Raw genomic sequence first — 72089 nt, forward strand, 5'->3', positions numbered from 1 at the left:
GTTCTATCCGTTATTGAAAGATAGGTGTTGAAGTCTCCTATTAGTATTGTTGAGTTGTCTATTTCTCTTTACATTTCTGTCATTTTCGCTTCATGTATTTTGTTACTTTCTTATTAGGTGCATGATTTTTTTTTAATATTCCTGATGAATTGACCCATTTATTGTTATAAAATGTCCCCTTTTATCTCTGGTAATAAACTTTAAAGGCTATTTTGTTTGATATTAAAATAGCCAGATTTCTTATGGTTGTCATTTCCATGATATATATTTTTCCATCCTTTTACTTTCATTTTTTTTCCTGTGGCTGTTTCCTTTATTAATGAGAGTAATAATACCTGAATTTCCTCAAGTCACAAGCTTGAATAAAGTTGACAGTTATGAATTATGTAAGTGTCAAGCAGGAAAATTACAACATAAGGCAAAAGTGGATTGATGTGAGCTATGCATTCCAACATTTTCAATTTGTTATGTAATAATTCAATGTTATGATACTGAGGAAGTGAAGAGTTTTCAGAAAGAACAATGTGTAAGTACAAAAATTTGGAAAAAAACATAACATGCTTTCTCTCCGTAACTGTTTCATTGACCTGAATTCCATTAACAATTATGAATCAGAAATATAAAGTTCATATAGAAATAAACTATGTGTGCTTGCACTACAAATCTGTGTTTGAGAAATATCTGTAATGGAAAATATAGTCACCACAATTAAAAATTATATTAAATAGCACAATCCAATTCAAGTATTTTGTTCAGTAAAAATGAAAATAGTTTTATTAATAAACAAATATATGTCTTTTGCAAAAGAAAAATAACAAGCAGAGGTCATCTTTTTTTCTTTACTTTTTTCTTTCTTTTTTTCTTTTTTAGAGAGAGTGCACACACAAGTGGGGATGGGGGGCAGAGGAAGAGTGAGATGGAGAGAATCTTAAACAGTGACATGGGGCTCGATCTCATGACACTGAGATGACCTCATCTGAAATCAAGAGTCAGATGCTTAACTGACTGAGCCACCCAGGAGCCCCCAGAAGTCATCTTTCTTTACATTCAATTTTTGTGTATTTGAAAGTCCAATTAACATAGTATTTTTTATCAGGATCTGAACTAATTAGAATAAACACAGGTAACATGAATAGCACTGATTCTTACTCTGTTCTCTACAGAACATCCAAATTTTTTCTAGACTCTCTGTAAAGAACAGGATGATTGGGTGAATACTCTCCAGAGACAAGTTGCATAAAATAATGTACTAACATAGTTTTTTCACCCAGCTCAGAGTATGCCCTAAAGTGGTGAAACTGAACATTAATTTTTTTAAATAGCTTTTTAAACAATGGGGCAATCTGGGTAAAGTGTAACCATGCATTTGTCAGAGAAAGCTGATTGATAGAAACATATGTCTACAGAGCTAAAGAAGCTGAGTGTCACTAATTTCATGATTCCAATCACTGTAGAATCTGAAAATATATTTGTATAACTGTAGTCTCCATGGATATTTATATTTGTCCTAGATTAAAACTGAACAGTGGCTGATTCTTGCAGATATGAATAACAATTAACAAATATATTAATTATTCTTATTAGTAATAATGATTATTGTTTTGAGAATGATATTTGCCTGCATTTCTTTTTAACAACATAAATTTTGCTTGTTTTTCATTTATAAAAATTTTATTTATTTATTAAGTAAGCTTTATGCCCAACATAGGACTTGACCTCGCAACCCTGAAGTCAAGTGGCATATTTTACTTACTAAACCAGCCAGGTGCCTCAAATTTTGCTTGTTTTTCAAAGGGCTTCTGTTACAACATAGACTTAGGTTCATCCCACATTTTCAGGTAGTGTTTTCTATTACGGCAAAGGAATGTTACATAAGTAAAATGGTCTATATTCTTCATAATAGCATATGGACAGGTATTTTATTTGCTATATATTCTTACCTACTGTAGATAATTCACAGCTTTATATATATATGCATTATACATATGATGTATATAATGCATGCATATTATATATACACATGTGTTATATGCATATGTATATTATATATATAATATATACTAACAAATATATAATGTAATATATGCATACATTATATATATGCTTATATATGTGTGTGTATGCTTATATATAGATGTGCTTGCATATATATGTATACATTGTATATGTGTATTATATATATATATCACCCTCCCTCCTCTATATATGTATAATATGATATATATATGTGTGTGTGTGTGTGTGTGTGTGTGTGTGTGTAACCCTCCCTCTGTCATTTCATATACCCACATGACTTCAATTATTACCTCTACATACAAAATTTTTTATATGTCTAGTGACTATATTCCCTGAGGTCCGGATCTTTATTATCAGTGTTACAGCAAACATTTCTATGTTTATACTCTACCAATACTTACCTAAATCTGAATTCATCATCTTATATGCCCAAAGCAACTCTTCCAGGAGTTTTTCATCATAAAATTTACCCTTGCTGTCTAAGCTTAATCAGTGTCAAATTTAGTTAGGTCTTTCCTATTTCTCTCATATTCCTTTCTTTTTCTTCCTCCCAATGTTACATGACTTCAAGTCTTTGTCATTTCAAGATTTTTCTATTTCAAGGACTTCTAAACTACCTTCTTGGTTCTAATGTCTGATATTTCCCACCTTCATAATATGCAGTAACTACTACTTATGTAATTCCCTTAAACTATTATTATCTCTTTATATACTGGTAAAATTCTGCCCTTAGTTAATGACTTAACATTGGAACCCTTCAAAATCTGACTATGTCACCCATGCTATCATGTCTGAAGGACACTTTATATGAATTCAAGGTTGATTATATTTTCTAAAACAAAAAATATTGTGATGGGCTGGATAATGGTCCCACAAATATCTATTTCCTAATCCCTAGAATCTCTGAATAAGTTACCTTACATGTAAAATGGATTGAGAGAGAGAGAGACTTAAAAAAAATCTCATTCCATTATTGAGTATGAGAAGTCCTAATACCTGCATTTGGCAAGCTGGAGACCCAAGAGAACCAATGGTACAGTTAGAGTCTGATTCCAAAGGCAGGAGAAGGCTGACATCCCAGCTCAAAGACAAAGGCAGAGAGCAAACTTTCCATTGTTCAACTTTTTGTTATATTCAGGCTTTCAAGGGATTGGTTGTGGCCCACCCACATAGGAAAGAACAATCTGCTTTCCTCAGTCTACTGATTCAAATGCTAATTTCATCCAGAAACACCCTCACAGGCATACCCATAATAATGTTTAGACAAATATCTGGGCACCCCATGGCCTATCACTTTGACACATAAAATTAAGCCTCACAAATCCACCCTTTGTCAACTTGGCATCCATATCCATTGCCTTAAACCATATTTAATCTCCAAATAAATATAATAATAAGATAACATTTCCCTCTAACATGATACAACAATTCTGTGTACAAATAAAAATAGAATCACCCATTTCCCAGGAAAGAAGATAAATATCTTGAGTGATGTCTTCTCTTTTTCTTCATATCCTGTAACTTAAATACAATCATATAAAGTTAATACTTAAATACTATAGTATGAAGTCAATACATCTTAAGTTGCAGAATGAGGGAATAAGAGAGGAGAGAAATTTGCAAAATACACACACAGAAACACATGCATACAAATATATTCATAACAAAATAAGGAAAAGATACACATGACAATTACCTTCTTCATTTCTGTAACTGATCAGGTGGCTTTAGCTGGTATTTATAACTACTTCCTTCCACTACACATTTTGTATTCCTTTATCCTTTAGCCTGTATCCTAGCAAGCACCTCAGATGGCCATGGTTCTTAATCTGTCGAGATAAACCAAACCTTCGTTGACAGTAGTTTTCCATCCACCTTTATTACAGGGCATGGTAACAGTTAACAGGCACCCTAAGGGATCCCCTCTATTCCAGACATAGTCTTCCTTACTGCCATTGTAGAGTACAGTCCAATCCCCCCTTGGTAGTCAAGATCAGTCATTCCATACAACAGTTATTCCCTTCTTTGCCTGTTGATCCAGAAACATGGGGATCCCAAAGTGACCAGGTAGACATTTTAACCTCCAGGTCAATGGAATCATTGTTGTGTCTACTGGTGGAAGCATTCCTCCCTGTGGAGTTAAGACATCTAGGCCAGCATGGCATATGATCATGGGATCAAAAAGCAAAAATTTTGCCAGTGGGTCACTAGGAGTAATAGTGAGTGGTACCACTACCATTTCTATCCCTTGATTCCCGGATCCATGAATCCTGGCTATGAAAAACACAGCACCACATATTGGATGAAGATTCAGAAGATAGAGACCATTCTGGAGAACCTTGCCTCAGCCCTGCAATGTATTGCCACCTTGCTGGAGCTGTTACTGAGTCTTCAAATGGCTGTTCTACCATTCTATTGACAGCTGCTTCAAGATGGTAATGGACATGGTAAGACCAGTGAATTCCATGAGCATGTATCATTGCCATACTCCTTTTGCTGTGGAGTTCCTTGATCACAAGTAATGTTATTTAGAACATTATAATGGTGGATAAGGTATTATGTAAGTCCATGGATGGTAGTTTCAGCAAAAGGATTGCATGCAGGGAAGGCAAATCTACATCCAGAGTAAGTGTATATTTCAGTAAAGACAAAACACTATTCCTTCATGATGAAAGCAAATCAATGTGATCAATCTGCCAGGAGGTAGCTGGCTATTACCCTGGGGCATGATGCCATATATTTGGGACTCAGTGTTAGTTTCTGTTGCTGGCAGTTTGGACACCCAGCAATGGTCATAGGCAGGTTGGCCTTGGTGTATAAAAGTCCATGTTGCTAAGCCCGTGAATATCCTCTTAAGCTTGCCATCATATCCACTTTACTATTGGGTCCATTGGGCAATGACAGGGGTGACTAGAGAAAGAGGCTCCTTGGTACTCATAGAATGAATGACACTATCCACTGGATTATTAAAATTCTCCTTTGCTGAGGTCACGTTTTGGTGAACATTCACATTCAACACACATATCTTCATTCTTTTGCTCATTAAAAGAGGTATTTCCACATACTTTTCCACCAAAATCCCTTGTCACCAATTTTTCAGTCACGTTCCTTTCACATAACTCACCATTAAGCCAAACCATTGTCCACAGCCAATGAGTCAGCATATAAACACACATCTGGCCATTTCTCCTTCTATGCAAAGTGAACAATCAGGTGCAGTGCTCAAAGTTCTGCCCTATTGGCAAATGTCCTTTTGCCACTGTCCTTCAGGGATGTCCCAGAGAAGGGATATAATGGCAAAACCATCCACTTTAAGGGGGTACTTGTATATCATGCAGAACCATTTGTAAAACAGTCTCTATTTTTATATCTTCTAGCAACTGATTGTAGGGAACTCTCCATTAAGCCATAGATGTGGGCTAGGAGAGAAAATACTGTAGCAGGGATGGAATCATGATCGTTTGGGTCACTTCATGTTACTTATGTGTGCCTTCAGGGCCTGCTCAGGCCAATCATTTATATGATTTCCATTTAATAATGGCATGCTGCTGTGCTTGGTGGGTCAGATAACACTGATAATCACCTCCCAATGACCTCACCTCCAAATACTATCACACTGAAGATTAAGTTTCAACATTTGAGGGCGCCTGGGTGGCTCAGTTGGTTAAGCAACTGCCTTCGGCTCGGGTCATGATCCTGGAGTCCCGGGATCGAGTCCCACATCGGGCTCCCTGCTCAGCAGGGAGTCTGCTTCTCCCTCTGACTCTCCTCCCTCTCATGCTCTCTGTCTCTCATTCTCTCTCTCTCAAATAAATAAATAAAATCTTTAAAAAAAAGTTTCAACATTTGAATAGGGAGGGGGGTCAAAACATTGTCTATAGCATTCACCTTAAAAAGAATATCTCAACATGACCCATACTCCACCGCCATAGATATTTACTTAGGTAGAATGACTGAAATCTTGTCACATTTATTTCCCACCCTCTGACAAGCAAATGTCTTACCATTAATTCAGTAGTAAATGCTAATTCTTTATAACTATGTCCAACAAGCAAAATGTCATCAATGTAATGGGTGAGTGTGACATCCTGTTGGAGGAGAAGGAGATCAAGATCTCCATGAACTAAATTATGATATAAGGCTAGAGAGTTGCTATAGTCCTCCAAATAGGACATAAAGGTATATGACTGGTCTTGTCAGCTGAAAGCAAACTGCTTCTGGTAGACTATCTGAACAGGGATGTATAAAAATCTATTTGACAAATCAGTAGCTGAAAACCAGGGACCAGGGGATGTATTAATTTCCTCAAGCAATAAAACCACATCTGGTATCACAGCTGCAACTGGAGTCACCACCTGGTAAAGTTTATAATAACCCACTGTTACTCTCCAAGTTCCATCTGACTTTTGCACATGACAAATAAGATAACTGAATGGGGATGTGGTGGGAACTTCCACCCCTGCATCTTTCAGGTCTCCAAGTCTTTCAAATTTTGGCACTTATCTCTGCAACTTTTTCCGGGAATGTGGTATTGTTTAGGGTTTACAGTTTTGCTAGGTAGAGGCAGTTCTAATGGCTTCCGTTTGGCTTAATCCACCATAACAGCCCTCGTTCCACAGATCAGGTAACCAATGTAAAGATTTGACCAGCTGTTGAGTATATCTATTCCAATTATGTATCCTGTGGGACTAAAACCACAGCATGGGGTTGGGGACCCTTTGAGCCCACTGTGAGATTTGAACTAAAATTTCACAAATCATCTGACCTTAATGAATCCCTACTCTGAATGGTTAACTCTAGTGATGTTTTGGGTGTTCTCAAATTAGTGTCCTTTGACAGCCAGGGTCTGGTAGTCCCTAAAATGTCGGTTATTTCTTTTCCCACTATACAGTTACTCTGGTACAGGACAGTTGGTGCCATTGGAGAAGGCAGGGAAAAAGAGTAATTGTAAAATTTTGGCAGTATACTGGAGTTCTTCCTCAAGAGGGCCTGGCTTCTCCTTCATTCAAAGAGTTCTGGGTTTGTGAACTGGCTCAAGACTAGGAAGTGATTAAGGATCCGTTACTCTTTTTATGATCCAATTTAGACTTTTTTCACTTCACCTAGATCTTTTCTACTTATGCAGATGAAATAAGAATCTAAGAGACTCTTAACTACAGGGAACAAACTGAGGGTTTCTGGAAATGAGATGGGTGGGAGGACAGGGTAATTGGGTGATGGGCATTATGGAGGACACTTGATGTAATGAGCACTGGGTGTTATATGCAACTAATGAAACTAAATTCTACCCCTGAAACTAATAATACACTATATGTTAACTAAATTGAATTTAAATAAAAAATTAAAAATAAATACATGATTTAATTTAAAAAATTTAAAAAAAAGAATTTAAAAGGCTTCTTATCTATTTCACTTCCACAATCACCATGATCAATTATCCAATAGCATAGGTCTACATGAGTCAGACTATTCTGACTGCTGCTCTGATTCTACTGTTCATTATAACTACCACACTCACCTTATCTTTGGTGGCTGAGTGCTGCTGCTTGGGTCCTGCCACCTGACATCCAGTTACTTAGTATATTTAGATTTGCCAACTTAGTGACTGTGGTCCCATGAAAAAGTCTTGCTTACATAGACGAGCAATTATAGAACTCTTTAAGGATGCTGGGGCTCGCCTCAGAAATTTATTTCTTAAAGTTGTGGTGAAAGGTAAAAGGTATATCTTCTGAACCTTCCCTGTGTTGGGAAATAGGTCTTAAATGCCATACCCACTCTAACATCCCAATCTCCCTGAGCCTTAGAATCCTTTCCTCTACATTAAAATAAGGCAGGTATGGCTTTTCTAATTCACTCATTGTGGGCCACTTTTTATCTATGTTTTAGCCAATCAAACAAACTGTTAAATCACTTCCTAACTCCCTGAGCTACAATATTAAATGCAGAATTTCTGCTTGGTGAGCCCATCTCAATATTTTTTTTCTGAGCCGACATTAAGTTTGTTCCATCATTATTCCACACCTTTCAATTTTCCTGTCCATTCTCATACATGTCCCTGAGATCTGTCTGTATAAATCAGAAAACTCAAATAGTTCTTTTTCACATCTTAAATGTTATCACCACAAAAGATATATATATATTATATATATTTATATATATATAATATAAATACTTATACATACATAATTATACATACATAACCCACAATTTCATGGATCACAATTTGTACCTCAACTTTAGGGACCTGTTGGGACTTGAGTCTAGTTAAAGGTCTAGAAGTAGAGATAAGCAGTAGGGGTGGGTCCTGAGAAAAATGAGCAATGTCTTGCAGGGCAACTGCCTCAGGGATGCTATTACAATTTCTTCAAGCAATGCAAGGCTAATCCCCTCAGATTATGGTGGAGACACCACTCTCAGTGTGGTTGAGGAGTCCTCTTCCATTAGCAAAGAAGAGTATTCAAAATTTAGGGGCTCAGTGTCTAGCTAATTAATAGTAATTTTGAAGAACTCATTATTCTTTTTTTTAAAGATTTTATTTGTCCATTTGACAGAGAGAGACACAGCGAGAGAGGGAACACAAGCAGGGGGAGTGGAGAGGGAGAAGCAGGCTTCCCACCGAGTAGAGAGCCCCATGCAGGGCTCGATCCCAGGATGCTGGGATCATGACCTGAGTCGAAGGCAGACACTTAACAACTGAGCCACCCAGGCGCCCCAAGAATTCATTATTCTTATTCACATCAAAGAAGTGGGAAGAAAATCTGAATCTGGTTACAAGTTACTTTGAATAATAATATTAATAATTTTGTAAGCAATATTTTTCTTCCCATGTGCCATTTATTTTGCCCTAAAGTAAAAGATACATGTTATTTTAATAGTTACAAATAATTTCTTAGGGGTTCCTGGTGGCTCTGTCATTAAGCGTCTGCCTTTGGCTCAGGTCATGATCCCAGGGTCCTGAGATAGAGCCCCACATCAGGCTCCCTGCTCCACGGGAAGCCTGCTTCTCCCTCTCCCACTCCCCCTACTTGTGTTCCCTCTCTCGCTGTGTCTCTCTCTGTCAATAAATAAATAAAAAGTCTTTAAAAAAACAAAAAATAAATATTTTTTAAAAAGAAATGCTATTTTCAGATACAAATTTGAGAAGAGGGTGATGAATGAATATTCATTCATTAGTAAATTTGCAAACCTGAGACTTTTTTTGGAATTGATATTGTTCACATAGGCCTTCTTTTTGAGAATGATTTTATAAATGTACACAAGCAAATGAAAAATATTCAGGTGCCCACATGAATAGAATTGCAAGTTTAACTAATTTTGTGAAAGCTAAAACTAAACCTATGTGCTGTAGTGTAGAAAATTGACATCTTTTCCAGCTTTATTGAGATAAAATTGACATATAACATTGTATAAGTTTAAGGTGTACAATGTGGTAATCTGATACACTTATACATTACAAAATGAGTATCACAAAAGGTTAATTAACACATTCATCACCTGACATAATTATGTATATTTATGTATAATTATGTATGTATAATTATTTATATTATACATATAAATATATATCATATATATATCTTTTGTGGTGATAACATTTAAGATCTACTCTTTTCACAACTTTTATGAATATAATACAGTATTGTTAACTATAGTCACTCTGCTGTATATTAAATCCCCAGAATTTATTCATCTCATAACTGGAAGTTTGTATCCTTTGGCCAACATCATCCCATTTACCCTACCCCCAGCCCATGGATATCACCATTCTACTTTGTTTCTGAGTTTGGCTTTTTTTTTTTTTTTTTTGGTTCCACATATAAGGGAAATCATATAGTATTTATCTTTCTCTGTATGGTTTATCACACATAGCATAACATCCTCAAAGTCCATCCATATTATCACAAATAACAAAATTTTCTTTTGACAATAATATCCAATTATATATATATTTATATTTACATATATTTATATTTATCACTTTTTCTTTATTCATCCGATAGACACTTCGGTTCTTTCTAGGTCTTGCTTATTGTGAATAATGCTGCAATGAGCATGGGGCTACAGATATCTCTTTGAGATCCTGGTTTCATTTTCTACAGATATATACTCAGAATTGGAATTGCTTGATCATATGGTAGCTTTATTTTTTTTTGAAAAAAAAAAAAAAAAAACAAAAGCCTCCATACTGTTTTCCATAGTGGTTGTACCAGAAATTTGACTTTTTAATAAAAAGAATGTTCAGAAGTGTGGCAGTAGACATTTTTCTCATGCTAAAATGTCTTTGACATTGTCTTCTTATAGGTCTATTTCCAAAAGATAAAATCAAGTTAAAATTAAATTCAAGACATCTGTCTGATATTTTATACTACACAGATACTTATATTTAAAATATTTTTAAAAGATCAGTTTTATGGATTGGGACAACAATTTAACCACTCACATGTTCATAGATTGCTTATAGTTACCTACTTTTGAGAAGAGGGTGATAATATAGAAATATCATTTACATATATCAGTGAATGAATTAAGTGCTGTAGTGCTCTAGTGACTGACTGGGGTCAAACAGAAATCTAGGTTTCCCTCCAGTAATTTCAAAGACTCCATTATATTTTCCATGTTATAAATCCTTTTAGGATTTATTTTAAAAATCCAAATTTAGATTAGATTTAGAGAAATTAATTTGGTCACTATACATGTGTTTGTTTAATCAGAAGAAAACAAATAAATAATAATTTAGTTTTGTCATAAAGGAGGAAGAACCTTTAAAAGAAGCAGAGGTCTTGTCCAAATATAAATTATGCTAGTGATTTAGTTTCTCCTGATCATCTGATTATACTGGACATCTCAGTCACAGTTCAATATCATCCTATGGCCACTTTTATCTCTCTGGCACTTCCCTGTAGTTAGGTTTACTATAAATAGATGAATGAACTTGGACTTAAAGATTTAAGTGTGATTGAAATGATAGCATTACAGATGATTGTGTATTTTTCAGCCACCTGAATGAGAAGTTAGATACTAATACAGTCAACATATTGTCTCCCTGTTCTTTCAATAATCAACATCTATAATTTCTCACATGTATCACATATTTCTCAGTAAAAATAACCAGCATTTGAGAACTTACTATGTGTCAAGTGTGTTCTGGGTGCTTTTATGGATTACCTCCTTTAATCATCACAACAGCCCAATGAGTAAGTACTATTCCTACCTATTTTTTACAGATTATTAAATTGAGACCTAGAGAGTTAAATAACTTAGCCAAAGTTATGCAGATAGTAAGTTGTGAAACAGTTATGTATGTGAATGATCTTGTTTCAGAATCTTTACTCTTAATTGCTAACCTATATCATTACCAAATCCTATTGTTCTTTTTTTTTCTTTTTCCACACAAAAGTGCTTTGTTGAATTCAATTGTAGACTGACATATACATAAAATGCTGTGAAAGGAGTGACAGGTTCAGGCCATGGGGAGCTACTAGTAGCCTCCATAACCTTGTATGATCTTTGAAATTGCTTGGAAACTCATCAGTGAGCCAGTGGTGAAAATAATGATGAACATAATAATCAGAAAGAGGCCTAAGACCAGGGCCCAGATGTTTAGACACTTGGTGGTGGAGGCATAGGTGATTAGAGGTCCTTCATGTTGCCTGGGCCCCAGTCATGTCATCCACCATCTTCCAGTCCCTAGACTTCATGCAGTAGGCCAATGCCACAAAGCCCGGGTGGCCCAAGTTCATGAAGATTGTGTTGAACAGGGACCAGATGATGTAGTTGGGCACAGACATCTCACTGTGGATGTTGATCATGGTGGTTGTCAAAGGAGCCCAGCTCTGGTGTGCCCCAAGTACAGCCACCTCATGCTGCTCCTTGAGCATCTCATAGGTTGGGGGGATTTGGGTGCAGGCACCAGGGAAGAAGAGCTGGGAATTGGGGTCCATGGTGTGAGATGGAGCAACTGTTATTTTTTTTTCTTTAAATAGTTTTTTAAGCAGACCAAATTTCATTAATTGATGAATAGTCCAATGTTTTAATCCTTTAGGATTATGTTAAATCTTTACTTTATTCCCAACAATCATTCATTTTCATAGAAAAAGGACTAGCAAAACATAAGTAAAGTAAAAGTGAAAGTTTCCCCATAATCTCACCAATGCTACTGAGTTAAATTCTCTGGATTTCATTTTCTCCATCTAAATCCTGAAGTAATGCTTGATTACTTCTATCACCACTTTATTATTAATCAAATCAACTTAATATTAGTGAATATTAATTTGGAATAATATTTCAAGTATGTTTGGAATTTTAATAAATACTATCTTTTAATTCCTTCACACAACACACACACACACACACACACACACACACAAACTGACACAAAATTGTCAATTATATATTATTAAATAGTTTTCAGATGAGGAAATTGAGGCACAAAGGTTATAAATTACACCAAGTAACGTAACTAGAAAAAGGCAAAGTGGGGGTTAAACTGATGTCTTCTGACTCCCAAAAATATATACTTTCTAACACATTTTACCAAATACAAATTGAAGCTAGCAATTGAGAAACACTATAGACCTGAAAATCATACTTATTATGTGATGGATGATTATGAAAGTGTAGTGTCCTATATAACTCCATTTTGGTTATAGAATAAAAACTATTGAGGAATGCATTAATTAGAGTAGGCTAGACTGCAGTAACAGATTAAAATATTAAATGGATCAATAAATATATAGTTTATTTCTTGCTCACCTAAGAGTCCAGGGATCATATAGGTTTGTTAGTTCTGCTTTTCTAAAACTTGATTTTCATGTTACCTGGCAGATTGTCATTCAGGTGGCCAGAAAGGGAAAAGAATATGGAAAAAGTACACTAGCTTAAGAGCTTTGGCCTGGAAGTGACAGAGGTCACTTCCACTAATATGCCACTCACAACTTGTTGGCTGGGTACCCTGGTACAATTGATATTGAAAAACAAGAAATTAGATTGAGATGGACAGATATTCATCTTTACCACAGGAGGTTATCGATATTGAGTTCAATAATAGCCTAAATTGATTGCATATAAGAGGGTATTTTTTATTGTTAAATAGGGACCAATGGGTCAGTATATATCTAAGTGAGTACTCTTGGCATTTGTACACACATATATATCCTTGGGTGTCCTTTTTTTTTTTTAAGTGAGAAGATATGCCTAAGGCAATTACCAATGAAAATAAACAAAATTATATAAGTTCCTTTTTTCCACCTGCTAAAGGCTCTTTAATAACCACTCATGTCTAATCATTCTTAAATGAAAAGTAAAGAGAATTGTAATGTTAGAAGAATTTACTGTTCATCAGAAATGAGAAATTAATATAATACTGTTCACACATTTATAATCAAAATGCAATGAGAACAGTTTTTGTTTTTATTGATGTCTTAAGCGTCTAAGATATTGGAAGACAAACGTTAGCAAGTAAGGACAAAAGCAGCATTTGTTATCTTTGTAAACTGTCAGTTTCTTTGTTAAAAAGGACTTCACAAAAGAAGGTAGCTTAGAAGTCAACTTTAAATCTGTTTTATTCCAAAGACTGAGAAAATACAGAGATGAGACATAAATGTCAGATGTTGTTTGGCAGGCTAAATAAAATAATGGTAATTTGTATGTTGCTATTTAAAAAAACACTTTTAAGGGGATGTACAGTGATCATTTTAACTATAAAATAATTTTGGCTATTGGATCATTTATATAGACCTAAATCACATCTAAAATGATATGGAATAAAGGATAAAATTTTACCCTATGCTGCACTATTTATGTTACCCAAATATCATTGTATTACTTTTACATCCTCTACAAGGTCAATAAATTGACAAACATATTGCCTTTCTAAGGGCTATATGAATAAATGCTGTCTTTTTATCAGTGTATCACTTGTAATGGTTTGCTAAATTCACCATATACTTTTAGTTCCCACAATGGAAGCCTAAATGTGAAAAACACACACCAACGAGAGAGTTTAGCTTGCTCTTCCTTTGTCTGTATATTTCTCAGTCACTTAAGTACTTCTAGATCACAGAAAGTCGAAATCACTAAATTATCATGCTGCTTGAATTTTCTTTGCAAAATATATGAAGGTCCCATGATTTGCTTGAATGCTTAGAGTACATATAGAGAACAGATTTGATGATTATTGAAGCTTTAACCTTGAAATGACTAAAAGATATTTTAACGGACTTTGACATAGGAAGAAGTTGATTTGGACAATGCCTTCTTTCAGATATTCAAAACATATGTTGATTATTACTGGATCACAAAAGTTTCACAATTTTTGTAATGCTAGAATATCTTCAGCTAATAAAAATGAACTATAACTGAACCACATATGTGGTTCCAAAAGGTAAAAGGCTGTTATACAACTGGACGATGGTATTAGATTCCCTCACTTGAGCTGTCTGAATAGACGTGTAACATTCACCATTACTTGTCTTTTTAGCTACATAGAATCCACAGTGCATGAAAGTTAGATTTGAAAAGATATAATTTTGATATTCTTTCATTGTAATATAGATATACAATAAGCAGGTCACTTCAAACAATTAATTTTTGAATGTCTTTATTGGCAGTTGAGTATTTGAGAAACAAAAATGAGTAATATCAAGATGAGAGAGATGAATGCACCTCCCTGTTGTTTGCAATTGAACAATGCAAAAATTTTCCACATGAAAATGACTATATGTAAGATTGAATTCATAGTTTAGGCTGGAAAAAAGAACTTTTCATTGAATGCATTGTAGTAAATAAAATCTTTTTGGGTTTTTATGTTGATGCTTTACTAGATATCAAAATGATTTGTATATATCACCTACTTTTTAAGCAATGTTTATTTTAGTTCCTATAGGTACATTTTTAAAATAAAACTTCCTGCAAACTGAATGAACAAAGTAACACATAAAAAATTAAAATATAAAGAGAATATTGTTCTTTAGGGCTCACTACTTTCAACTTAATTCAAAGAAGAGGTGTATACTGCTGTATTTGTATTAGAAAATAATTTAATAGTGAAATATTACTTTCAAAAATATGTATCTAATTAACTTTCACAGTTCTCTGTGCTTCTACAGACTATTTACAAAATATTATGTAATCATACCTACAGCCCTCGTGAAGTTGTTTGTGTGGCAATGAATTGCATAATATAAAAAGAGACATAAATAGAGCAATACTGATAAATATAAGCTATGAGGAGAAGCATCTAGGATTAACAAAGTTCAGAAGAAAATAAGATTGAGAAAGATGAATCTTTCAGTCGCTCTGAGTTTTAGACCTCACCCAAAGGCAGATGAATTAACTATGTTTGCTATTAATAGATTTTTAAATTCACTTTATCCACTCATTAACATAGGTAATTATAAATTATAAGCATGTGTAGTAAGAAGAGCATGAGGATTGCAATAGGACAACATTAAGTTGAAATTCTGAATATTAAAGATCTGAGTAATCTTGAGAACATTACTTAAATTCCCTGGGCCTAGTTTTCTCTTCTACAGAGTGATATATTTTGTCTTCTAAGTCCGTGTACTTTTGAAAGTGAAAATGGGATACTAAAACAAATTAAGATTATAACATTTTTGAAATATTTATTTGGTGACTAATGACATACATATATTTATTGTAGAACCTAGAATATATTTTATATATTTATAGTTTATAGTTTATTTATAGAATATAGTTTAATCAAAATATTTTTTCTTTAACTTAGATATTTTCTAAACTTTTTAAATTCACAAACACTAAAATTTATTGTTTTTTATTATTTATTTATTTATTTATTTATTTATTATATTATTATATTAATCACCATACATTATATCATTAGTTTTTGATGTAGTATTCCATGATTCATTGTTTGTGTATAACACACAGTGCTCCATACAGTATGTGCCTTTTTTAATACCCATCACCAGGCTAACCCATCCCCCCACCCGCCTCCCCTCTAGAACCCTCAGTTTGTTTCTCAGAGTCAATAGTCTCTCATGATTCGTCTCCCCCTCTGATTCCCCCCCTCATTTTTCCCTTTCTGCTATCTTCTTCTTTTTTATTTTTCTTAACATATAATGTATTATTCATTTCAGTGGTACAGGTGTATAATTCAACAGACTTACACAATTCACAGTGCTCACCATAGCACATACCCTCCCCAATGTCTATCACCCAGCCACCCCATCCCTCCCACCCCCCACCACTCCAGCAACCCTGTTTGTTTCCTGAGATTAAGAACTCTTCATATCAGTGAGGTCATATGATACATGTCTCTCCCCGATTGACTTATTTCGCTCAGCATAATACCCTCTAGTTCCATCCACGTCATTGTGAATGGCAAGATTTCATTCCTTTTGATGGCTGCATAATATTCCATTGCATATATATACCATTTCTTTATCCATTCATCTGTTGATGAACATCTTAGCTCTTTCCAAAGTTTGGATATTGTGGACATTGCTGCTATAAACATCGGGGTGCACGTACCCCTTTGGATCCCTACATTTGTATCTTTAGGATAAATACCCAGTAGTGCAATTGCTGGGTCATACAGTACCTCTATTTTCAACTTTTTGAGGAACCTCCATACTGTTTTCCAGAGTGGCTGTGCCAGCTTGCATTCCCACCAACAGTGTAGGAGGGTTCCCCTTTCTCCACATCCCTGCCAACATCTGTCATTTCCTGACTTGTTAATTTTAGCCATTCTGACTTCTGTGAGGTGGTATCTCATTGAGGTTTTGATTTGGATTTCCCTGATGCTGAGCGATGTTGACCACATTCTCATGTGTCTGTTGGCCATTTGGATGTCTTCTTTGGAAAAATGTCTGTTCATGTCTTCTGCCCATTTCTTGATTGGATCATTTGTTCTTTGGGTGTTGAGTTTAATAAGTTATTTATAGATTTTGGATACTAGCCCTTTATCTGATATGTCATTTACAAATACCTTCTCCCATTCTGTCAGCTGTCTTTCGGCTTTGTTGACTGTTTCCTTTGCTATGCAAAAGTTTTTTATATTGATGAAGTCCCAATAGTTCATTTTTGCCCTTGCTTCCCTTGCCTTTGGTGATGTGTCTAGGAATAATTTGCTGTGGCTGAGGTCGAAGAGGTTGCTGCCTGTGTTTTCCTTTAGGATTTTGATGGACTCCTGTCTCACATTTTTAGGTCTTTCAAACATTTTGAGTCTATTTTTGTGTGTGGTGTAAGGAAATGGTCCAGTTTCATTCTTCTGCATTTGGCTGTCCAATTTTCCCAACACCATTTGTTGAAAAGAGACTGTCTTTTTTCCACTGGACATTCTTTCCTGCTTTGTTGAAGATAAGTTGACCATAGAGTTGAGGGTCCATTTCTGGGCTCTCTATTCTGTTCCATTGATCTATGTGTCTGTTTTTGTGCCAGTACCATACTGTCTTGATGATGACAGCGTTATAATAGAGGTTGAAGTCCAGAATTGTGATGCTGCCAGCTTTGCTTTTCTTTTTCAACATTCCTCTGGCTATTCGGGGTCTTTTCTGGTTCCATACAAATTTTAGGATTATTTGTTCCATTTCTTTGAAAAAAGTGGACGGTATTTTGATAAGGATAGCCTTAAATGTGTAGACTGCTCTAGGTGGCATTGAGATCTTCACACTATTTTTTTTTTCCTATCCATGAGCATGGAAAGCTTTTCCAATTCTTTGTGTCCTCCTCAATTTCTTTCGTGAGTATTTTATAATTTTCTGAGTACAGGTTCTTTGCCTCTTTGGTTAGATTTATTCCTAGGTATATATGGTTTTGGGCACAATTGTAAATGGGATCGACTCCTTAATTCCTCTTTCTTCTGTCTTGTTATTGGTGTATAGGAATGTCACTGATTTCTGCACATTGATTTTATATCCTGCCACTTTACTGAATTCCTGTATGAGTTCTAGCAGTTTTGGGGTGGAGTCTTTTGGATTTTCCACATAAAGTATCATATCATGTGCAAAAAGTGAGTTTGAATTCTTCTTTGCCGATTCAGATCCCTTTCTATTTCTTTTTGTTGTCTGATTGCTGTGGCCAGGACTTCTAATACTATGTTGAAAAACAATGGTGATAGTGGACAACCCTGCCGTGTTCCTGAACTTAGGGGGAAAGCTCTCAGTTTTTCTCCATTGAGAATGATATTCACTGTGGGTTTTTCATAGATGGCTTTTATGATATTGAGGTATGTACCCTCCATCCCTATAGTCTGAAAAGTTTCGATCAAAAAGGATGCTGTATTTTTTCAAATGCTTTTTCTGTATCTATTGAGAAGATCATATGGTTCTTGTTCTTTCTTTTATTAATGTATTGTATCACATCGATTGATTTGCAGATGTTGAACTAACCTTGCAACCCAGAAAGAAATACCGCTTGGTCGTGGTGAATAATCCTTTTAATATACTGTTGGATCCTATTGGCTACTATTTTGGTGAGAATTTTTGCATCCATGTTCATCAAGGATATTGGTCTGTCATTCTCCTTTTTGCTGGGGTCTTTGTCAGGTTTTGGGATCAAGGAAATGGTGGCCTCATAAAACATGTTTGGAAGTTTTCCTTCCATTTCTATTTTTTGGAACAGTTTCAGAAGAATAGGTATTAATCCTTTTTTAAATGTTTGGTAGAATTCACCTGGGAAGCCATCTGGCCCTGGGCTTTTGTTGTTGGGAGATTTTTGATGACTGCTTCAATTTCCTTAATGGTTATAGGTCTGTTCAGGTTTTCTATTTCTTCCTGGTTCAGTTTTGGTAGTTGAAACATCTCTAGGAATGCATCCATTTGTCCAGATTACCTAATTTGCTGCATATAGTTCCTCATAATATGTTCTTATGATTGTTTGTATTTCTTTGGTTTTGGTTGTGATCGCTCCTTTTTCATTCATGATTTTATTTATTTGAGTCATTTCTCCTTCCCATTTGATAAGTCTGGCCATGGGTTTATCAATCTTGTTAATTCTTTCAAAGAATCAATTCTGCTCCTAGTTTCATTGATCTGTTCTACTGTTCTTTTGGTTTCTATTTCATTGATTTCTGCTCTGATGTTTATTATTTCTCTTCTCCTGTTGGGTTTAGGCTTTATTTGCTATTCTTTCTCCAGCTCCTTTAGGTGTAGGGTTAGGTTGTGTATTTGGGACCTTTCTTGTTTCTTGAGAAAGGCTTGTATTGCTATATTCTTTCCTCTTAGGTCTGCCTTTGTTGCATCCCAAAGATTTTGAACAGCTGTATTTTCATTTTCATTTGTTTCCATGAAATTTTTAATTCTTCTTTAATTTCCTGGTTGACCCATTCATTCTTTAGTAGGATGCTCTTTAGCCTCCATGTACTTGATTTCTTTCCAACTTTCCTCTTGTGTTCAAGTTCTAGTTTCAAAGCATTATAGTCCAAAAATATGCAGGGAATGATCCTAATCTTTTGGTACCAGTTGAGACCTGATTTGTGTCCTAGGATGTGATCTGTTCTAGAGAATGATCCAAGGGCACTAGAGAAGAATGTGTATTCTGTTGCTTTGGGATGGAATGTTCTGAATATATCTGTGAAGTCCACTTGGTCCAGTGTGTCATTTAAAGTCTTTATTTCCTTGTTGATCTTTTGCTTAGATGATCTGTCCATTTCAGTGAGGGGGGTGTTAAAGTCCCCCACTATTACTGTATAGTTCTGGATGTGTTTCTTTGCTTTTCTTATTAATTGGCTTATATAATTGGGTACCCTCATTTTAGAGGCATTAATATTTACAATTGTTAGATCTTCTTGTTGGATAGGCCCTTTAAGTATGATATAGTGTCCTTTCTCATCTCTTATTACAGTCTTTGGTTTAAAATCTAATTTCTCTGGTATAAGGATTGCCACCCCAGCCCTCTTGTGGTGTCCATTAGCCTGGTACATGGTTTTCGACCCCCTGACTTTCAATCTGGGGGTGACTTTCAGTCTAAAATGAGTCTCTTGCAGACAGCATATCGATGGGTTTTTCTTATCCAATCTGATAGCCTCTGTCTTTTGATTGGGGCATTTAGCCCATTTACATTCAGGGTAACCATTGAAAGATATGAATGTAGGGTGCCTGGGTGGCTCAGTTGGTTAAGCAACTGCCTTCGGCTCAGGTCATGATCCTGGAGTCCCAGGATCGAGTCCCACATCAGGCTCCCTGCTCAGCAGGGAGTCTGCTTCTCCCTCCGACCCTCTTTCCTCTAGTGCTCTCTATCTCTTTCTCTCTCTCTCAAATAAATAAAAAAATCTTTGAAAAAAAAAGAAAGATATGAATTTAGTGCCATTGTATTGCCTGTAAGGTGACTGTTACTGTATACTGTCTGTGTTCTTTTCTGGTCTATGTTACTTTTAGGCTCTCTCTTTGCTTAGAGGACCCGTTTCAATATTTCTTGTAGGGCTGGTGTCCTGTTTGCAAATTCCAGTAGTTTTTGTCCTGGAAGCTTTTTATCGCTCCTTCAATTTTCAATGACAGCCTAGCTGGATATAGTATGTTTGGCTGCATATTTTTCTCATTTAATGCTCTGAATATATCATGCCAGTCCTCTCTGGCCTGCCAGGTCTCTGGATGGGTCTGTTGCCAATCTAATGTTTCTACCATTGTAGATTACAGATCTCTTATCCCGAGCTCCTTTCAGGATTTTATCTTTGTCTCTGAGACTCGTAAGTTTTACTATTAGATGTCAGGGTGTTGACCTATTTTTATTTATTTTGAGGGGGGTTCTCTATGCCTCTTGGATTTTGATGGCTGTTTCTTTCTCCAAATTAGGGAAGTTCTCTGCTATAATCTGCTACAATATACCTTCTGCCCCTCTCTCTCTTTCTTCTTCTTTTGGGATCCCAATTATTCTAATAGTGTTTCATCTAATGGTATCACTTATCTCTCGAATTCTGCCCTCATGATACAGTAGTTGTTTATCTCTCTTTTTCTCAGCTTCTTTATTTTCCATCATTTGGTCTTCTATATCACTAATTCTCTCTTCTGCCTCATTTATCTTAGCAGTGAGAGCCTCCATTTTTTATTGCACCTCATTAATAGCCTTTTTGATTCCAACTTGGTTAGATTTTAGTTCTTTTATTTCTCCAGAAAGGGTTTCTCTAATATCTTCCATGATTTTTTCAAGCCTGGCTAGTATCTTTAAAATCGTCATTCTAAACTCTAGTTCTGACATTGTACTAATGTCCGTATTGATTAGGTCCCTGGCAGTCGGTACTGCTTCTTGTTCTGATTTTTGAGGTGATTTTTTCCATCTTGTCATTTTGTCCAAAGGAGAATAGATGAATGAGAGAACAAAATGCTAACAGGGTAAAAATCTCCCCGGAAAATATACACTAAAAAAATCAGAAGAGACCTGAAACTGGGGGAAAAGCAAGGGAAAGAAAGAAAAAAGAAAAAGATAAAAACAAACAAACAAAATCAAAAGCAAAACAAAAAAATAGAATATGATCAAATATGATCAGGCTGGTGCATAGATCAGTGCCACACACTAGATTTTGGGCGATTTTGGTCTGTTAGAAGAAAGTGCCTCCCAAAATTTTAAAGAAAGAAAAGCTTATATTTGTATAAAAATAAGGGTAAATACAATGAAGGGATGAAATATGACTGTAAAGGTGAAAATTATAAAAAAATTTATAAAATGAATTGATAAGAAGGTTGAAAAAAGAAAGAAGAGGATTTAAAAAAAAAGGGAGAGAATGTGATCAGGCAGGAGACTAGAACAAAGCCATACACTAGAGATTTAGGGTATATTTTAGTCTGTTAGAAGAAACTGTATCCCAAAATTTTAAAAAGAACTATATATATATATATATATATATATATATATATATATATATATATATATATACCAAAAATAAGGGTAACTACTATGAAGGGATAGAATATGACTCTAAAAATGAAAAATAAAAAAAAATTATAAAAGGGATTGATAAGCTATTGAAAAAGGGAAAAAGAAAAGTTCAAACTAAAAAAAGAAAGAAAAAGCTAAAAAAGAAAATTTAAAAAAGTAACTTTGAAAGACTAAAGAATCATTACATAAAAGCCATGAAATCTATGTGTTGTATTCCCCTATTGCTGGAGTTAAGCAGTTCTCATTGGTCGGTAAACTTGGTCTTGGCTGGCTCTTCTTGCTGATCTTCTGGGGGAGGGGCCTGTTGCTGTGGTTCTCGAATGTCTTTGTTGGAGGTGGAATTGCCCCGCTAAGTTATGTGCTTGGGTTTGCTCTTGGGAGCTTTTGTTCCCTGCAAGCTTTCCGTACAGCTTTGGAGGATGAATGAAAATGGCCACCCCTCAATCTCCACCCCAGAGGAGCTGAGAACTCGGGGCTCCACTCCTCAGTGAGCCCCAAGAGAAAAGCAGTCAATCACTCCCATCTTTCTGGTCTCTGGCCGCACTCTGTGCTCACCCGGCCTGTGTCCAAGCGTTTCTATCTCTGGCACACGACCCCGTGTGTTGTCTCCAAACCCAGGAGATTCCTGTGGTGCGCTCCCACATCACTTCTCTGGGGGCAGGAAGGGGAGTTTCCCCAGATCTGCTGCTTGTTGGGTCCCTGCTAGAAGAGCAGTGGCCCAACTGTGCTGTGGATCATGATTTATGGCAACCCCGAGCTGAGAGCCCACTCCTTGGCTCTGTCTCTGCAGCTAGCTTCCCCTCTCTGATACCTGGGAGCTCTGCCACACTCAGGCATCCCCAGTTGTTCTGTGATCCCGAGGGTCCTGAGACCACACTGTCCCAGCGAGGGTTCCATCCCCCACATAGCCACTGGAACGACGTCCCTCAGCAGAGCCGAATTCTAAAATTTCCGATTTTGTGCTCTTGCTCTATCACTTGCCAGTAGCGGCTGACAGAGGCCCCTTCCCCTGCTGTCTATCTTCCGGAATATCGTCTCAGATTCACTTCTCCGCAGGTCCTACCTTCCAGAAAGTGGTCGCTGTTCTGTTCAGAGGCTTGCTGTTATTCTTTTCTTCCACCTCCTGTTGAGTTTGTCGGTGTTCAGAATGGTTTGATCCCTATCTAGCTGAATTCCTGGGACCAGATGAAATTTAGGTCTCCTACTCCTCTGCCACCTTGCTCCGAGATCTTATTATTCTTATTACCCACTATCAGTTTTGTTCTTGTCTTCTTGCAAGTAGTCTTATCAATATTCCAGTTGCTTGATTCAACATAAAGCATAATAGGAAAAACCTAATAAAGAAATATCTGTATTTATTTTTTTAAAAATTTGTTTTCTTCTTTTTTTAAAAGACTATTTATATATTTGACAGAGAGAGAGAGAGCGAGTACAAGCAGGGGAGCGGTAAGCAGAGGCAGAGGGAGAAGCAGGATCCCAGGTTGAGCAGGGAGCCTGATGCAGGGCTGGATCCTAGGACCCTGGGTTCATGACCTGAGCTGAAGGCAGAGACTTATCCAACTGAGGCCCCCAGGTACCCCGAAATATCTGTGCTTTAGCACACAGAGAGGAAACTGAGATAGCTGTAAAGTAACTGATTTTAATAAACTGGATCTATTTAACTTTGTCAACCAAAGGAAAATAATTCTCATTCCTGCCTGTCTGAAAAGTCAGAAGAGCCCATCTGTGTAGGATTCAGAAAGTCTGCCTTCTTTCTGAGGAGTCTCAGAAATAATATTCAATAAAAAGCCCACCAGTCTCATTTACTCGGCATGAAAGTGTACTAAATGCCACCAGACCTGAGTGAATGACTTTTTGCTCCTCATTTAATCACAGCAAGAATCGTTTTCACACAGCAAGGGATAGGAGACTTTCAAACTAATAAAATAATACTTTCTAAAGAAATTTGCAAGAACAATTGTAATGACCAGTGGAAATTATCCAGTAAAATTGTAGTAGAACTATAAGAACTATAGGACTAAGAACACTGTTTGTTGACAGGGTATGTGGGATTCTTCACTCGAGACATAAGAACAAGTTCTAATATTAAAGATCAAATCTGAATTGGAAATAGCCAATAATAAGTGAAAAATATTTCAAGGAACTTAAAATGCATTACTAATGTAAACCACTAAATTATTCTTCATGTTGACCAATTTAAAACACTACATGTGCATCACAAAATTTTGCTGTTAGCTATTTTTATCTTTTATTTTTTGCTTTTCTTCCTATGTATTTTTATATTAAAAGTTTTGTGTGGCAAAAAAATGTTTTGTGTGAAGTGAATGAATAAACACATACCAAGAGTTCATTATTCATATATTTTTAGTTCCCCACTTATGATACAAAGTTGATCCACTGGATGTATTTTGTTGCTTTGCAATAGTCTAAATATTGGACCACCTAAATCGAAAAAGTATACTTTCTTAATCATTCACAAAACAGACAGAATCTAATTTCCTCAATTCTTTTTGTCCTATATATCCTCTAATTTGATTCCCTTATTAGTTTATTTATTTGAACATTTATTTTTGTATTTATTTTAAAAATTTTATGTTATGTTAGTCGCCATATAGTACATCGTTAGTTTTTGATGTAGTGTTCCATGATTCATTGATCACGTATAACACCCAGTGCTCATTGCAAAACATGCCCTCCTTAATACCCATCACCAAGCTAACCCATTCTCCCACTCCCCACTCCCTTCTGAAACCTTCATTTTGTTTTCCTATAGTCTATAGTTTCTCATGGTTCATCTCCCTCTCTGATTCCCCCCCCCCATTCATTTTTCCCTTTCTTCTCCTATATCCTCCATGCTATTCCTTATGTTCCATGTATAAGTGAAACCATATGATAATTGTCTTTCTCTATTGGACTTATTTCACTTAGCAAAATCCCGTCCAGTTCCATCCATATCGATGCAAATGGTGGATATTCATCCTTTCTGATGGCTGAGTAATATTCCACTGTATATACGGACCACATCTTCTTTATCCATTCATCTGTTGAAGGGCATCTCAGCTCCTTCCACAGTTTAGCTATTGTGGACATGGCTGCTATGAACATTGGGGTACATGTGCCCCTTCTTTTAATCACGTCTGTATCTTTGGAGTAAATACCCAGTAGTACAATTGCTGGGTCATAGTGTAGCTCTATTTTTAACTTTGTGAGGAACTTCCAGACTGTTTCCAAATTGGCTGTACCAACTTACATACCCAAAAACAGTGTAAGAAGGTTCTCCTTTATCCACATCCTCGACAGCATTTGTTGTTTACTGCCTTGTCAATTTTTCCCATTCTAACTGGTTTAAGGTAGTATCTCAGTATGGTTTTGATATGAATTTCCCTGATGGCTAATGATGTTGAACATCTTTTCATGTGTCTGTTAGCCATTTGATTGTCTTCTTTGGAGAAGTGACTGTTCATGTCTTCTGCCCATTTTTTTGACTTGATTATTTGTGTTTTGGGTGTTGAGTTTGAGAAGTTCTTTATAGATCTTGAATATTAGCCCTTTATCTGTAGTGTCATTTGCAAATATTTTCTCCCATTCCATGGGTTGCCTCTTTGTTTTGTTGACTGTTTCCTTTGTTGTGCAGGAGCTTTTTATCTTGATGAAGTCCCCAAAGTTCATTTTTGCTTTTGTTTCCCTTGCCTTTGGAGACATATCTTGAAAGAAGTTGGTATGGCCAATGTTGAAGAGGTTACTGCTTATGTTCTCCTCTAGGTTTTTGATGAATTCCTGTCTCACATTGAGGTCTTTCATCCATTTTGAGTTTATCTTTGTGTATGGTGTAAGAGAAAGGTCGAGTTTCATTCTTCTGTATATAGCTGTCCAATTTTCCCAGCACCATTTATTAAAGAGAATGTCTTTGTTCCACTGGATATTTTTTCCTGCTTTGTTGAAGACTGTTTGGCCATAGACCTGAGGGTCTATACCTGGGCTCTCTATTCTGTTCCATTGTGCTCTATTCAGTTTTTGTGCCACTATCATGCTGTCTTGGTGATCACAGCTTTGTAATATAGCTTGAAATCAGGCAACGTGATGTTCCCAGATTTGTTTTTCTTTTTCAACATTTCCTTGGAGATTTGGGTCTTTTCTGGTTCCATACAAATATTAAGATTGTTTGTTTCAATACTTTGAAAAATGCCATTGGTATTTTGTTTGGGATGACATTGAAAGTATAGATTGCTCTGGCAGCCTAGACATTTTAACAATGTTTATTCTTCCAATCCATAAGCATGGAAGGTTTTTCCATCTTTCTGTGTCTTCTTCAATTTCTTTCATAAGTGTTTTGTAGTTTCTAAAGTATAGATCCTTTACTTCTTTGGTTAGGTTTATTCCAAGGTATCTTATGGTTTTTCACACTACTATAAATGGAATTGATTTCCTAATTTCTCTTTCTACAGTTGCATTGTTAGTGTATAAGTAAGCAACTGATTTATGTGCATTTATTTTGTATCCTGCCACATTACTGAATTGCTGTATGAGTTCTAGAAATTTGGGGTGGAGTTTTTGGGTTTTCCACATAAAGTATCATGTCATCTGTGAAGAGAGTTTGACTTCTTTGTCAGTTTGAACACATTTTATTTCTTTTTGTTGCCTGATTGCTGATGCTAGGACTTCTAGTAATATGTTGAACAATAGTGGTGAGAATGGGCATCCTTGTCGTGTCCCTGATCTTAAGGGAAAGGCTTTCATCCTTTCCCCATTGAGAATGATATTCACTGTGGGCTTTTCATAGATGGATTTTATGAACTTGAGGAATATTCCCTCTATCCCTATACTCTGAAGAGTTTAATCAGTAAAGGAGGCTGTATTTTGTCCAATGTTTTTTCTGCATCAATTGAGAAGACCATATAGTTCTTCCCTCTCTTGTTAATGTCTTTTATCACATTGACTGATTTGCGAATGTTGAACCACCTTTTAATCCCGGGGATAAATCGCACTTGGTCATCAATTTCTTCCTGTTTCAGTCTTGGTAGTTTATAGGTTTCCAGGAAGGCATCCATGTTTTTCCAGGTTGCTTAATTTATTGGCATATAGTTGTTGATAATAATTTCTAATAATTATTTCTATTTCCTTGGTGTTAGTGATGATCTCTCCCTTTTCATTCATAATTTTATTAATTTGGGTCCCTTCTCTTTTCTTTTGGATAAGTCTGGCCAGTGGTTTATCGATCTTATTAATTCTTTCAAAGAACCAGCTTCTAGTTTCATTGATCTGCTCTACTGTATTTCTGGTTTCTAGTTCATTGATCTCTGTTCTTATCTTTATTTCTCTTATCCTGATTGGCTTAGGCTTTATTTGTTATTCTTTCTCCAGTTCTTTATAGTGTAAAATTAGTTTTTGTATTCGGGATTTATCTATTTTTGAGTGAGGCTTGGATGGCTATATATTTCCCCCAGGACTGCTTTTGCAATATCCTATAGGTTGTGGACCTATGTGTTTTCGTTCTTATTGGTTTCCATGAATTGTCTAAGTTCTTCCTTGATTTCCTGGTTGACCCAAACATTCTTAAGCAGGATGGTCTTTAGCATCCACGTGTTTGAATTTCTTCCAATTTTTTTTCTTGTGATTGAGTTTCAGTTTCAAAGCATTGTCGTCTGAGAATATGCAGGGAATAATCTCAGTCTTTTGGTATCAGTTGATACCTGATTTGTGACCCCGTATGTGATCTATTCTGGAGAAAGTTCCTTGTGTGCTTGAGAAGAATGAGTAGTCTGTTGTTTTAGGGTGGAATATTCTGTATATATCTATGAAGTCCATCTGGTCCAGTGTGTCATTCAAAGCTCTTGTTTCTTTGTTGATTTGCTGCTTACATAATCTGTTTATTTCTGAGAGTGGAGTGTTGAGATCTCCTACAATTAACATATTATTATCAGTATGTCTCTTTATTTTTGCTAACATTTGGCTTATGTAGTTTGCTTCTCCCATGTTGGGGGCATAGATATTTACAATTGTTAGATCTTCTTGTTGGATAGACCCTTTAAGAATAATATAGTGTCTTTCTGTTTCTCTTACTATAGTCTTTAACCTAAAATCTAATTTGTCCGATTTGAAAATTGCTACCCCAGATTTCTTTTGAGGTCCATTGGCATGAAAAATTCTTCTCCATCCCCTCACTTTCAGTCTGAATGTATATTTAGGTTCAAAATGAGTCTCTTGTACACAGCATATGGATAGGCCCTGTTTTTTTATCCAGTCTGCAACCCTGTGCTATTTCATGGGAGCATTTAGGGCTTTCACATTGAGAGTGATTATTGAAAGATATGAAGATATGATTTTATTGTCATCATGTTGTCTCTGAATTCCTTGTTATATAGATTGTCTCTGTAAATTTCTGTTCTATATCACTCTTGGAGTCTTTCTCCTTTTATAGAACCCCCATTAATATTTCTTGCAGGGCCGGCTTGGTGGTCACATATTCTTTCAGTTTCTGCCAGTCTTGGAAGCTCCTTTTCTCTCCATCCATTCTGAATGACAGCCTTGCTGGATATAGTATCCTTGGCTGCATGTTCTTCTCATTTAATATCCTGAATATGTCTTGCCAGTCCTTTCTGGCTTGCCAGGTCTCTGTGGACAGGCCTGATGTTATTCTGATGTTCCTCCCTCTGTACATAAGGAATCTCTTCCCCCTAGCTTTTTTCAATATTTTTCCTTGGATCTAATATTTGCTAATTGTACTCTTATGTGTCATGGTGTCAGTCTGTTCTCATTGATCTTGGGAGGGGGTCCTCTCTGCCTCTTGGACATGAATGCTCGTTTCCTTTCCTAGATTAAGAAAGTGCTCCACTACAATTTGCTCAAATATATCTTTTAGACCTCTTTCTCTCCACCCCATCAGGCATCCCAATAATTCTGATATTGGGTCGTTTCATTGAGTCATTAATCTCTCTTAGTTTGATCCCTTTGACTTTAATCTGTTTTTCCCAGGCCTCCTCGGTTTCCTTTTCTTGTATCATATCTTCTAGTTCACTAATTTGTTCTTCTGCCTCATTTATCCTGGCAGTCAAGAGTATCCAGTTTAGACTGCATTTCATTCATAGCATTTTTAAGTTCTGTCTGATTAGATCTCATTTCTGCCGTTTGAGATTCCAATTGTCACTAATATTTTTCTGAAGCCTAGATATCGACTTCATAATTGTTACTCTGAAGTTTATTTCTGACATCTTGCTTATATCCATATCCATTAGGTCTGTGGCATAGACCACAGTCTCTGATTCTTTTCTTTTTTGGGGATTCCTCCTCTAGTCATTCTGTTGGGGGGTGGTTGAGGGGATGTATGGAGTCCAAAGTATTAACCACAACCCAAACAAGATGCACCTGTTTTATAGGGACCTTAAGGTTGTTGTCCTCTTGTTCTTCCAGCCTGTCTTCTGGGGGAGGGGCTTGCCCCACTGTTACTCAGGCAACCCTGTTTGGGCAGAGTTGACCTGTCCCATGTGGGTGGGGGATGGGCTCAGTGACAACTGGTGTTTTGGGGCTTTTGCTCTCTGGCAGCTTTCCCTGGTGTCTTTTTGCTTCTTTTCTGTGAGTCATAGCAGAAATGACCACATCCAAACCTCTGTCTCAGAGTGGAGAGATTGCAACCTGCTCTTCACTGAACTCTCCAGGCCACACTGTCTCTGTTTCTGTCTGTACTGCTAGAAACTGCAGTCTCCTGGGTTGTGTGCCCCACAGCAGCACTCCCAGATGTTGCTCCCAGGGCCGGGCACTCCTCTGCCTTTTGTGCATCTAAAACTACAAGCTGCCCCCAGTTCACATGCATGCACCCGTAGCTTCAGGTTTCTGCCTGGCGGCTTCCCTAATGTCCCTTTGCTGCTACCAGTCTTGGAATCTATGCTAGGTCCCTAACGTGGGAAGCTTTTGTGTGCTCTGGTGTTATCTCACCTTCCTGGTGCAAGTTTATGCAGGCTCTCTCCCCATTCTGTTTATCTTCCGATATATGCCCGCAGAATCATGGCTCCCCGTGCTTCATACCTCAAGACTGACCACCAGAGATATTCTGTTTGTAGAGATCCAGATATATCTTTTTACATCTCAGGCTGATTTTGTGGGTCTTCAGAATGGTTTGGTAGATATACAGCTTAATTCAGGGGAATGGTTGAAATAGGGTCCCCTACTCCTCCGCCATCTTTTTTCTCCCCCTATTTAGTTAAACTTCGTATAATTTTTAGATAATATATATTCACACAGTTGTAAGAAATAAAACATAGAAACACCACATACACTATACACAGTTCCCCTCAATGATAACATCTTGAAAACTATAGTACAATACCACAACCAATATATTGACATAAATACAATTTACTTATCTTATTCAGATTTTCTCTTCTTATGTAAATACATTTGTGTATATTAGTGTTTAGATTCATGCAGATTTGTTCTTATATATGCCACCACAATCAATACTAAACTGTTCATGATTGCAAGGATCCCTGATGTTGTCCTTTAATAATCAAACACATGCATCCTTCCCTGTATCCTACTTTAACCTTTGGCCATAAATTCTCCATTTCCACAACATTGTATTTTTATGAATGTTATAAGGAGATGTCAGAGAAAATAGAAGACTAAGGAAGTCTGAAATACTGTTCATCCTTAAAAGTAATGACAAACAAAGCAAATAGTTAGAATTAACTTTTTTTGGAAGTTAAGCCAAACTTTGCAGCAATTCAAAAGATTGCAGCAACCCATTTCTAAGAAAAATGGGTGAATATCAATAAGGAGAAAGAGTTTTGGAGAACTTTAGCTTGCTCTTGTCTGGTGTTACACTCCCTAACTCAGAAGTAGCTTTGAAATAATACACATTCTCAGTCCTGGAGAGAGCAACATGGACCGCTTTCTCAAAGGATTGTTATTATTTGATCAGTCTGGTAACTCACTGGGAGACCACCTGAAAATATTTTTATTGTTTTTCCCAGATCAGAACTCATGGAGTGCTCAAACCACTACATGGGGGTATTTGTTGAATAATTTGCAAGCACATATTTTACTCACTGATGACAGAAATGATGAATAATAGTTGAGAGAAATAAGAGACTATCCAAAATTTTAGAAGGAAATGTTGGGGAATAAAATGTACATAAAAGTTTTAAAACTTTGAACATATTTCTGAGAATTTAGAGGATAATATGCATGCCCAGTGCTGTGCACATGCTCAGAAAAGATCAGAGAAGACTCTCAGCCCCCACTTCTGGTTGACCTTGAGGTTCTGCACAAGCAGAAAGTGAACACTAAGGCAGAGCTGTAAACTTCCCAGCTGAGTGTTGAAGGATTGACTGAACTTGCACAAAGAGCCCCTTCACAAAATATGAGAAAGATTTTGATTCCAGGAGTATAAGGAAACCTCTGTCTAATCATTAGCTGACTATAAAGCTGATAAATCAAAGATATCAATGGTCAATAAAAATACTTTATAGAATTTATAGAATTAGTTCAGAAAAGTTACTAAATAAGCAAAACAAATCACAACCTCAACAGCAACAAAGACAAACCCTGGAGAAAAGAAAAAAAAAATCTGAATTCCAGAGTTGTTGCATTATAATATTAAAAATGCTTAGTTTTCAACAAAAAAAATAAAGGACTGCAAAGAAACAGAATTATAGGTCATACACAAGAAATAAACAATCAAGAGAAACTATCCCTGAAGAAGCCTAGATGTTGGCTGTATTAGATAAATAATTTAAATAATCTATTGTAAATATATTTGGAGACAGAGGAAATCATAATAAAGGACTAAAGAAGAATATGAGTCCAATGTGTCATAAAACTGAAAAGATCATTAAAGAGATACAATTTCTGGAGTTAAGAAATACAAATGGACTTAAAAGTTCACTAGATTGGACAAACAACAAATTTGAGCAGGCAGAAGAAAGTATCAATACGTTTGAATATGGTCAGTGCAGGTTATCCACTCTGAAAAAGGGAAAGAAAAAAAAAGTATGAAGAAAAACAAACAGAGCCTAATAGTACTGTTGGACATCATCAAATGCATCAACATATGCATAATGGAAGTCTCAGAAGGAATGGACAGGGACAAAAGAATAGAAATAATATTTGAACAAATAATGGTTAAGAAAACCCAAATTTGATAAAAACCTTTACTTACACACTGAGAAATTCAACAAACTCCAAGATAAGCTTTAAAAGATTTACACTTAGTTGCTGTACCACCACGGCCCAAACGATGGTCCTTGCTCCATTCCCGCTGTTTAGCAGCAGCCACCGCTGCTGCCCCATGATCTCTGGCTTCACCTCATCCTTCTTTTCCTGCTGAGCCACTTTCCTCTTAGAGCTATGACCATCGTCTCCGTCTTGCAGAGGTGGTCACTTGTCTTGGGTGGCTGCCTTATACTCCTGGGCTTTTCCACTCACAATTAATTCTGGGCCCTACGGATAGTAACTACCGTCCCACCACCTTTACCACAGATCCCAGACCCCCGGGTACTGCCCCTGACCCTTTTCCTCCCTCACTTCCTGGAGGAGATGGTCTCTGCCTGACCCCTCAGCCTTGCACCCCATCACCTCTGTCCACCTGTTGTCTAGCTAGGGCAGGAGGCAAGCAGGAGGCAACTTTCTGAAGTTGCTTCGGAAAGCAAGCAACAAAGAAGGAGTGAAAGAAGGTGTGGGCCAGTCCAGAAAGGCAACTGCCCAGTCGCTTACATCAGTACCAGCAGCACCGGCAGAGCTTCAAGGACTGGCAAAGCTCCGAGACTGTCGCAAGCAGAGCACAGGAAGTCCTGAACCAGACCATCAATTTGCTCCCCACACCCCGGGTCCTGCAACCACAACCAAAACTGAAGAAGTAAGTCCTTTTCTTGCCATCTGTGGAGCCTGGCCAAACCTTGTTCTGAAGAGAAGTTTTTAAAATCAAAGTTGGGAAAATTCTAGAAAATTGCCATTCCCCACAGCCAGCTTGTTCATGGTACACATTTGTGTGAACAACCAAAGATAGAAGAGTAAATATAATTTACCACTAACCAAGATTATCTCTGCAAGAAGAAATGAAAATAACTTCTGGCAGGATTCTGTTTCATCCAATATAATTCAGAAGCAGGAAAAAAAAAAGCCTTTTTAAAAATACTGAGAACATTGCAAATATACATTTGAAGAAATCAGCATTTCTAACTGAAGTGAACCAAAAGGAAAATTACGTTGGGGGCAAAGTTTACTGATCCACCTTCTCTCTGTTCTTCCAAAGCCTCCTAGTCACAGTATGGGAAACACTATTGAAAATTCCAACCACAACAGGGAGTTAATGGCAGTACACTTAAAGGCTCACCTGGGGCACCTGGGGTCAGTTAGTTAAGCATCTGACACTTGGTTTCCACTCAGGTCCTGATATCAGGTTGGTGAGATCAGCCCTGGGTCCAGCTAAGCTCCAGACTCCCGCTCTATAAAATAAATACACCTTAAAAAAAAAAAAAGATCTCCTCCAACTTCAAACTTAGATTTCAGATTGCAGTATATCTGTAAAACATAGCTTTTTAAAAAACTCCCTGGACTCTTAAAAAGAAAATTGACACAGAAATGGAAATTTGTCTTGTAACATACAAGTGCAAAAGATGAGTTTAAAAATTGCAAACAACTTGTATTATATTTTATATTTTGTAAATACTCTATGCCATGTTATTTTGTGTATATTGTTCATACCTGACAGGTACATTGTAGTTTTGTTATAAAGTATATATTTTGCCCTACCAAATTCTAAATGTTTTGTATATATACAATGAAGAAATTTTAAGTGTACTAAGGCACCTGGAAGACCAATTTATTTATAAAAGATACAGAGATTGTTTATAAAGAAGCAGCTATTTGATATCAAGGTGAAGATCTAAATGTGAACAGTTTACTAATGCACTATAAAGTTTAAATCTGTGCCACAATCATTGTAAACATGAGGTTTGTATGTGTTACTCTAAATTGATTTCTGCCTTCTAATCTGTAATTACTGGAGAACTTGCATTCCCACTTTTACCAAAAATAATTTCTTGTCCTTGATTTATCCTTTCAAATTTAAAATACCTTTAATTTTAATGCCAACAAAATTGAATGTAATCAAATCTGTAAATGATAATATAATAGTTTGACCCCCTCTTAAAAAAAAGATCTACACTTAGACAAATTATGATCTGTCAAACATCAAAAACAAAGAAAGAATCTTGAAAGCAGCAAGAGAGAAACAACTTATCTTCTACAAGGGATCATCAATAAAATAGCTGATTTCTCATCAGAAACCACTGAGGACAGAATATGGTAGGTGGTCTACATAAAGTGCTGAAAGAAAAAAAATGACAACTAAGAATTATATATACAACAAAACGATCCTTCAAAAACAAAAGAGTAATTAAAACTCTGGATAAACAAAATTTGAAAGTTTGTTGCTATCTGATTTGACCTATGAGAAATCATATAGGGATTCCTTCAGGCTGAAATGAGAAGATGGTAATTTAGATTTTTAAACCAAAACAAAACAAACACACAAACAAAATACCAGTTAAGGTAAATACAAAAGTGAAGGTAAATATAAAAAAAAGCATAAATACAGCTTTTGTTTGTGGTTTATTTTATTTATTTATTTGACAGATTGAGGGAGAGAGAGAGAGAGAGAGCACAAGTGGCTGAGCAGCAGACAGAGGGAGAGGGAGAAGCAGGCTCCCCACTGAGCAAGGAGTCCAATATGGTACTCCATCCCAGGACCCTGAGATCATAACCTGAGCCGAAGGCAGGCACTTAACTGACTGAGCCACCCAGACTCCCCTGTTTGTATTTTTTGCCTGTCTAATTTAAAAGACAATTATATAAAACAATATTTATAAATGTATATAGATGGATATGCAATGCATAAGAAGGTAATTGTGGTAGTAAAAGGACAAAGAGAGGTTGAGAAATCCATATACAATAAAAGGTTTTGCATAGTATTGAGATTAAGTTGCCATAAATTCAAACAAGGTTGATGTGAACTTAAATAATAATTATAACCCCCTGGGCAACTACTAAGAAAATAAATTAAAAATATATAATTAAAGGAACGTCAAGGGAATAAAAGTGGTACACCAAAAATTATTTAACACCAAATAAGGCAATAATGGAGAAAGTGAGAAATTGATATAAGACACAGTGAAAACAAATTGTAAAAAACAGAGTTAAGGCCTAGCTTGCTAATATTTACATTAAATGTAATGTATTAAACTCTCAAAGTAGAGAAAATCAACACAACCAAAAATTGTTCCTTTGGAAAGAAAAAAGATACATTTTTAGCAAAACTGACCAAGCAAAAAAGATAAAAGATTCAAATTGCTAAAATCAGACCTTACAGAAATAGTAAGGATTATAAAGAAATATTACAAACAACTGTATACCAATTTGCTAGGTAATTTAGTTGAAATGTATAAATTCCTAGAGAGTCAAAAACTACCAAAAATTATTCAAAAAGAAAAAAAGTCTGGAAAGATCTATCACAAACAGAGGCATTAAATTAGTCGGAAAAAATAAGCTTCCAACAAAGAAAATTGCAGTTCTATAGGGTGTCACTGGTTAATTCGATCAAACACGTAGAGAAAAAAATAATATCAATCCTTCAGAAACTCTTTTAAAAGAAGAGAAGATGTGAGAATATTTTTCAACTTTTGTGAGGTCAGTATTACCCTGATATCAAAATGAGACAAAAATATCACCAAAAAATAAGCTTACAGACCAATATTCCTTACATTTATAGATGCAAAAATCCTCAATAAAATAGTAGCAAATTGAACCCAGCAACATATTAAGAAGATTATATACCATTTATAGGTGGTATGCAAGCTATGCAAGGTTGGTTTAATATATGAAAATCAAATAATATACTACAACATATCTATGTAAAAAATAATGAAAACCACATAACCATCACAATAAATGCAGGACACAGATTTTTTTCAAAATTCAATATTCCTTCATGATAAAAACAATGAATAGTAACAGAAGGGAATTTCCTGAACCTGATAAGTAACATGTATGAAAAATTACCAACATTATACTCAATGGTAAAAGACTGAAAACTTTCCTCTTAAAATCAGGAATATAATAAGGATGTCATCTGATCCCACATCAATTCAATGTTGTACTGGAGGTTCTAGCCAGGACAATTTGGTAATAAGAAAGCAAAGGCACTTAGATTGGAATGTAAAAAGTAAAACTATTTCTATTCAGTGATTATATGATGTTCTCAATAGAAAACACCTAGGACTTCCAAATAGCCAAAGTAACGTTGAAAAAGAAAACCAGAGCTGGAGGCATCACAATTCCAGACTTCAAGCTATATTACAAAGCTGTAATCATCAAGACAGCATGGTACTGGCACAAACACAGATAAATTGATCAATGGAACAGAATAGAGAACCCAGAAATGGACTCTCAACTCCATAGTCAACTAATCTTTGACAAAGCAGGAGAGAATATCTAATGGAAAAAAGTCTCTTAAACAAATGATGCTAGGAAAATTGGACAGCCACAGGCAGTAAAATGAAACTGAACCACTTTCTTACACCATACACACACACACGCACACACACACACACACACACACACAAAATTTCAAATGGATGAAAGACCAAAATGTGAGACACGGATCCATCAAAATCCTAGAGAATACAGGCAACACCCTCTTTGTCATTGGCCACAGCAACTTCTTGCTAGACACATCTTCAAAGACAAGGGAAACAAAAGCAAAAATGAACTATTGGGACTTCATCAGGATAAAAAGCTTTTGCACAGCAAAGGAAACAATTAACAAAACTAAAAGGCAACCTATGGAATGGGAGAAGATACCCACAATTGACATATCAGATAAATGGCTAGTATCCAAAATCTATAAAGAATTTATCAAACTCAACACCCAAAAACAAATAATCCAGTTGGGAAATGGATAGAAGACATGAACAGACATTTCTCCAAAGAAGACAAATGGCTAACAGACACATGAAAAAATGCTCATCGCTCATCATCAGGGAAATACAAATCAAAACTACAAGATACCATCCCACACTGGTCAGAATGACTAAAATTAACAAGTCAGGAAACAATAGATGTTGGTGAGGATGTGGAGAAAGACATCCTCCTACATTTTTGATGGGAATGAAAACTGGTGCAGCCAATCTGGAAAACAGTATGGAATTTCCTCAAAAAATTAAAAATAGAACTACTCTACAACACAGCAATTGCATTAGTAGGTATTTACCCCAAAGATACAAATGTAGTGATTCGAAGGGGCACATGCACCACAATGTTTATAACAGCAATGTCCACAATAGCCAAACTATGGAAAGAGCCCAGATGTGCATCGACAGATGAATGGATAAAGAACAGGTGGTATATATATATACAATAGAATACTACTTGGCCATCAAAAATAATGAAATCTTGACATTTGCAAGGACATGGCTGAAACTAGAGGGTATCATGCTAAGTGAAATAAGTCAATCAGAGAAAGACAAACACCACACAATTTCACTCATATGTGGAAATTAAGAAACAAAACAGATGAACATAGAGGAAGGGAAGGAAAAAATAAAATAAGGTAACAGAGAGGGAGGCAAACCATAAGAGACTCTTAACTATAGGGAACAAACTGAGGGTAGCTGAAGGGTAGGAGGGTGGGGAATGTGGTAACTGGGTGATGGGCACTTGATGTAATGAGCACTGGGTGTTATACTCAAGTGATGAATCACTAAATTCTACCCCTGAAACAAATAATACACTATGTGTTAACTGAATTAGTTTAAGTAAAATTAAAAAGATTTAAAAAAACTAAGAAAAACAAAATAATACATGCTAAGAGTTACACATGGCTGTTAGAAGGTGTAAAGATAATAAGTGGCATATTGTGTCAGCAGCCATTTACTATGTACTCAGCACTGTACTAGGCATATGATGTCACACAATAAAAACTACAAACCAAAATGACCTTATTGGTTACTTCCAGCAGACATTTAAAATTGCCATAATACCAATATTACATAAACTCTTTCAGAAAATAGTGGGGAAGTGAATATTTCCTAACACTTTTTGAAAGGACAAAATTATCTTGACATAAAATCAGACAAAGAAGAGAATGAAAAACTCAGACAAATATCCCTCATGATGATAGGTGCAAAATGCCTTCTTAATTGTTACCTAATTGAATGAAAAGAAGTATTTTTAAAAGATAATATATTTGGATTATAAAGTTGGTTTAATATTAAAAGAAACATGATTTATCATATTAATAACATAATGGAGAGAAATAATATGTTTTACTCAAATAATGCTCAAAAAGTAATTGTATCAATTTGTATTACAGTGCATGGCACTTAGAGTAAAATAATCTTGGCCTGGAGTTTACTTTGTGAGAAGGTTATAGATAACAAATATATTTCAAATATATTTATTTAATAGATATAAAAGTACTTGGATTTTCTGCTTCATTTTTAGTCAAACAACACCTGTAGTCCACACCTTTCTTGTACCCTCCATGCTGTCTCTCAGATATGTCCACTAAAATTGAATTCCTAACCTCACAAGACTGGCATGCTCCACCTGTAGCCTACCTGTCTCAACTTCTTTCTTAGCTCAAGAGCCTGGAGGCATTGGACAATGAATGAAAATGCTATTCCTTTACATCCTACACAAAAGTGTATTGTCAGGCTTATTTATTTTAGACACTCCAGAGTGAATTTGTTATGTAAATTTTCACTTGCTAATATCTAATAATGTTGAAAATTTTTCCCATGGCTTTCTTTTTTTTAAGATTTTATTTATTTATTTGAGAGAGAGAGAGAGACACAGCGAGAGAGGGAACACAAGCAGGGGGAGTGGGAAAGGGAGAAGCAGACTTCCCGCTGATCAGGGAGCCCAATGCGGGGCTCCATCCCAGGACCCTGGGATCAATCACCTGAGCTAAAGGCAGACGCTTAACGACTGAGCCACCCAGGCATCCCATGGGTTTCTTTTTTTAAGATTTATTTATTTTAGAGAAAGTGAGAGTGTGTGTGAGTGGGGGGAGGGGAAGAGGGAGAGAATCTTCAAGCAGAATCCCCACTGAGTGCAGAGCCCGACAGAGGGCTTGATCCCACAACCCTTGAGATCATGACCAAGCCAAGAGCCAGAGGATTAACCAACTGAGCCACCCAGGTGCCCCTCACATGGCTTTTTAATCACTTAATGATGACTTTTGAAGAGCAAGAATTTTAAATTTTGATGAAGTCTAATTTTTTTTAAACTTTATGCTCATTGTTTCCCATCTAAGAAATATTGTTGCACCTAGGATGTAAATATTTATATCCCTTTCTCTCTAATAAACAGTACAGTTTTGCATTTTATTTTTAGTTCTATGATTCATCATGAATCAGTATTTGTATATACATGAGGAAAGGATAAAAGTTGGCTTTTTTTCCTCTCTTATAGATATTTAGTTGCTCCTTGACAGCTTGTTGAAAATATTATAATTTATTCATTGAAATACCTTGGTATTGTTATTAAAAACCAATTAACTCTGAATGTATAAATCTATTTCTGTACTCTCCTTTCTGTCCCATTTATACATATGCCTATTCTTACTTCAATTTCACACTTTTTGATTGCTGTATTTCAGAGCGAATCTTATAATCACATGGTTCATGTATTAACCTTTATTTTCAAGAACTTATTTTCTATTCTAGTTTTTAAAAATATTTTTATATAACTTTTAGAGTCCGCTTATACATTTCTACAGAAATTGTCTGCAGGTGTTTTAATCAAGATTGCATTAAATCAATTGATCAATTTGGGAAAAAAATTATATCTTATCAACATTGAGTCTTCCTGGGCGCCTGGGTGGCTCAGTTGGTTAAGCGACTGCCTTCAGCTCAGGTCATGATCCTGGAGTCCCGGGATCGAGTCCCACATCAGGCTCCCTGCTCAGCAGGGAGTCTGCTTCTCCCTCTGACCCTCCCCCCTCTCATGTGCTCTCTCTCTCTCTCATTCTCGCTCTCTCAAAATAAATAAATAAAATCTTTAAAAAAAAAACATTGAGTCTTCCTTTTTTTTCAATATCAAGTCTTCCAATTGATGATAATCCTTCAAGTTTTCATTTTTTTAAGTTTTTAAAAATTTCTCTCATCAATGTTTGTGGCTTTGTCATACAAGTCAACATATTTTAAAACATATTCTGGTATTTTCTTATAACTTTAATTCAATTGTATATGACCATTCTGGGTTGTTTAAATTTTGTTCCTAGTATATATAAATAAAATTGATATTAGCCTTGTATCTTGGGTCCTGGCAAATGTATTAATACCTCTTGCAGATTATTGTAGACTTCTTAAGATTGTTCTATGTACATGATTATATCATCTGTTAAACACACTTTTACTTTTTTTTAATCAATATGCTCTTTATTTGTTTGTTTTGCTTTATTGCACTAGGATGACCTTCATTAAAATGCTGAATAGAAATTGTGAGAGCAGACATAGTCTTGTTCCTGATCTTAGAGGAAAAGCATTCAGTCTTTACTACTGAGTTTGAAATCCTGCATAGGTTTTTCATAGATGTCCTTTCTCATCTCATCAGCAGACTGAGAAAACATCTTCTGTTCTTCTGTGTTGAAAGTTTTGGGTTAGCTTGTTTTAACTTATTATGATTAGATGCTGAATTTTACCAAATGCTTTTTGAACATTATTTGAGTAAAAATATATCATTTCACCCCATGATGTTATTAATATGGTAATTTATATTTTTCTTTTGACATTTAGCCAAACTTACAATCTGGAATATATTATCTTTTTGAAATATTTTTTTTCATATTCAATTAGCTAATAATTTAGGAAGAGATTTTACACTTAACTTCATAAAGGATATTTGTCCATAGTTTTCATTCTCTTAATTGTTTGTCTGTATTTTATGTCAGGATAAATTTGTCTTCTCAAATGGTTAGGAAATATTCACTCTCCTACTATTTTCTGAAAAAGTTTATATAATATTAGTGTAATGTCAATTTTAAATGTCTGATGGAAGTTACCAGTGAGATCATTTGGGTCTGGACTTTTCTTTATGTGAAAGTTTTTAATAACATTAAATGTCTTTAATACATAAGGGATACTCATTTTATTATATTTTTCATATAAAGTAAATTTGTTAAGTTGATTTTTGCAAAGAATTTTTTATTCCATGTAACTCATTAAATTTATTGTCCTATATTTGTTCATAAAGGTGTCATTCTTTTTTTTAATTTAATTTAATTTTATTATGTTACATTAGTCACCATACAATAAATCATTAGTTTTTGATGTAGTGATCCACGATTCACTGTTTTCATATAACACCCAGTGATCCATGCAGTACGAGCCCTCCTTAATACCCATCACCAGGATAACCCATCCCCCCACCCGCCTCCCCTCTAGAACCCTCAGTTTGTTTCTCAAAGTCCATAGTCTTTCATGGTTCATCTCCCACTCTGATCTCCCCCCTTCATTTTTCCCTTCCTTCTCCTAATGTCCTCCATGCTATTCCTTATGTTCCACAAATAAATGAAAGAATATGATAATTGACTTTCTCTGCTTAACTTATTTCACTTAGCACAATCTCCTCCAGTCCCACCCATGTTGATGTAAGTTGGGTATTCACCTGTTCTGAAGGCTGAGTAATATTCCATTGTATATATGGACCATGTCTTCTTTATCCATTCATCTGTTGAAGGGTATCTCAGCCCTTTCCACAGTTTGCAGACATTGTGGCTATGAACATTGGGGTGCATATGGCCCTTCTTTTCACTACATCTGTGTCTTTGGGGAAAATAACCAATAGTGCAATTGCTGGGTCATAGGGTAGCTCTATTTTTAACTTTTTGAGGAACCTCCACACTGTTTTCCAAAATGGCTGTACCAACTTGCATTCCCACCAAAAGTGTAAGAGGGTTCCCCTTTCTCCACAACAACTCCAACTTTTGTTGTTTCTTGCCCTGTCAATTTTTGCAATTCAGACTGGTGTAAGATGGTATCTCAATGTGGTTTTGATTTGAATTTCCCTGATGGCAAATGATGGATGAACATTTTTTCATGTGTCTGTTAGCCATTTGTATGTTTTCATTGGAGAAGTGTCTTTTCATGTCTTCTGCCCATTTCTTGACTTGATTATTTGTTTTTTGTGTGTTGAGTTTGAGAAGTTCTTCATAGATTTGGATATCAGATCTTTATCTGTAGTGTCATTTGCAAATATCTTCTCCCATTCTGTGTGTTGCGTCTTTGTTTTTTTGACTGTTTCCTTTGCTGTGCAGAGGCTTTTTATCTTGATGAAGTCCAAAAAGTTCATTTTTGCTTTTGTTTCATTAGCCTTTGGAGATGTATCTTGAAAGAAGTTGTTGTGGCTGATGTCGAAAATGTTACTGCCTATATTCTCCTCTAGGATTTTGATGGATTGCTGTCTCACATGAGGTCTTTCATCCATTTTGAGTTTATCTTTGTATCTGCTGTTAGAGAAGGGTCAAGTTTCATTCTTCTGCATGTGGCTGTCCAATTTTCCCAGCACCATTTATGGAAGAGACTGTCTTTTTTCATTGTATATTTTTTCCTGCTTTGTCGAAGATTATTTGACCATAGAGCTGAGGGTCCATTTCTGGGTTCTCTATTCTGTTCCATTGGTCTATATGTCTGTTTTTGTGCCAGTACCATGCTGTCTTGGTGATCACTACTTTGTAATATAGCTTGAAATCGGGCAACATTGTTCCCCCAGCTTTGTTTTTCTTTTTCAACATTTCCCTGGCGATTCGGGGTCTTTTCTGATTCCATACAAATTTTAGGATGTTTGTTCCAGCACTTTGAAAAAGTCACTGGAATTTTGATCAGGATGGCGTTGAAGGTATAGATTGCTCTAGGTAGCATAGACATTTTAACAATGTTTATTCTTCCGATCCATGAGCATGGAATGTTTTTCCATCTTTTTGTGTCTTCTTCAATTTCTTTCATGAGTGTTCTGTAGTTCCTAGAGTATAGATCCTTTGCCTCTTTGGTTAGGTTTATTCTGCAGTATCTTACGGTTTTTGGTGCTATTGTAAATGGAATTGTTTCTCTAATTTCTCTTTCTACAGTTGCATTGTTAGTGTATAAGAAAGCAACTGATTTCTGTGCATTGATTTTGTACCCTCCACATCACTGACATGCTGTGTGAGTTCTAATAATTTGGGGGTGGAGTCTTTTGGATTTTCCACATAAAGTATCATGTCATCTGCAAAGAGAGAGAGTTTGACTTCTTCTTTGCCAATTTGAATAATTTATTTCTTTTTGTTGTCTGATTGCTGTAGCCAGGACTTCTAGTACTATGTTGAGAAATAGCGTCAAGGGGGGGCATCCTTGACGTGTTCCTAATTTTTTTAAGATTTTATTTATTTATTTGAGAGAGAGAGAATGAGAGATAGAGAGCATGAGAGGGAAGAGGGTCAGAGGGAGAAGCAGACTCCCTGCTGAGCAGGGAGCCAGATGTGGGACTCGATCCCAGGACTTCGGGATCATGACCTGAGCCGAAGGCAGTTGCTTAACCATCTGAGCCACCCAGGTGCCCCGACATGTTCCTAATTTTAAGGGACAGGCTTTCAGCTTTTCCCCACTGAGGATGATATTTGTTGTGGGTTTTTCATAGATGGATTTTATGAACTTGAGGGATGTTCCCTCTATCCCTATACTCTGAAGAGTTTTAATCAGGAAAGGATATTGTATTTTGTCAAATGCTTTTTCTGCATCAATTGAGAGGACCATATGCTTCTTCCCTCCTCTCCTATTAATGTGTTCTATCACATTGATTGATTTGCAAATGTTGAACCACCATTGCATCCCAGGGATAAATCCCACTTGATTGTGGTGGGAGATACTTTTATTGTATTGTTCGATTCTATGAGCTAGGATTTTGTTGAGAACTATGGAATCCATATTCATTGGGGATATAAGTCTGCAATTCTCCTTTTTGATTGGGTCTTTGCCTGGATGGGGGATCAAGGTAATGCTGGCCTCATAGAATGAGGCTGGAAGCTTTCTTTCTGTTTCTATTTTTTGAAACAACTTCAGAAGAATAGGTATTATTTTTTCTTTGAATGTTTGGTAGCATTCCCCAGGGAATCCATCAGACCCTGGAATCTTGTTTTTTGGGAGGTTTTTGATCACTGCTGCAATCTCGTTACTAGTTATTGTCCTATTTAGGTTGTCAATTTCTTCTTGTTTCATTCTTGACAATTTATAGGTTTCCAGGAAGGCATCCATTTCTTCCACGTTGCTCAATTTATTGGCATATAGTTGCTGATAATAATTTCTAATAATTATTTCTATTACTTTGGTGTTAGTCATGATCTCTCTCCTTTTATTCATAATTTTATTAATTTAGGTCCTTCCTCTTTTCCTTTGGATAAGTCTGGCCAGTGGTTTTTCAATTTTATTAATTTTCTCAAAGAACCAGTTTCTAGTTTCATTGATCTATTCTACTCTGTTTCTGGTTTCTAATTCATTGATCTCTGCTCTAATCTTAATTATTTCTCTTCTAATGCCTGGCTTAGGCATCGTTTGTTGCTTTTTTTCTAGCTCTTTAAGGTGTAGAGTTAGTCGGTGAATTCGGGATTTTTCTATTTTTTTGAGTGAGGCTTGGATGACTATGCATTTCTCTTCTAGGACCACCTTTGCAGTATCCCATAGATTTTGGACTGATGTCTTTTTGTTCTCATTTGTTTCCATGAATTGTTTAAGTTCTTCTTTGATTTCCCGGTTGACTCAAACATTTATGAGCAGAGTCATCTTTAGCTTCCAAATGTTTGAATTCCTTCCAATGTTTTTCATGTGATTGAGTTCCAGTTTTAAAGCATTATGGTCTGAGAATATGCAGGGAATAATCTCAATCTTTTGGTATCAGTTGAGACCTGATTTGTGACCCAGTATGTGGTGTATTCTGGAGAAAGTTCTGTGTGTGCTCGACAAGAATGAGTATTCTGTTGTTTTAGGGTGAAATGTTCTATATATATTTATGAGGGCCATCTGGTCCAGTGTGTCATTCAAAGCTCTTGTTTCTTTGTTGATTTGCTGCTTAGATGAGCTGTCTATTGCTGAGAGAGGAGTATTGAGGTCTCCTACAATTAATGTATTGTTAACAATATGACTCCTTATTTTGGTTAACAGTTGGCTTATGTAGATGGCTGCTCCCATGTTGGGGGCATAGATATTTACAATTGTTAGATCTTCTTGTTATATAGACCTTTTAAGAATGTTATAGTGTCCTTTTGTGTTTTTAACTACATTATTTGTCTTAAAATCTAGTTTATCTGATATGACAATTGCTACCCCAGCTTTCTTTTGAGGTCCGTTGGAATGGAAGATGGATTTCCCTCCCTTCGCTTTCAGTCTGGATGTATGTATAGGTTCAAAATGAGTCTCTTGTAGACAGCATATAGACGAATCCTGTCTTTTTATCTAATCTGCAACCCTGTGCCATTTTATGGGAGCATTTAGGCTGTTCACGTTGAGAGTGTTTATTGAAAGATATGAATTTATTGTCATCATGTTGCCTATGAAGACCTTGCTTCTATAGATTGTCTTTGTACTTTTCTATTCTATATGACTCTTGGGGTCTTTCTCCTTTTATAGAGCCCCCCTTAATATTTCTTGCAGGGCCGGCTTAGTGGTCACATAGTCTTTCCATTTCTGCTGGTCTTGGAAGCTCTGCATCTCTCCATCCATTCTAAATGACAGCCTTGCCAGGTAAAGTATTCTTGGCTGCATGTTCTTCTCACTTAGTACCCTGAATATGTCCTTCCAGCCCTTTCTAGCTTGCCAGATCTCTGTGGATAGGTCTGACATTATTCTGATGTTCCTCCCTTTGTACGTAAGGAATCTCTTCCCCCTAACCGCCTTTAAGATGTTTTCTTTGGTTCTAAGATTTGCAAGTTTTACTATTACATGCTGTGGTGTTGGCCTGTTTTCCTTGATCTTGGGAGGGGCCCTCTCTGCCTCTAGGACACGAATGCTTGTTTCATTCCCCAGATTAGGGAAGTTCTCAGCTATGATTGGCTCAAATATATCTTCTAGTCCTCTCCCTCTGTCCAGTCCTCAGGGATTCCAATATATTCTGACATTGCAAGGTTTCATGGTGTCACTTATTTCTCTATTTTCATTGATTTTGAATTGCTTTTCCCTAACCACCTCTTTTTCCTTCTTTTATATCAATTGGTCTTCTAGATCACTATTTTGCTCTTCTGACTCGCTTACCCTAGTTGTTAGATTAGATTAGATTAGATCTCATTGATTGCATTTTTAAATTCTGCCAATTCAGGTTTCATTTCTGCCCTTAGAGACTATGTTACTATTAATAGATTTCTCCATTCTAGCTATTGTCTTCACAATTGCTATCCTGAATTCCATTTACAACATTTTGTTATATCTGAATCCATTTGTGTATCTGTGGCAGAAGTCACAATCTCTACGTCTTTCCTATTTTGGGAGTTCCTCCTAGTCATTCTGTTGAGGGATGGTTGAGGGAATGTGCAGAGTCCAAATTATTTACCACAACCCAAGCAAGATGCACCTGTTTTCTAGGGATCTTAGGGATGCTGGCCTCTTGTTTTCCCAGCCTGTCTTCTGGGGAAGGGGCCTACCCCACTGTTACTCAGGCAACCCCATTTGGGTAGATTTGCCCTACCCCCTTTTTTGGGGGGATGGCCTCAGTGAAAACCAGTTTTGGGGGGTTTTTGTTCTCTGGCAGCTTTCCCTGGTGGCTTTCCCCATCTCTTCCAAGAGTCAGAGCAGAAGAGATTGTTTCCACACCTTTGCTTCAGCGCAGAGAGATCTCAGTCTGTTCTTCAGTGAGCTCTCCAGGCCACACTATTTCTGTTTCTGTCTGTGCTGCTATAAACTGCAGTGTCCTGGGTTGTGCGCCCCTCAGCAACACTCCCAGTCCTTGCCTCCATGTTGGCACATCGCTGCCCTTTGTGCTTCTAAAACTGTCAACTGCCCCCACTTCACATGTGCAGCCCTGCCACTCAGGGTTTCCATCCGAGGGCTGCCCTGAAGTCCTTTCCCCTTCACTAATTTGTGTTAAATTTATTATCCATTCTCAAGTTCAATTTAGAAACCTATATCATTGGTTTTAAACACTTCTTTTCTAGTATAAACATTTAAAGCTAAACTTTAAGCCCTGCTTTAGCTGTATCCCACAAATGTTGAAATATAGTTTTCATTACTCATTTCAAAATATTTCCTAATTTCCTTTTGATAGTTCCATTGACCCATGGCTATTTAGAATCATGCTGCATAATTTCCAAATGTTTGGGGGATTTTCCAAATATTTTCTTCTTATTAATTTCTAATTAAATTTCATTGTAGTCAAAGAATATTTGCTCTATATTTTCAATCCTATTATAGTCGTTGAGACTAGGTTTATGGTATAGTTGGTCGATCTTGGTCAATGTTCCATATACACTTAGAGAGAATGTTGATTTTGATATTGTTGGTGGGGGGAGTTCCATAAATGTGAATTAGTTCATGTTGTTAAATAGTGTTGTACAATTCATCTATATAGTAATTACATTTCTGTCCATTTATTCTCTCAATTACCCTGAAGGTAATATTGACAACTCTATATATAAATGTTGGCTTGTCCATTTCTCCTTTCAGTTCTATCAACTTATTCTGTGTTAATTTTCAACTCTATTATTGAGTACATTCTTTTTTAGTTTTTTTAATATCTTATTTATGAGTTACTCCTTTTATCATTATGAAATATCTCTCTTTGTCCCTGTTAATATCCTTTATATTGAAATCTAATTCATACAGACATTTCTGTTCCCTTGTGATTAATAGATTAGTATTTCCCTGCTATATAATTTTCCATCTTTTTATTTTTAAGGAATCTTTGCCTTTAAATTTAAAGTGTATTCCTTGTAAACTGAAAATACTTAGGTCCATATATTTATGGACCATTTGCCTTAACAGCTTCATTTAAAAGTAGAAGTGTTGGTTTTAAGCCTACTGTCTTACTTGTTTTACTTCTGACTGCATTTATCTTTATTGCTTTCTTTTACTCTTCTGTTTCTTTTGTGAGTGTTTTTAGAATTTAATTTAAACTCTTCTATTGGTTCAGTTCTTAAAAGATTTTATTTATTTATTTGAGAGAGAGAGAGCGAGCACAAGCAGAAGAGACAGAGGGAGAAGCAGGCTCCCCGCTGAGCAGGCAGCCCAACGTGGGGCCTGATGATCATGGCCTCTCAGATCATGACCTGAGCTGAAGGCAGATGCTTAACTGACTGAGACACACAGGCACCCATATTGGTTCATTTTTTTAAATCTCATCATTTATTCTTTTAGGCTTTACAGTAACCTTGAGCTTTTCACAATCTACATTCTGACAAGGATGTACTTCTTAACTTGTGACATTCCAACACCTCCTTTGTGTAAGTTTTTATTTATTTTACTTTAACTTGTGTTATAAACAAATTATCATCATCATCATCATCATCATCATCATCATCAATCATCATCATTCTCTTTCCTTGTGGGACCACAGTTCCATGTGTATCAGATTGCTTGGTATTGTCTCACCATTTGCTAAAGATCTGTTCATTCATTATTATTGTTGTTGTTGTTGTTATTGTTGTTGTTTCTGCATTAGTTTGGATAGTTTTCTTCTGCAGTTTCCTATACTAGTGCTTTGTCCATCCAGTGAAGTGGTTCACTTATTTTTATATTTTTCAGCTTCAAGATTTTACTCTTTTATATATAGCTTCCATTCCTATATTGTTACACTCATTTTAAAGTATTTTATTCTTTTTGTTGTTATTGTAAATCAAATTGTTTCTTTAACATCTTCTTTGGATTCTTCATTGCTTTTATATAAAAATACAACCAAGTTTTGTGTGTTGATCTTGTAATCTGTAACTTTGCTGAATTTTTTATTAGCTCAATAGTTGTTTTTATTTATTTATTTATTTTAATTTGGTGTGGGTTCTTTAGGATTTTCTGTATGTAAAATCATGGCATGTGACTATAGATAGTTTTACTTTTTCCTTTCCAAAGAAAATGCCTTTTATTTCTTTCTCTTTACCAAGTTTTCTGACTAGAAATTCCAGTAAAATATTGAATAAAATGGCAAAAATGGGTACTTTTCTCTTGTTCTTGATATTAGGGGGAAGTTTTCAGTATTTTATCATTGAATATGGTATTAGCTGTGGGAAGCTCATAAATGTATACTATCATGTAGATCAAGTTCCTGGTATTTTGTTTGTTGAGTGTTTTATAATAAAATGTGTAGGATTTTGTTAAATCCTTTTTCTACATCAACTGAAAGAATCACGTGTTGTTTTCATTACTTTCAATATGGTGTATAACAATGATTTTCATATGTTAATACATCCTTGCATTCCTTGGATAACCTCATTGGTCGTGGTGTGTCTTTCTTTTAATATGCTTATGGATTTGGCTTCTTGTATTTTATTGATGATATTTGCATTTATATACATAGGGGTATTGATCTGTATTTTTCTTTCCCTATGTTGTCTATATCTTTAATTTATAGCAATCCAGTTTGTATTAATGTCAAATTAGCCACATAGTGTCAAAACTGCTCTTATAAAGCTCCTCCCTCTTCATGTTATGGCAGCCACAAATTACTTTTTATACATTGTATTTCCAGTAACACAGATTTATAATAATTGTTTGAAGGAATTTGTATTTTAAATCATATAAGGGAAAAAAAGTGGTGTTACAAACCAAAGATACAGTAACATTGGCTTTTACATTTACTTGTGAATTTACCTCTACCAGAGTTCTTATTTCTTCATATGGCTTTCAGTTACTGTCCAGTCAATTTCTTTTCATTTTAACCTGATAAACTCCCTTTAGGATTTCTTGTAGGAAAAATCTGCTACAAACAAACTCCTTTAGCTTTTGTTTATCAGGGAATGTCATAATTTTCCATTAATTTTTGAAGACTACTTTTTCCGTATCTAGACTTCTTGGTTGGCAGGGATTTTTGTTTGTTTTTGTTTGTTTGTTTTCATTTCAAATCTTTAAAAATTTCATCCCCCTGCATTCTGACCTCCATGTTTTTTTTTTCCTCAAAGAGAAATTGGTTGCTAATTTTATTGAGGATCACTTGTGTATAATGAGTCTCTTCCTTGCTGATTCCAGAATTCTCTCCTTTTTGTTTTTCAACAGTTTGATTATAATATATGCATCTCTTTGTATTTATCCTATTGAAGATTTTTTGAGTTTATTAAATGTATAGATTCATGTATTTTATGAAATGTGGGAAGTTTTTAGACATTTTTTTTTCAAATAGCCCCTGTACGCCCTTTAATCTTATTTTCTCTGTCATCAACTCCCATTATGTGCATGTTGATGTATACTTGATGGTATCCCACAAATATCTTTAGGCTCTGTTTATTTTTTTTTATTCTTTGTCCTCTCTGTTCCTTAGATTGGATAATCTCATTTTATCTCTCTTCAAGTTCACTGACTCTTATGCCTGATCAAATCTTTTATTGACATCCTATATGTAAATTTCTTCATTTTGGTTATTGTACACTTGAATTCCTGAATCTATATTAAGTTTCTTTTTATAATTTCTCTCTCTCTATTAGTATTGTCTTTTTGTTAAGAAACATTTTTTATGGTTTCTTATTATTCTTTGAACATATTTGTAATAACTAATTAAAGTCTTTGTCTAGTAAGTCCACTGGCTGGTTTTCTTCAGACAGTTTTTATTTATTAAGTTATATTTTTCCTGTGAATTGCCCAAGTTTTGTTTCTTTAAGTGTCTCATTATTATTTGTGGGAAAATGTAGTTATCAGCATTATAATATGCTAATTCTTTAAAAATCAGATTCTTTCCTGTTTCTGGGACTTGTTATTACTGCTTTTTGTACATTATATATTTGTTTGTTTAATGACTTTTTCATACTATTATTGTAAATACTGTGTGTCAGTCAGGTTTCTCCAAAGAAACAGAGCTAATAGGATGCATATATATTGTATTATAAGTTTTAAAACAATATTTTCCCACTACCTCAATGTCTCCATAGGCTGTGAGCACCCTGACTAGGTAACCAGGTGTAGCAGTGTGATAGAGCTGGCCCCTGTCACAAACTTCCCTCCTTGCCCTCCCCTGATTGTGATCTACTGGTATTCAAATGCACCAATGAAACCCCCTTATGCCTTTTGCTTGTTTCCTTCACACTGACTCCCAGTAGAGGTACTTCCCTGTGGTCCTCATTCTCTTCCTTAGCTCTCCAACTGCTTGGTTGAGCAATTCCCTCATTGCTTCTTCCATATGGTCCCCTCATGGTGTGTAGTAATTCTGTCTCTCTATTATCTGTGAGTATAATAAACTTTGTTTTCTTGAACTTATTCTGTGTCTCTACTTGTGGCTTCATGACTATCATCTCATGGAAGAATATTATATATATATAATATATGTATATATATAATATGTATATATATATATATATATATATATATATGGATTTATTATATAGATTGGTTCACTTGATTATGGAGGCTGACAATCCCCATGGTCTGTAGTCAATAAATTGGAAAGTCAGTGGTGTAGTTTCAGACTAAGTCCAAAGGCCTGAGAACCAGAAGTGCCACAGCTGTAGGTCCAGTTTGAAGGCTGGCAGCCTAGGGACATAAGAACCAATGTTTTAGTTTGAGTCTGAGGGAGGAAAAAACCTGATGTCCTAGCTCAAGGTAGTCAGGCATAAGAAAATTTCCTCTTATATGGGGGAGAGTTAACCTTTTGTTCTATTCAAGCTTCAAAGATTGGTGAGGCCCACTTACATTGTGGAGGGCAATCTTCTTTACAGAGCCTATTAATTTAAATGTTAAACTCATCCAGAACATCCTCACAGAAACACCTAGAATGATGTTTGACTGAATACCTGGGCACTCTGTGGCCAGTCATGTTGACATATAAAATTATTCATGACAGACTGCATTCTTTGTCATGTATGGTCACTGAAGTATATTTTCTGTTAGCTAATTGGTAAGCTAATGATAAATGCATGTTTATCTAAATCCTTTACATCTCTGTCTATTCTTTACTTCCTGCTTTCATGGAGCATAAAGTTCAGTCACAGGTGAAAGCTTGGGGTCTTCTCAGGTAACTTTTGAGCATATGTTCAACCCTGGTTATGTGCATGGACTTCTAAATTCCCAGGTATATCTAGAAGCTTTTCAAAGCCCTTATTCTTCCATGTTAGATTCTAGAGTTTTGAAATGTTAATTCTGAAAGTTTCTGCCAATTTAATTGTTGCTTTAGAGAATGGACAAAATTTTGGAGTTCTCTACTCTGCCATTTCCAGTGACATCACCTCTACGGCTTGTTTGCTCTGTTTCTTATGGTGTGATATTTTGTGATATTTACTCATGACCTGGGTATTGAAAATATCTCTTCATTTTTGTTCATAAAGCTAGAAATCTACCAAACAATGCAAACTTGAAGTTTCTCCACTTAGAATTCTAGGATAGTTTATTTTATTTTCACCCAATAATATTCTTTGGCTGGTCTAATAGAAACTTACCCTAAGAATTGGTCATTTTCCCCCCAGACATTTAATTTAGACTATTCAGATTTGAGATAATTTTCTCTGCATATCTACATTCTCTCTGTTACTTGACCCTGCATATTCTAGTTATTTCAGTTTCTATTAACTCAGATTTTTTCTCTCCTTTGCTCAGTGAGACCTATGTCCTTTGCTTGGGTTCCCCTTCTCCCAACTAGGATCAAATAAATGCCTTGAGGCAGAAATTTAGGATGATAGTAGGTCTCATCTCATTTGTTTTGATTTTCTTATGTACCACAGTAATGCATTATTTTCCAATGCCTGAAAATATTTGCTTTTTATGTTTTTTTCGGTTTTGGAGTTACTAATGGTATGATGACTTAGGTGCAAGTTAATCATGGCCTTACATGGAAGTCCCTGATACTGTGTAGTGCAAGATCATTTAAAATGTGCCTTATTTTTTATTGAGGTAAAATTGGTATATAACATGTTTCAGATGTGCATTATAATCTTATACTTGTATAAATCACAAAGTGATCACCACCATAGGTCTACTTACCATTCATCACCATACAATTGAATCCCTTCACCCATTTTCCCCAACCCCCAGCCCTTTACCCATTTGGTAACCATGAATTTGTTCTCTATATCTATGAATTAGTTTTTATTTTATTTGCTCACTTGTTGTTGATTTTTTTTAGATTCCACATATACTTGAAATCATGTGGTATTTGTCTTTTTCTATCTCATTTATTTCACCGAGCATAATACCCTCAATGTCCATCCACTTTGTCACAAACAGCAAGGTTTCCTTCTTTTCTAAATCTTAGTATTCCATCATGTTTGTGTGTGTGTATATATATTATAAATATCCCACCACATCTTTATCAATTTATGCATTGATGGACACTTTCCACATCTTGAATATTATAAATGCTGCAATGAACATAAGAGTGCATATATCTTTTTGAATTAATGTTCTTATATTCTTTGGATAAATACCCAAAAGTGGAATAGCTGGATCATATGGCAGTTCTATTTTTAATTTTTTGAGGGCTCTCCGTACTGTTTTCCATAGGGACAGCACCAATCTACATTGTCACAGTGTACAAGTGTTCCCTTTTCTCTATATCCTCTCTATCACTTCTTATTTCTTGTCTTTTTGATAATAGCCTTTCTGACAGGTGTGAGATGACATCTCACTGTGGTTTTGAATTGCTTTTCCTGGATAATTAGTGATCCTGAATATCTTTCCATGTGCCTGTTGGCCACCTGTATGTCTCTTTTTGGGAAAATGTTTATTCAGATGTTCTGTCCATTTTTTTTCTTTTTTTAGTCAGACTGGTTTTTTTTTTGTTGTTGTTGTTGTTGAGTTATATGAGTTATTTATATATTTTGGATATTAATTCCTTATCAGATATACATTTACAAATACCATTTTCCATGCAGTAGGTTGCCTTTTCATTTTGTTGATGGTTTCTTTCACTGTGCAGGAGCTTTTTAGTTTGATGTAGTCTCATTTGTCTATATTTACTTTTGCTGACCTTGCCTTTTGTCAGGTTTGGCCATCAAACCCTGAGACGGTGAATGAAAAGATTACTCCAGACACCTTAGTAAGAGAAAGAAGAGGCCTGGAGAACAGATGCTCAAGTGGCAGAAGGCCCTGAGCCAAGCTCTGTTTCCACTTTTATTGGGGTCTTAGCAATACATCAGGCACAAGTGCAAAGCAAGTAAGAGAGTGTAACTTTAATGGTTAGGATAATAAAATATGGGGCAGTGTGTGATAAGGGTGAGGAGGCAATGAGTCCATGAAGTACGTGACTACCACAGGTGCTTGTTTGTCTTCAAAACTTAAATATTGACCCCTAGATGAGAACCTTAAGCCGCAGTAAGAATCTGTCCGTTTTCACCCAAGAAACTTCAAAGGAGGCCCAGCATTCCAGGTACTTCTTTGCTTTTCAATTAGTGTCATCCAGGGAGGCATATACAAGTCGGATTTTGTCTATCCAGGCACTGTGAATTCCCACAGCCTTTAGACTCAGATCCAAAAAATATCATTAAGACCAATGTCAAGGAGCTTATTGACTATTTTTTCCTCTAGGAATTTTGTGATTTCTGGTTTTACATTCAAATCTTTAATCCGTTCTCAATTAAGTTTTGTGTATGGTGTGTAGTAGTCAAGTTTAATTATTTTGCATGTATCTGTCCACTTTTCTCAGCACTATTGTTAAAAATACTCTTTTTTCCCTATTTTATATTCTTGGCTCCTTTATCATAAATTAACCGACCATATGTGTTTGGGTTTATTTCTGAGTTCTCTATTCTCTTCCATTGATCTATGTGTTGGTTTTTATGCCAATACTATACTGTTTTGATTACTATGACTTTGTAGTTTAGTTTGAAATCAGGGAGCATGATACCTCCAGTTTTGTCCATCCTTAAGATCACTTTTACTTATTCAAGGTCTTCTGTAGTGACATACAAATTTCAGGATTATTTACTCTAGTTCTGTGAAAAATGCCATTGGGATTTTGATAGGGGTTGCATTGAATCTGTAGATTGTTTTGCACAGGATGAGCATTTTAACAATGTTAATTCTTCCAATCCATGAACATGGAATATCTTATCATTTATTTGTGTCTTCTTCAATTTCTTCAGTTGTCTCATTGTTTTCAGTGTACAGATCTTTCACCTCCTTGGTTAAATATATTCCTAGGTATTTTATTCTTTTTCATACAGTTGTAAATGAAATTGTTTTATTATTTTTTTCTGTTTCATCTTTAGTGTACAGAAATGCAAGAGATTTTTGTGTATTGATTTTGTATTGTTGGAGAGGAAGATCTTCCTCTGCCATATGGTCCTTCTACTTGGACTTAGTGTTAAATTGACATGAGACAGATTAACAGGAGAAAATCAAATTTAATAGGTGTACATGTAGGAAATCTACAAAGACACTAAATACCAAAGACAGTGAGGCAACAAGAAGCTTATATGAGCTAAGGAGAGGGGAAGGGGCCTGAGAATACAATGTGGAGAAAGCTCTTTAGGAAGAAGGTGAAAGGAGATGTTTGGAAAAACAAGGTTGCCCTGTTATGCAGATGAGTTCCTTAGGCAAAGGAGACTCTCTGTTATTAGCTCTTCCGTTGCAGAATCTCTTTTCCAATGTAAATTTTGGCAGGTACTGGGGAGGCAGAGAGCTTTATCTGAATCTTCCTGGTTTTAATTACTTTTAATTCTAAATTATCTTTATGCCAAAGTGGCACATTTGGAGGCATCTCGTCCTGCACACCTTAAGTATCCTGCAGCTTCATTGGATTCATTTATTAACTCTAACAGCTTATATTCCTGAAAATAAAATATAAAGTCTTCATTTTGATCTTCATTTTAGATTCTAAAATCTAAACATTATGTAATTTTTACATATAAATAGCAAAATATATCAAAGGACTAAGTTATAAAAGGGTCATGATTTGATGGCAAACATAAAGATATAATTATATACATACATAGTTTTAGCCAACAATTTCAACTTCATCTTGACAGATTTACTTATATGATAGGATATTCCTAATATGAGCTTGAACTTTAAGCAAAGCATAAATATTATTTAGTGTGAACATTTGGCTTGATGCTGTAGGTCTAACTCTATGTTTTGTTTAAAAAATCCTTAGAAAATGCCAAAACTGTTGTAGGAAAGACATTAGGGTTCGAACCCGATGGCCAAAAAAGAATTCTTGAGATATCTTTGGTACAAAAAGGTGATTTTATTAAAGCAAAGGTACAGGACTTGTGGGCAGAAAGAGCTGCACTGGGGTCACGAGGAGTGGCCCATTATATACTTTCAAGTTGGGAGGGGGTTAGGGAGAGTGTAAGTCTCTAAGGAATTTTGGAAGCAATGTTTCCAGGACCTTGAGGGGGCTAGCTATTGTTGAGAAAATGTCATTCATTACCGTCTAATAAAACCTTAGTCATGAGACCCTTCAGATGTATATTGGTCGGCCATATCCTTGGGAGATGATTGCCAACACATATCTTGAGGGGTATGGATAAAGGAAATTTCTAAAAGAATTTCTATATATTAAAGTAGCCTTACAGGATCCAGGATGGAGGGTTGGGGTCAGGCTAGGATTGCCTTTTGACCTTAGCAATGTGCAAACATCAAGGCAGTTGAGTTCCTAGAGGAATGTCACTCTGCCTGTTTCAAGGACTTGTCAATGCACTGTAGGTAGTAAGGAAATTAAAAAATTTTTCTTCTGCCTTTGTTTCCCACATCAAAGCTGACTTTGAAACTTATATTTTTCCCTGGAGTTCAAAATATGTGATTAAAATAGTACCTCCCAAATGTTATTATTGCTTCATAAAACCAGAGATTGAGATCATAATTCAATGTTAGTTTATTAAGTTAATTTAAAGTAGTTTATATCATAATAATTATTGTAAAGTGCCAGTATGGCTGGCCCAGCATGGGCCTATTGGTGTTTATGATATTTAGTACCCATCTTGTGGCTTGTCACTTGTATTAAAGAGATGTATATTAATTATTATTGGTATCAGATTAGCAGTTAGAAAATAAAAAGCATATGGGGCGCCTGGGTGGCTCAGTCGTTAAGCATCTGCCTTTGGCTCAGGTCGTGATCCCAGGGTCCTGGGATCGAGCCCTGCATCGGGCTCCCTGCTCCATGGGAAGCCTGCTTCTCCCTCTCCCACTCCCCTTGCTTGTGTTCCCTCTCTTGCTGTGTCTCTCTCTGTCTAAATAAATAAAATTTTAAAAAAAGAAAAGAAAAAGCATATCAAAGGGTATTTGAAGATTTTTTAAGGAAATTATATCTTAACTTCCAAGGACTAATTTTTCCTTCCTTTCTTAGTCATGCAACATATATTTACTGAATACAAACTATGAGTTAGGCATTTTTATTGATGTCAAAGATACAACAGTAAAGGAAAATTATACCGTGCTTTCATATAACTTACATTTTACTAAAGAAACCGATGATATACAAATTACGCATTATAAAAGTATTAACTGTTAAGAAAAAGAAAAAAGCAGGGTAACAAATATAATGTGACTATACTTATAGAACATTTATATTATAGTACAAATGTGTGTCTTGTTTGCAATTCAGTTTTCAACTAAAAATTCATTTGCTTCAATTGATTTCTCCTTATCTATTTAATGCAATTGTTGTCTGTTAGTAGGGCATGATATGCTTGGATTTCACAAATATTTGTGGATTGTTTATATGTTACATTTTCTTTCTTAATGAAAGACTTACAAAAATACTTCTCTCAGAATCACAAAAGCAGTGAATTATTTTTTTTACCTGCCATAAAATTGCAAGTTGAAATCTTACTAATATAGTTCCACATAACTTGTTTCCTGGATAAACAGAGAGAGAGATTCATTTTTGATTTTTTGTTTCCCCCCTTCTCATTACTAAAAGTTCTACTTTCTCAAGAGAGGGAGGCAAGGTGGGGAGAGAGGGAAAAAAGGAGAGAAGGAGTGAAATAATTTATTAGGCATTTTTATACTCAGAACTTCCACAGAATAACATGAACACAAAACCCTATGGGACAGGAAATCTGTCCAAAATGATGACTATACTATGTGAAAATGGGCAGAGATAGAAACCAATGTCCTTCAGGGATTAAACAGGGTATTTAGGGGTATGTAATTTCTATAGTTAGTTTTTGACCTAAGAAGAAGTGTAGGGGTAGACTATAGCAGTTAGATAAGGCCAGTTACAGCAGATCACAAAGAATGTCTGAAATAAATTATATCATTATACAGATGATAGATAGAGATAGATAGGTGATAGATAAATAGATTCATACATATACCGTATAAATTGGTCTTTACATGATGCTTAGGATTTGAGAAGTTGGAGAGAGAAAAGGATGTTATTCTATATTCTGCTAGGAGAAAAAGATAGCATCACAATAAATTATTTTCCATTGAAAATAAGTTTCTCAAATTTTAGTGTGCATGAGTATCAGAATCCTTTAAAGGTCTTGTTAATCCATATAATGTTAGTCCCACTAATAAAGTTTCTGACTCTATAGCTCTTAGAGGTGAAGTGGGAAAGCAGGGTTCTTGTCTCACAGAGTCGAAGAATTAATCTCACAGACAAAAGAGAGTGAGTAAGAGTTTTATTAAGCGATAGAGTTTTATTAAGCAAGGATACAGAAAAAGCTCTCAGGAGTGAGAAGAGACCCAAAAGTGTTGCCACCAAGGGATTTTATCTCTGGCCTCTTATTAGGGCTTTAACAGGAACTTGCCAGTGGTTTGGTCAGTGGTCTGGAACTAGACATGATGCTTACACATTGTGTGAGAGTTTTTGTTTCTGGTGACATCTGTGATCTATAGATATATTTTGCTAGGTCTGGTTAATCTTTATAGTTAACTTCTCTTTTGAAGCTTAATCATTTTTTGTGTTTTTTTCTTTTTTTCATGTAGTCTGTTAATGGTTGAATTAACGTCCAGATTCATATATTAAAGTCTTAACTTCCAGTATTTCAGAACATGACTGTATTTGCAGATAGGATCTGTAAAGGTAATTTGGTTAAAATGAGGTCATTAAGGTGGGCCCTAATCCAAATGACTGGTGTTTTTCTAAGAAAAGGAGATTGAGACAGGAACACATCCAGAGAGAAAATGATGTGAAGACACAGGGAGAAAATGACCATTAACAAGCCAAGAAGAGAGACTTTAGATGAAACTAATCCTGAGGATACCCTGATGTCAGACTTTTAACCTTTAGAATTGTAAGAAAATACATTTCTGTTGTTTAAGCCACTCCCATCTATGGTACTTTCTTATGGCAGCTGTAGTAAATTAATACACAAACTTATACGGTCAGCAAGTATTACAGTAATTGTTCTACTGGATCTTACTAGTTCTTTAGGGAGACAATTAAATAAGTAATCACAATTAAATAATAACAAAACCCAACACCTAGTCCTTAATACATATTTTAAGACAATAAAAAAAATGACTAAAATTTAAAACTACCATTAAAGTGTCTCAATAAAGCAAAAAATATGTAATGTAGGAATATGCACAGTAAGAACAATAATACTAAAAGATTATCATAAAAAATAAATGAGTAAATGATTAGGGGGGAAGAACAAAGGAGGGAAGAATTCCAGGAATTCTTTGAGGTCTATTCCTATTCATATAGCCTATGATTCTGTATAATAATCTAAGAAAACTATAAATAAAATCATGTAGAATGGAGTTATATATTTATCAATTTATATATGTGTATATATATATATATTTCAGTCTTATTGAGGCATAATGGACATATAACATTGCATAAGCTTAAGGTGTACAAAATAATGATTGATATATTTGTATATTGTAAAATGAAGTTTAGTTAACATCAATCACTTCATATAGCTACATTTTTTTCTTATAAGAACTTTCACACACACAAAAAGATAGAAGTGTTTGCAAACATAAAAAAATGAAATGAAAATTTCAAATTAAAAATAAAAACTTTCAAGATCTACTCTTTAGCAACATTCAAAATACAACACACTATTGTTAACAATAATTACCATGCAGCATATTACATGTCCAGGACTTATTTATCTTATAACTGGAAGTTTGTACCTTTTAACCACCTTTACACGTTTTGCCCACCCCCACACACCACACTTCTGGTAGCCACCAATCTATTCTTTGTTTGTATGATTTCTTTTTAGATTTCACATGTGAGATCATACAATATCTTTTTCTGTATGGCTTATTTCATTTAAGATAATGTCCTTGATATCCATCATGTTGTTGTAAATGACAGAATTTCCTTCCTTTTTATGGTTGAATAATATTCCATTGTGTGTATACATTGTCTGTGTATATATATACACATATATAATAATATATACATATATGTATACATATATAATATTCCATTGCATGTATATATAATACATATTTCATTTTTCTATGTGTATACATATATAATATTCCATTATTATATTTACCATATTTTATTTATCCATTTATCCATTTATCAGTCAATGGTCACTTCTATTTTGACTATTTCCATGTCTTGACTATTGTGAATAATGCTATAGTGAACATGGGGGTGCAGATAACTCTTTGAGACAGTAATTTTGTCTCCTTCAGATTTTTACCCAGAAGTGGAATTTGATCATATGATAGTTTTATTTTTAATTTTTTGAGGAACCTCCATACTGTTTTTCATAGTGGTTGTACCAATTAAATTTATACTTTTATTGAGAAATGAAAATGCACAGAGAACGTCATTTTTGTTGGCTGAAGTCCATCATAGGTGACTTCCTGAATTTTTTACTCATATCTAGATACTTTGTTGTCACACAGTCAATTGAGCAGAAAAGTTAATCCTCTTCCCACACTCCCTGCCCTCCAGCAAAATTTCAAAACATTTCCCTAGTAAATCATCTAAATAAATACTTGTATATTTCAGGGAGATTAATTAACACATAGCTAAAATGTGATTTTCCTTAATAAGATTTTATTCCTCTTCGAAGTTTAAGTGGAGCATATTAGAAGAAATGAAAAAGTACATGGAAAAAAACAAAAATGAAAATGGTGGTCCAAAACCTTTGGGTGTAACAAAAGCAGTTTTAAGAGGGACGTTTATAGCAATATAGGCTTACCTCAAGAAACAAGAAAAATCTCAAATAAACAACATAAAATTACACCTAAAGGAGTTAGAAAAAGAACAATAAGCAAAGCCTAAAACCAGCAGAAGAAAGGAAATAATAAACATTAGAGTAGAATTAAATGATATAGAAACTAAAAACAAAAAAACAACAAAACAAAACAAAACAATAGAACAGATCAACAAAACCAGGAGCTGGTTCTTTGAAAAAATGAATAAAATTAGGGGCACCTCCATGGCTCAGTCGATTAAGTGTCTGCCTTCAGCTCAAGTCAAGATCCTGGGGTCCTGGGATCGAGCCCTGCTTTGGGGTCCCAGCTCAGTGGAGATGCTACTTCACCTTCTCCCTCTGCCCCTCCCCCACACCCCACTGATGAATTCTCTTTCTCAAATAAATCAATAAATAAAATCTTCATAAAAGAGGAAAAAAAGCAATAAAATTGTTAAACCTTTAGCCAGACTAACCAAAAAGAAAAAAGAAGGGATCCAAATAAATAAAATCACAAGTGAGAGAGAACAAATAATAGCCAACACCACAGAAACACAAACAATTATAAGAGAATATTATGAAAAACTATATACCAACAAATTGTACAACTATAAAAAATGGACAAATTCCTAGAAACACGTAAACTACCAAAACTGAACAGGGGGAAATATAAAATTTGAACAGATAACCGGCAAAGAAATTGAATCAGTAATAAAAAAACCTCCCAATAAACAAAAGCCTAGGACCAGATGGCTTCACAGAGGAATATTACCAAACATTTAAAGAAAAGTTAATGCCTATTCTCCTCAAACAATTCCAAAAAATAGAAAAGAAAGAAAAACTTCTAAATTTATTCTATGAGGCCAGCATTACCCAGATACAAAAACAAACAAACAAACAAAAAGAAGATAAAGACACTAATAAAGGCTAATCAGAAGAAAGGCAGGCAGGGGGGCAAGGGGCCTCCCATCCTAAGAGGAAACTACCCTTCAAAGGAAAAAGACCCCATCCTGTTATTCTACACCACCCTGAAAGGAGCCCTCCACTCTTTCCCATATAAACAACTACCTGATAGGTAGATGAACACGTGGACAAAAACCTGAGTAGGTGACAGGCGCATGGAGGGTTAATCAGATTAAAACAGCCTGCTAACAATCTCATAAAAACCCCTAGACTTAGAAACTCCAACAGACAACCCTCTTAGGTCCCCTCCCTCTTCAGGAGCTTTGTACTATCCCTCAATAAACTTTGCTTTGCTGCCTACCACTCTTCGTCTGGTCTACCTCTTCATTCTTCAAAGCAGCATGACCAAGAACCACAGGCAATAAAGGAAAAGAAATCCTGAAACAACACCACTAAAAAGGAGAACTAAAGGCCAACATCTCTGATGAACACAGATTAAAAAATTATCAACAAATTACTAGCAAACCAAATCCAACAATACATTAAAAATATCGTTCATCACAATCAAGTGGGATTTATCCCTGGATTTCAAGCGTGGCTCAATATTTGCAAATCAATGTGATTAATCACAGTAAGAGAAAGGGGGCCACCTGGGTGGCTCAGTCGGTTAAGCACCTGCCTTTAGCTCAGGTGATGATCCCAAGGTCTGGGATGCAGCCTGGCATCAGACTCTCCGCTCAGCGGGGAATCTGCTTCTCCCTCTCCCTCTGCCTGCCACTCCCCCTGCTTGTGCTTGCACACTCTCTCTGTCAAATAAAAAAATAAAATCTTTAAAGAAAAAAAAGAAAGGATAAGAACCATATGAACATTCAATACATGCAGAAAAAACATTTGACAAAGTACAACATCCATTCATAATAAAAATCCTCAACAAAGTAGGTTTAGAGGGAACATACCTCAACATCATAAACAAAAGGAGGTTTTAAAGCTTGTTCCCCCACATATATTCTTGGTATCCTCAAAGAAGCTAGTTATCTACAACTGATAAAAGAGGACTTTCAATAACTATTATTTTCTTCATTATATGGGAAATGTTACATGACAGATTCTGAGTTTGCTTCTGGTCACACCCACAAAAAGTTCAAAGGACATCAGATTATTGCCACAGTTTGATAAAACTAAATATGAAAATTAGAACCTATATATACATACAAGGAGAGTTGTTTTATGTATATCCTCATACTTTCCTCTTTCGAGATAAATCTGAAGAATAAAAATATAGGTTGATTTCACTTATGAGTATATTTGTCATTAGTAAGTGCAATGTAATACTTTGTAGGTGATGACTGATTCAGCTATTATGACGGCCATATAAAGTAAATTTGAGCTATATTTTAAGATTTTCGTTGTCCATGCTATTCCCTTTATAATTACACAAACATCAGTATTCTATTTTACGTAATAAAGCATATCTTTTGTGTTATGGTATGTAAAAAATTTCTATTCAGTTGGTTATGTAAATTCTCTAAGTGTCAAAAGTATATTGGGGTATGTGAAAACAGGAGAAATTAAATTATTTAATGGATTCTTAATCTGAATTTTATTTATTTATTTGTTTATATATTTTTTTAACTTTAACATCTATTTATTTCCCCAGAGGCCTTAGAGATCCTTGCATATAGTAGTTAGTAACCATTATATATGAATGAATGAACAAATTAATATAAATTAACTGCACTTGGATCTGAATAAATTTATTGACATAGCATAAAGAAGCGTCTTGATAGTGGAACGCATTAAAAGTACACATATATTACCAGGACGCCTGGGTGGTCAGTCGGTTAAGCATCCAACTCTTGGTTTTGGCTCAGGTCGTGATCTCAGGGTCATGAGATCAAGACCCATGTTGGGCTCCACCCTCAGCATGGGGTCTGCTTCAGATTCTCTCTCCCTCTGCCCCTCCCACTCTTGCTCTCTCTCTAAAATAAATAAAAAATCTTAAAAAATAAATGAAAGTACACATATATTAGGTAAATTTGTAAAATATATAAATGCTTACTGTATGTGTTACAATATATAATACATTATAATAGGTGCTACAGGGACCTCAAAGATGAATCAGACGCTGAACTTATGTGAAGAGACTTAGATATAAATAACAGATTAAAAAAGGAAAATAATGTATGATTTAAGATATCTGTAAAGCGTCTCCTGTACACATCTTTTCTGATCTTCCAAAGCTTTAGAATTCCTATGCCTATCATAGTCAACAGCTTCAAGATGGTTCATCATTTCTTGCCCTCTAATCACATGGTTTCATGGGCATTATTCTCCGTAGAACTGTGCCTGCTATGTGTGAAAGAACTCTGGTTCTCACACTGTTTTTCATCTTTCTGAAAAAGTGTTCTTACCCTCTCATTAAAGGATATTCCTTTTTTCTGAGTGAAGTTCTTTCTCCCTTCAGGAGATATATTTGAGTTTCATTAAGCTCCCAGTTAGGTTAAAGGATTTGTTTTACACTTTTCAGTTTCAACTCAAATGTAAGGAAATTAGGATCCATTACAGATCACACTGAACAGTGTGATAAATATATATTTTTTTTCCAAATTTTTATTTAAATTCTAGTTAGTTAACATATAGTGTGATATTAGTCTCAGGAGTAGAATTTAGTGATTCATCACTTACATAAAACACCCAGTGCTAATCACAACAAGTGCTCTCCTTAATACCCACCACCCATCTAGACCACCCCCAACCTACCTCCCTCCATCAACCTATAGTTTGTTCTCTATGGTAAAAAGTCTCCTTTGGTTTGTTTCCCTCTCTCTTTTTTCCCCCTTTTTGTATGTTCATCTGTTTTGTTTTCTGAATTCAACATATAAGTGAAATCAAATGGTATTTGTCTTTCTCTGACTGACTTGTTTCACTTAGCATAATACACTCTAGCTCCATTGACGTCATTGCAAATGGCAAGATTTCATTTTTCTTTGATGGCTGAGTAATATTCCCTTGTTTCCCTTGAATCTGCATTTGCTGCATCCCAAAGGTTTTGAACTGTCATGTTTTCATTTTCATTTGCTTCCCTGTATTTTTTTTTAATTTCTTCTTTAATTTCCTGGTTAACCCATTCATTCTTTAGGAGGGTGTTTTTATTTTTATTTTTATTTATTTGTTTTTTTACCTCCATCCACAAACTTTGTGGAATATCATAATTTTATTATTTTCATCTCAAAATATTTTCTTTTTTTATTATGTTATGTTAATCACCATACATTACATCATTAGTTTTTGATGTAGTGTTCCATGATTCATTATTTGTGTATAACACCCAGTGCTCCATGCAGAACATGCCCTCTTTAATACCCATCACCAGGCTAACCCATCCTCCCACCCCCTTCCCCTCTAGAACCCTCAGTTTGTTTTTCAGAGTCCATCGTCTCTCATGGTTCATCTTCCCCTCTGATTTACCCCCTTTATTCTTCCCCTCCCTCCTGCTTTTTCTTTCTATCTTTTTTAAACATATAATGTTATTATTTGTTTCAGAGGTACAGATCTGTGAGGAGGGTGTTTTTAAATCTGAATTTATTTGTGGTCTTTCCAGGTTTTTTTTTTTTGTGGTTGACTTCAAGTTTCATAGCATTGTGGTCTGAAAATATGCTTGGTATGATCTCAATCTTTTTGTGCTGGTTGAGTCCTGATTTGTAACCCAGTATGTGATCTATTCTGGGGAATATTCCTGTGCACTCAAAAATAAAATAACTGTATTTCACTACTTTGGATGAAATATTCTGAATATAACTATCATGTCCATTTGGTCTAGTGTGTCATTCAAAGCCATTGTTTCCTTGTTGATTTTCTGCTTAGGTAATGTGTTCATTTCTGTGAGTAGGGTGTTAAAATTCCCTACTGTTATTGTAGTATTATCAATGAGTTTCTTTATGTTTGTTATTGATTTATATTTTTGGGTGCTCCCATGTTGGGGCATAAACATTTACAATTCTTAGATCTTCTTGATTGATAGACCCCTTAATTATGATATAATGTCCTTCTTCATCTCTTGTCACAGTCTTTAGTTTAAAATCTAGTTTTTCTGAAATAAGTATGGCTACTCCAGCATTCTTTTGGCATCCAATAGCATGATAGCTGGTTCTCCAACCCTTCACTTTCAATCTGCAGATGTCCTTAGGTCTTTTAAATCGAATATAAAAATATATGTAGGGTGATCCATTTCTGGAATGGTGGAGTGAGGAGCTCTGCAGACCTGCTCTCCAGAGTATAAATCATAATTGGTACAATAGACATTTACATTCTCTGGAAATTGTCTATAGGGCATACATCAAATAAATATTTTTTTTGAAAATCTACTCAATCTCTGTAAGAACAGTGAGAGTCATTGTTACCTGAGCTTTAATCCACTTACATTTCATATAAATGGAATCATAAAATATGTGGCTTTTTGTGTCTGGCTTCTTTCGCTTAGCACCATGTTTTCAAGGTTCATTCTTGTGATGTGTATCATTACCTTATTCTTTTGTGGCTGATTAATATTCTATTGTATAGATATACCATTTTGTTTATCCTTTCATGAGTTGATGGACATTTGGGTTGTTTCCATATTTTCTCTATTATGCATAATACTGCTATGGATTTTCATGTGCCATTTTTTTGTGGAAAGAATATTTTTTTCAATTCTTTTAGGTGTATGCTAGCACTGAAATTGAGTTTTATATTTTTAGCTCTTAATTTATGTCTTTGATTTTTTCTGAATTACTTTTTGTATATCGTGTGAGTTAGGGGCCCAAATTTGTTATTTTGCATATGGCTATCGAGTTGTCCCAGCACCATTTCCTGAAAAGACTATTCTTTTCCCATTGAATGTTTTTGGCACCCTTGTAAAAAATAAATTGACTAGACACATGGGTTCATTTCTAGACTTTCAATTGTTTTCCATTGATCTGTGTGTCTATAATATAAGCCAATACCACAGTCTTTTCATTGATTTAATTTTGTAGTAAATTTTAAAATTAGTAAATGGGAATCCTCATCATTTTTTTTTAAGTTGTTTCCTTTTGCTTTGTTTTGTTTTTGCTTTTGGGGTACCTTGCAATTCCATATGAATGTTAACAACTGTTTCTCATTTTTGAAAAAAAATGAAATATGGAACTTTGACAAGGATCCAATTGAAATTAAATAAATTTGGTGAGTAGTACCTTATTAATAATATTAACTCTTTCAACCCATTAACATTGGTGGCTTTCTACTTATTTATATCCTCTTTAATTGATTTCAATAACGTTTCATTGTTTTCAGTGTTTAAGTCTTGAACATCCTGAGGAGTCTGGCTCCTGGCTGAAAGCCTTTGTGTGATTTTCAGGCCCAATTATAAGCAATTGCATAGGTTTTACCTGGCAGGCTTCATAAGGGAATGTTACACTCCCCACACCTTTATCTTTGGCAGAGATTTCTTCAGGTATCTCTATTAAGGCCTCCTCATAAGCAGGAGAAAGGGAATAACATGAAGACACTCTTCCTCATTCTGACTCAGTATTCAGATTTTTTTCCCCCTCATAGCCCTCCATATCTCCCTGCCCATGCCCTCTGCATCTTAAAACTGCAAGAATCTTTTGTTCAGGGCTCCTTCAAGAATGAGATCACACTTATATCTATGCTGAGCTACCTGAACTTTGACCAGTGTGTCATTCCATGGGGGGAAAAAATGGAACAGAGGGGAACCAGTGCTTTTTTAGATTTTGGCCTCTTGTTTTTACCCTCATAGTATGTGCTTAAAGATTTCACTGTTAGCTACCATTTTAGTTTAATATTTTAGTTGGTTAGATACCACAATTCCAAAAAAGTTTATTTTGACAGTTCCATCAATTTATTCATAAGCTTTTGTGGAAGAAGAGACTTTTAGATTTCCCTAATTTGACATTTCACTGACATGATTGTGCATGTCTTAAGTGCACAATTCTGTTTATATATGTATGTATGTATACACCTACACTTGTTTTTTTAATTTATTTTCCAAATAATATATTCTTGAGAAACTCCTAAAAATTTCTAGTCTGCTGATGATACTATTCCTAGTGTTATAGTGCTGTTACCAATTTATTAATTTCCCATAGTTCATAATTATTATAAAGGATTTCAGAGAAAGTGTATGCTCAGTCCACCATCTTAAACTAAACATCCAAAGTTATTGAACAAAGTAAAAATATATAAAAAATGATAAATAATAATGATAATTACAGATATGATTTTAGTCACACTAAATTAAGTACTGTTTCAATATGATAAAAAAACTTTTATTCCTAGTTTACAATTTATTATCCCTAGACATTTTCTAAATGAGGAAGAGATGTTGTTTTTCATCAAATACCTATTTAGAATATTAATGGCTGTATCTTTGTATATTTTCTTCCTTGATCTGATGAAATAAAGGATTGTACTATAAATATTAATATTGTTGACACCCTAGTTTGCAATATACTTGTCTATGTTATAACATTTCTTTTCATTTACTACAATGTTTATTTTACTGGGGCTTAGTTTAAGATTTTGGCATTCATAACTTGAGATTATTCTGAAGTTAAATTTTTTAAAACAATCATGATAAAATTTTATTGTTAGGGTAGGTTTATATAAAAAATTGGAAACATTCCTCCAATATAGCAAATTATACACAAACAATGAATCATGGAACACTACATCAAAAACTAATGATGTACTGTATGGTGACTAACATACCATAATAAAATAAAAATATAATCTGAAAACATCTGCTTTTTTAAAACTCTGAAAGAACCCATTCTTGAAAAAATTAGTAAAAATATATTTAAGAGTAATCTTGTTGTACTTTTAACAAAAATTCTTAGGTATTTGTTTTATTCAGGTTTTCTTCACATTTATTTATTTTTTATTTATTGTTATTATTATTTTTTACAATAGAATAAATAATTCTCTTGATGACTGCAGATATGTAAGGCTGTTTGGTAGTATTCAGAACCATCACAGATGGTGGTTTTCCTGATTGGTGTTTAGTCTTAGTAACTATAAGGAGCTACTTGTCTGAAACTGCTGTCAAACCAGGAAGAATGCATTTATGCATCCATCATTTTCAGGATTATTGGGTAACCTGAGCATTTTTTTTTTCAAAATAACGCTGCCTTCTTGTGTCACCAGGCCCAACTCACTCACATTCACCTCAATGGCAGTACTTTCAGTAATAATATCCAAAGTTGTATGTAGTGGGGATGAGGGATTCTTTTTTTTTTTAACAATTTTATTTATTTATTTGTCAGAGAAAGAGAGCACAAGTAGGGGGAGCAGCAGGAAGAGGAAGAATCATGCTCCCCCCTGAGCAAGGAGCCTGATGCGGGACTTGATCTCAGGACTGTGGAATCACGACCTGAGCTGAAGGCAGATGCTCAACTGACTGAGCCACCCAGGTGCCTGAGGGATTCTTTTTTATGCCAAGTATCGGAGCAGGCAAAAGGTGACTTGAGATTCAGGATGTGTTACATGGGCCTTTTTGAAAAGTAAGGCCATTGGCCTAACTGATCTTTTTTTTCTTTTTCCAAGCAACATTTTTATTCCCAAATTTTGAGGAAGGCTCTGCATTGACTTTATACACACTTACTCCCAAGCATTATTCTAAGTGCTTCATGTGTCTCAAACCATTTAGCCTAAGAACAACCATGCCAGGTATGATTTTTTAAATTAACATATAATATATTGTTTGTTTCAGGGGTATAGGCCTGTGATTCATCAGTTTTACACAACACTCAGCCCTCAGCACAACACATACCCTCCCCAAGGCCCATCACAGAGCCACCCATCCCTCAACCCCCCTCCCCTCCAGCAACCCTCAGTTTGTTTCCTAAGATTAAGAGTCTCTTATGGTTTGTCTCCCTCTCTGGTTTCATCTTATTTCATTTTTTTCTCTCTTCGCCTATGATCCTCTGCCTTGTTTTTTAAATTCCATATATCAGTGAGAATATATGATAATTTTCTTTCTCTAATTGATTAGTTTGCTTAGTGTAATATCTTCTAGTCTGATTTGCATCATTGCAAATTGGACGACTTCATTTTTTTATGACTGTGTAATATTCCATTGTGTGTGTGTGTGTGTGTGTGTGTGTGTGTGTGTGTGTGTGTGTGTATATATATATATATCACATCTTCTTTATCCATTCATCTGTCAATGGACATCTGGGCTCTTTCCATAGTTTGGCTATTGTGGACATTGCCACCATAAACATTGGGGTGCAAGTTCCCCTTAGGATCACTACGTTTTTATCTTTGGGGTAAATACCCAGTAGTGCAATTGCTGGGTTGTAGGGTAGCTGTATTTTCAACTTTTTGAGGAACCTCCATACTGTTTTCCAGAGTGCCTGCACCAGCTTGCATTCCCACCAACAGTGTAGGAGGGTTCCCCTTTCTTCCCATCCTCACCAACATCTGTCGTTTCCTGACTTGTTAATTTTAGCCATTCTGACTGGTGTGAGGTGGTATCTCATTGAGGTTTTGATTTCTATTTCCCTGATGCCAAGTGATGTTGAGCACTTTTTCATGTGTCTGTTGGCCATTTGAATGTCTTCTTTGTAGTAATGTCTTTACATGTCTTCTGCCCATTTAAGGTCTTTCATATTTAGGTGGTTTTCAGGTAAAGCCATCTCCAACAAAGCAGACTTTATAAAGTAACCATCCTCTTCCATGCTTCCTTCTTTCTCTTTCCTATTTGAATAATTTTTAATACACCTGTTTCTTCCAGGACACAAACTTTGGGCAAAAGGACCTTCCATTTTCTTGCTTTCTCTTTTTACTTTTGTTTAATCATTTTGGAAATTACTTTAGCTCAGGACTGTCCCTCCCTGTCCAGTAGATATGCATGTATTACTCCTTGTGGAATCTTTTAATCATTCTTTTGTTTGGTGTTTCTTTTTTCATGCATCTCGATAATCTTTTTCATTTGTATTTTCTCAGCATGACACTGTTTATGATAAAGCTTAGCTTTCAGATTAAGTGTCTTTTTTGGCTTCTTTGAACATTCTTGAACCACTCCACCTTCCTTCTTTCTTTTACTCATGGTAATCCAAATGATAGTCATAGCACTTCCAGTGAAATTCAATATAATTCTTCTGTGGCATGGTGACAGGCACAGAACTGCCATGTGCAGCTGCAGGGTTGTGAAGAAGCTCTCAATTTTGGGGTCTCTCTTCACTTTTTAAAATTGAATTTTACTGTCTTAAAAAGATAAAAAAGAGATAAGAAAAAAATAAATAGCATATTTTGCATTTATTGATATACTCTATTTCCCCTCTTTTTTTGTACATTAATTGCTGCTTTTGATATTTTACACTCCGTAATTTTGCTTTTAATAAATTGTTTATTTAATTTCACTTATATAGTTGAATATTTATTTATAGTCAGTTATTCTAGTTTAATATTGAAATTATTGCAAAGATATTAGTATGTTTTAAGTATATCTTTAGTTAATCTTATAATTTCAGTTTATGGTATTCTCCTCAACTCTGGGAAGACTTTGATTAATTCAGTTTATATATATATATATATATATATATATATATATATAGAGAGAGAGAGAGAGAGAGAGAGAGAGAGAGAGAAAACTACCATATATTCACTGACCTCTTCCTTTTTAATTTAATTTAATTTAATAATTTAATTTATTTAATTTATTTCTTCCAAGTTTTTATTTAAATTCCATTTAGTAAACATACAGTGTAATATTAGTTTCAGGTGTAGAATTCAGTGATCCATAACTTACATACAACACCCAGGGCTCATCACAACAAATGCCCTCATTATTACCCATCATCCATTAACCCATTCCCCCCATGCACCTCCTTTCCAGTAACCCTTAGTTTGTCTTCTATAGTTAACAGTTTTCTGGTTTGCTTTTTTTATCCCTATGTTCATTCGTTTTGTTTCTTAAATTCCACATATGAGTGAAATCATATGGTATTTGTCTACCTCTAACTGACTTATTTTACCTACCATAATTCTCTCTAGCTCGACCCAAGTCATTGAAAATGGCAAGATTTCATTTTTTTAAGAGAGAAAGGAGGAGCAGAGGGAGAGAAAGAATTTT

The 72089-nt window shown here is 35.3% G+C and overlaps 3 pseudogenes; 1 reads left to right on the top strand and 2 right to left on the bottom strand.

Moving 5' to 3' along the window:
• Positions 1 to 11494: 11494 nt before the first annotated feature.
• LOC113931539 lies at positions 11495 to 11957 on the bottom strand (annotated as a pseudogene).
• A 20251-nt stretch (positions 11958 to 32208) lies between these two features.
• LOC113930509 lies at positions 32209 to 33593 on the top strand (annotated as a pseudogene).
• A 35462-nt stretch (positions 33594 to 69055) lies between these two features.
• Positions 69056 to 71124, bottom strand: LOC113931394 (annotated as a pseudogene).
• Positions 71125 to 72089: the final 965 nt, after the last annotated feature.

The sequence above is a fragment of the Zalophus californianus genome, chromosome X, assembly GCF_009762305.2.
Source record: "Zalophus californianus isolate mZalCal1 chromosome X, mZalCal1.pri.v2, whole genome shotgun sequence".
NCBI lineage: Eukaryota > Metazoa > Chordata > Mammalia > Carnivora > Otariidae > Zalophus > Zalophus californianus.